This window comes from Castanea sativa, chromosome 11 (genome assembly GCF_040712315.1).
Source record: "Castanea sativa cultivar Marrone di Chiusa Pesio chromosome 11, ASM4071231v1".
Classification (NCBI taxonomy): Eukaryota; Viridiplantae; Streptophyta; class Magnoliopsida; order Fagales; family Fagaceae; genus Castanea; species Castanea sativa.
This window is the reverse complement of record NC_134023.1, coordinates 50,053,964-50,126,052: the sequence shown is the minus strand read 5'-3', so window position 1 is coordinate 50,126,052 and position 72,089 is coordinate 50,053,964. Positions and strand designations below refer to the sequence as shown.

The 72,089-nt window shown below is 34.9% G+C and overlaps 2 protein-coding genes and 1 long non-coding RNA gene across 4 annotated transcripts; 2 read left to right on the top strand and 1 right to left on the bottom strand.

Annotated features, from left to right (window-relative positions):
• The first annotated feature begins 29,702 nt into the window (after positions 1–29,702).
• On the top strand, positions 29,703–30,197 carry LOC142616662 (uncharacterized). The gene has a single exon (XM_075789465.1). The coding sequence runs from the start codon at positions 29,703–29,705 to the stop codon at positions 30,195–30,197; it is 495 nt and encodes a 164-aa protein (XP_075645580.1).
• Positions 30,198–40,399: 10,202 nt separating this feature from the next.
• On the top strand, positions 40,400–49,236 carry LOC142617876 (uncharacterized). 2 transcript variants are annotated; one of them, XR_012841082.1, is made up of 7 exons: positions 40,400–40,417; positions 44,154–44,243; positions 45,252–45,315; positions 46,951–47,129; positions 47,225–47,304; positions 47,709–47,795; positions 48,761–49,236. It is a non-coding gene; the product is annotated as an uncharacterized LOC142617876 (long non-coding RNA). The 2 variants fall into 2 exon arrangements; XR_012841083.1 differs by lacking the exons at positions 40,400–40,417; positions 44,154–44,243 and having other exon boundaries at positions 45,286–45,367.
• Positions 49,237–67,030: 17,794 nt separating this feature from the next.
• On the bottom strand, positions 67,031–67,622 carry LOC142616661 (uncharacterized). The gene is made up of 2 exons (XM_075789464.1): positions 67,137–67,622; positions 67,031–67,048 (listed from the first exon to the last, which is right to left on the bottom strand). The coding sequence occupies exons 1-2, from the start codon at positions 67,620–67,622 to the stop codon at positions 67,031–67,033; spliced, it is 504 nt and encodes a 167-aa protein (XP_075645579.1).
• Between the last annotated feature and the right edge of the window lie 4,467 nt (positions 67,623–72,089).

Here is a 72,089-nt window from a genome sequence, read left to right as displayed (position 1 = left end):
AGTCGGTTTCCTTTTTTCAAAGTCAAATACTAGTATGTGCGACTGCTTTTGCAGCTCGCTATCTCTTTTCGAGTTTTGACTTTTGTTGAGCTATAAGCAAAACCATAAAAGAGTGGGAAGATATATAGGCACAAGTCTATGCATGTCTCAAGATCAACAAAACTATTGGCTAATCATTCATGTCAAGTTTGAAGATCTATTTACAACAATCACATAGATGTCAAGATTTTTTCCACTATGATGCAAATGCATAGAGAACAAGCTAAGTTTGTAAATGCACAAAGCCATTTTTATGAAGGTACAAGGCCAAACATGGGTGTGACAAAACACAATAATGCCGATCAAACTTTTTAGATTTTTTACTTTTTATGTGTTTTTAGATTTTTGACACAAAATAAGTAAAGATTGATAAAAAAGAACAAACATTCAACAATTTTTTAAAAAAAAAAACAATAAAAACATGCTAAACATGTTACCATCAAAGTAGTGCATGCTTTACTCAAGTGAGACCAAATCAAGATAGATAAGTAAATCACACAACATACATGAGATTCAAGGAATTGTATTGACACCGATGGTCTTATGGAGCGATTCAAACTGTTGACCATCAAGAGGTTTCGTGAAGATGTCCGCCTTTTGGTTCTCTATCTGGATGAACTTAAGACATACGATTTTATCTTCCACCAAATTCCGAATGAAGTGATAACGAATCTTTATGTGCTTGGACTTTGAATGCTGAATAGGATTCTTGGAAAGATTTATGGCACTAGTGTTGTCACAAAACATATTCATCATTTCTTGAGGAATCCCATAGTCATGAAGTAGTTTCTTTATCCAAAGAAGTTGAGTACAACAACTTCCAGCAGCTATATACTCGACTTTAGCTTTTGAAAGGGATACCGAGTTCTGTTTCTTACTCATCCATGATACAAGATTGTTTCCAAGATAGAAACATCCACCTGAAGTGCTCTTTCGGTCATCTACACTTCTAGCCCAACCTGCATCTGAGTAACTGGCAAGACAATCATTTGAGTCTTTTGAGTACCACGGACCATACTCGGGAGTGCCATTAATATAGCATATGATTCTCTTCACAGTTGTCAAGTGAGACTCCTTTAGAGTTGCTTGATAGCGAGGACAAACTCCCACACTAAATGTAATGTTCAGCTTGCTAGCCGTGAGATATAGGAGGCTTCCAATGATGCTCCTATACAAAGTTGGACTCACTTTTACCCTGGAAGGATTAAGACTAAGCTTGGTAGATGAACTCATAGGAGTGGAGGCATGTATTTTGGAATCTAGTCCAAACTTCTTGACAAGATTTCTAGCATATTTTGCTTGTGAAATGAATATACCATCATTCCTTTGTTTAACTTGAAGGCCCAATAAAAATGTAAGCTCCTCCACCAAACTCATCTCAAATTCTTTCTTCATCTCTTCCGAAAACTCTATAGCATGAGCATCTATGGTGGCTCCAAATATTATGTCATCAACATATACTTGTGCTACAAGAAGGTAGTTCTCATCATTCTTGACGAATAGGGTCCGGTCGGCATATCCTCTTTTGAATCCTTTATCTAAAAGGTAATGTGTAAGCCGATCATACCATGCTCTAGGAGCTTGTTTCAAACCATAGAGTGCCTTATTCAATCTCAAAACATGGTCTGGGAAGTAAGGATCTCGGAAACCTTTGGGTTGTTTGACAAAGACTTCTTCATTAAGGTATCCATTGAGAAATGCACATTTCACATCCATTTGGTAGAGTTTGAAGTTCATAGTACATGCAATTGATAAAAGGACATGAATAGACTCAAGTTTAGCTACGAGAGCAAAGGATTCATCAAAGTCTACTCCTTTTACTTGAGTGTAACCTTGAGCCACCAACCTAGACTTATTCCTTATTATCTCACTATTCTCATTGGTCTTGTTTTTGAAAATCCATTTGGTGCCAATGACATGAGTGTCTTTAGGCCTTGGAACAAGTTCCCATACATCATTCCTCACAAATTGATTTAGTCTTCATGCATTGAATCCACCCAATTCTCATCTTGAAGGGCTTCTTCTACCTTTTTTGGCTCAAATTGAGCAAGGTAGCAATGATAAGTTACATGGTTTGCAATAAGTGTGCTTCCCTTCCTAAGATGAAGACATTCATCTAGAGACTTGATAATGTTACTTTCTAGACGGTTTTTAACCACTCTTGATTATGGCTTCCTTGTGGTGGACACTTCATCATTCCAGGAGATAGGAGGATGAACTTCCGGAGGGGTGAGAGGACTTGAGGATCTAGACATTGATCTTGTCTTCATTCTAGAATTCATGGGAGTAGATTCTTTTACTGGTGAAAGTCCTTCCACTTCAACATCTTGGGCTTCAACCTCAATGGTGGTTTCTTTGGAGCTCGGTCCTTCTCCACCATCATCAATCACTACTTTTGTTATGGCATCATCAATCACCACATTGATGGACTCCATCACTATCTTTGTTCTCTTGTTGAAAACTCCATATGCCAAGCTAGTGGTTGAGTAGCCAAGAAAGATACCTTCATCACTTTTTGCATCAAATTTTCCAAGGTTCTCCCGATTATTTAGAATGTAACACTTACTTCCAAAGACTCGGAAGTACTTCACCTTAGAATTCTTCCCATTCCAAATTTCATATGCGGTCTTCTTTGTTCCCGCTTGGAAGAATATTTTATTGCCAATGTGACATGAGGTGTTCACGGTTTCTCCCCAAAATTTTTAAGGAATTTGCTTGATGATTAGCATAACTCTTTCCATTTCTTGAATCACCCAGTTTTTCTTCTTAAACACCCCATTTTGTTGAGGAGTTTTAGGAGCTGAAAATTCTTTCTTAATCCCATTATTCTCACAAAAAGACTTAAATCTTGCATTCTCAAACTCCTTGCCATGGTCACTCCTTATCTTGAAAATTGGAACTCTTTTCTCGTTTTGAAGTCTCTTGCAAAGATTCTTCATCTTCTCATATGTTTCCGATTTCTCTCTATGAAATTCCACCCAAGTGTATCTTGAGAAATCATCAACAATGACCACGATATACTGTTTTCCTCTTAGGCTTTCAGTTCTTATGGGCCCCATTAGATTAACATGAAGAAGCTCTAAGCAACGTGATGTAGAGATCACATTCACCTTTTGATAATTCGACTTTGTTTGTTTCCCCATTTGACAAGCGCTACAAATGGTCTTCTCCACCTTCCCAAATTTTGGGAGCCCTACAACATCTTCAAGTTTGGACACTTTTGCCACTTGTTTGAAGTTTGCATGGCCAAATCTTTGATGCCAAAGTTCCAACACGACAACACGGGCACTTCTATAAGAGATCTTTGGTATAGGAACTACTCCATAGCAATTGTCGGTAGTCCTATTTCCCTTCAAGACTTGAATCCCTACTTCATTGATGATCACACACCCCTTCTTTAAGAATTGAACAAGCAAGTTCTCATCACATATTTGAGTGATGCTCAAGAGATTCACCTTAAGCCCTTTGATATAGAGAACATCCTTCAATAGAGGTAGCCCAGTATCTCAATAATCCCTTTGCCAAGAACTTGAGCATGGCTTCCATCCCTAAATGTCACATAGTCAGCAACCTTCTCTTCGAGAGACTTAAAAAATGATTTATCTCTTGTCATATGGTGAGAACATCCACTATCAAGATACCATAAACAAGAGTTAAATACCTTCAAAGAGGTGTGCACAAATAAGCAAGCATGGGACAAGCACTCTTGACCTTTAAAAAGGAAATTATCTTCATTTTCCATTCTCTTACAAGATTGAATTTTCTTTTTAAGATGATAACCTTATCATACAATATTCTATTTCTTCTTTTATACTTCTCAATCAAAGAGTTTGACTCACATAGATTATTGTGTAGGATATGGTTCTTATGTTCAAAATACTTTAGCATATGAACAAAAATTCTAGTATGTTTCTTTGTTTTTAATAACTCTAGGAGTTCATTGTTGGGACAATCTTCAAAAATACTCATAAAGTCCTTATCACAAACATTTGAACCACAATTTAACATAGCCTTTTCCATGGCTTCATCCATAGCTTAAAGGGATCTAGGATCACACTTAGGATATAGAAATCCAACAAAGTGTACCCGCTCTGATACCAATTGAAAGTTCACTTGGTGTATAAAACACTAGTGAATGTTTAGACCCCCAATTTCAAAATAACCAACACAAGCTTATACTCAAACAATATATGTGCGGAATGATAAGTACAAGCAATACCCAAATAAACAAACTACTCTAAACCATAATTAATCACAATATAGTAGCAATTAAAGGTAAAGAGTAAGGGTTAGAGAGATGCAAATACAAAGATAACACCGGCATGTGTTATCGAAGAGGAAACAAAGAACTTGGCGAAAAATTTCTCCACCACCCTCCAAGCGGTAAAATGATCCACTAAAGAATAAAGTTGGGATACACAAATAGCAATAGACCCTTCAAAACTAATCTACCCAATGCACCAAAGCGCTCCAAGCTTCTTGCTTCAACAAGGTTAAGCCTAACTGTGTCTTCTTTAACTTTCTGGGTCCCGCAATAAGCACATTGCATCAACCAAATGAATTGGTCATCTTTGAACTGCTTCCCAAGCACCAAATAACCTTCTCACAAATATGGGTATGGTGAGATAAGTATTTGGCTAATGAACCTCTCAAGGGTATGTCAATGGAGAGGGTGAGAATAGAGGAATTTAGAGAATCAAATGTCTAAGATTCTAGATGAGTCAATCTTGTTTTTCTCTAGGGATTTTCTATCAAAATTCTCTCTAGAAGCTTTCTACATTTCATGGGTATAAGGGTATTTATAGTAGGATACGTGAAGAATGTGAAAAGTCATTTTTCTGCAAAACAGGGTGTTTAGGCGACTAACTCGCGACTGGAATGAGTCGCGAAATAACTGACTGGCCAGACTGTCCTTTTTTTGTCCTGTAGTACTTCAGCTGTCGTGACCCTTCAGCTTCTTGCATGCTTCACACATGTGGCATTTTGGCGAGTCAACAGTCGTGAATCACTCGCAAGATCCAATCACGAGAATCCTCTTGAATGCACACACACTTAAATTCTTCACACTCTCTCACACACAACCTTTACATGATTCCCACCTAAATACAGAGTATCTAATTATTGAAATACAAGCAAATTTGGCGTGGAATAAAATCAACACATGGTTGAATAAATTCAACCTTACAGCTCTTATGATTGCGACAAGCATTCTTCTTATTCTCATTCTGTTTCTATCATTTTGTGTGAATAAGATGTGTGAAATGATCTTGCTTCTCTTTTGTCTTAAGGAAAATTGACAATGGCAACGGTCCTTATTATTAATGAACATATTAAGTGCAAGTCTTCGTTCCACGTAGCACAAGAATAATGTTAGTCTTATGTCGTATTATACATAAACCTTCCATAAATTTTGATTATCATTGTTGATTTGGAAATCAATTATATATTTAAAGGTGGAAAAAATAAAAGATGTTTGTAAATTTATGATAATGACATGATTGCAAAAATGACATGATTTTTTTTATTTTTCTGTTTGAGAGAGTGAGATCACACTACAAATAATAGGGGTGTAAGATTTTAAGAATTGCTATCAACAGTGTACAAGATTTTTTTTCTTTTGTGAACGAGAATCAAATATTTGAATTCGTAACTTTCAAATAGCAGGCTCTTTGGTCCATCCTATCACCTAATTTTTGTTTTTCAAGATATAATTTGTCAAAACTTGATCAATATTAGTAATTTGATTGAGTTATATATATTACGTAACTTGTACTTTGAAATTTTAATTAGAAAATATACAAGCCTTGCAAGGTAGGTTTCTAAGTGTTTTTATACTCAGCTAATAATTTCCTGTAACAACTATTAGGATACGCATGATTAATTTCTATTTCATTTTTTTTTTTCAATGGAAAAGTAAATGTGTATGTCATTTAGTTAATTACCTTCAATTGGTTGAATATATTATTGTCCTTAGGAGAAGAAGTTTACCTTTTGAAAGTTCAATTAGTGTATAAAACACCAATGAATGTTTAGACCCTAATTCCAAAATTTCCAACAAAAGTTTATAATCAAACAATATATGTGCGGAAAAATGAAATATAAGCTATAACCAAATTGGTAACACACTCTAAACCATATTTAATCACAAACACAGCAGTAATTAAAAGGTAAAGAGAAAGGAAAGAAAGATACAAACACAAAGATAATACGCTGATGTGTTATCGAAGAGGAAACCGAAGTACTCGGCGAAAAACCTCTCCGCCGCCCTCCAACTGGTCAATAATCCACTAGAGAATGAAGTTGGGGTACATGAATAGCAAAAGACCCTCTAAGCCTAATTTATATGAGGAATGTGAAACTTCAGGTTTATCCAAACAAGACATTTTGGCGACTTGACCTCACGACTGGAATGAGTCGTGAGCTAACTGCTTGGCTAGACTGGAAGTTATGTCTTGTAGTGCTCCAGCTGTCATGGCCCTTCAGCTCCCCTACATGCTCCACATGTGTGCCACCTTTGGTGACTCACCAGTCGCAAGATCTAGTCGCGAGGCTCTTCTTGAGTGCATACATTTGAGGTTTTCTTCACACTTTCTTATACACTAGCCTTACATCATTCTCACCTAAATAAATGGTATCTAATTGCTAAAATATATGCAAATTTGGCACTGAATAAAGCCAACACATGATTAAATAAATTCAACCTTACACATTTTATTGTGTAGCCTTGAAATTCAATACTTATTAGATATATACAGTAGGAAAAAGAAAGGTAGAAAACATAGGACACAAAATATAAAGTGGAAGGTTAAATGAAAAAAATCTCAAAGTGAGTCATATAACAAAACCTCATTCTGTCACACATGAGATTTCTATATATATATATATATATATATATATATATATATATATATTAATCTTAAAAAAGATTGTAGTAATCTTCAATTTAATTTTTTTAATGATATAACATACTAATTTGGAAATGTTGTGAAATTGTTTTGACTTTTTGTTAAGTTCATAGCATTACTCTTTGAGCAAATGCAAAGAAAGAATAGGATTAGGGACGTGAATCTTATTTCATTGGGAATTTTAATTGCATGAAATAAATCTCAAAAGAAAATTTTTTTCCCAGGAAGAAGTTGTTAGAATAAATTATCATAATCATTTACTATTTCACAACAAACATGGATCGTGAGCAACAAAGTTTTAACATCCGCACAAATTTTTGATACTAATCTTTGCGAGGATCATAAATTTTAACAATTACGTGATAGAGGATCTTAACTACTGTGTCTAGGAAAGACTTGAAGTCCCATTAAGTTTTGTGTTAACAAGTAGGACCTGCCTTTGATAATCCCAACTACTAGTATTTATGATAGGGAAAAAATAAAAAAAAATACCATAAGAGGATTAATTTAAGAAATTTGTTTTAAAAATTTTTTATGTGAAAATTAAAAAGTAACTAACTTTTTTCAGGGCATTTTTTATTATATTTTCCATAAAAGTAGTATTAAAACTTTCCTAAATATTAAATGTCCTAACTAGAGAATTCAAAGAATTTGAGTTCAATAGAAATAATCTTGGCCCCCCAAATATAATCCTTAACCACTTAACTAAATAAATAAATAAATAAGGTGTCAAATAAAATTAGCCCAATTGATATCAAAAATAGACTAAACAACAACAAAAATAAACTAAACAACAATAAAATTAGGTCAAACAGAAACAAATAAACAAAATATTAAACGAAAATTTCATTCAAAAACAAAAAATAAAAACCTTCAACTCATTCCTAAGCTTATTTAGATTCAAAACTCATTCCATCCATTCAATAAACATTGAAAGCTTGGATTTGGTGTGAAAACACACAAGTTTGTTTAGACTCCGAATTAAAAATTGTGGCTTGATTGCTTTTACTCAAACTTAACAAAGTGCGGAATAATGATAAATATGCACAATGAACTGATAACTACTCTAGTGCATAAACATGAACGATAAACAACAAATGTAAAGCACAAAGAGTAAGGGAAGAGAGATGCAAACACAAGATAACACCAAGACGTGTTATGAAAGAGGAAACCGAAGAAGTTGGAAAAACCTCTGTGACCCTCCAAGTCGAAATCGATCAACTAGTGAATAAGTTGGAGTACACGAATAACAAAAGACCCTCCAAGCCTAGTCTACCCAATGTACTTGAGCCCTCCAAGCTCTTGCTACCAATAGACTTCTCAGAATCTTGTCTTCACTAGCTTTCCGAATCCTGCAATACCGCCCGATTGCATTCGCCAAGCCTCATCGGCTTCTTTTGGCAAATCTCCAAAGCTTCCCAAGCTCCAAAATGATAGAACACAAACGTATTGACCCCTTGTGATGTATTAAGTTGATTAATTAGTCAAGTTTATTAATTAATCAACTTAATATGCAAACGCGTGGTAGTACAAACAAATCACCAATAAACTAAAGTGCAGCGGAAAATAAATTGACACGGTGATTTGTTTATGAATGGGGGAAAACCTCAAAGGCAAAAACCCCACTGGGTGATTTTAAGGTCACCCCTCCCGAGAATCCACTATTATCACAACAAGTGGTTACAAGTAATGGAATCCAAGTACCTTATACCAACCTAGAGTTGAACCATTACCCCAATACTCAATTGGACTTTGTTCAGTAGTGACAATCTCTCATTTTCAATGCACGGCTCCCAGTACGTGACTAACCAATTGCACGGATCCTAGTACGCGACTTCAATCACCAACTTGAGAAAGATGTTGGCTGCAAAGTTCTTCAGTTCATCTTCACAATGAAGAACGAGAAGATACTTGGTTACAAAACCCTATGGTGCAAAGACATAACAACTTCTTCACAAGGAGATGAACTAGGGCAAACTTTGTCTTTGGTCACAAATTGCTTGAACAGACTTTACTCAATGCTTGTGCAACTTGTGCTTACTTTGAAGGCCCTTAAAATAATCCTTTTATATGTTTAGGGTTATGAGAAAAGAAGGTCCAAAGACATGTCCATGGATTAGAATCAAAACAATACTGAAAAACTGTTTTTCTTAAATCTTGACAGCTAGAGGTGTCGAGGTGCTGTCGAGCCACGGAGCTAGAACAGCTTCTTAAAGCTCGATAGATGCAGCTGTCGAGCTTTAATGAAGAGCACTTCTCAGCTTGTTTCGTGGACAGACTTGCATGACTTTAACACTTGATCTTGAAACCTTGTTTCTTGAAATATCAAAAACATCTTAGATCTACCCAATTACAAGTAAAGTGCATTTTGTCAAAGGATTTGCCAATTATATAAAATAATGACATATGTTCTTATCAAGTGAACCATATATGTCCTAACACAACACTCTACACTCTAAATAGGTGTGGGTTGTGTTTGGTACAAATCTCCTCCCAAGGTATAATAATGGGAGAGGGAAAAGAGAAGAGACTACAGGGATTTCTCACTAAAGGATGAATAGCTCTCTTTCTAAAAGTTGGGTGTGTTGTGTTGTAGAAACCTATCTAGAGTTTTCTCTCTGAATAGCCTCCTTTACTTTTGTGGGTAAAGGGGTATATATAGCATGGGTGAAGGGTAATAAAGTCACACTTAAAATCTTTCAAGCAAAGAGTTTTGCAGGTACCTCGCGAGATGGCCTGTCTCACGAAGTACTCGCAAAATATAGCTTGGCACTTGACTCTTCAGCTTCTAGCATGTGCTTCTCACGTGGCATTTTTGCAGGAATCTTTACTCGCGAGCTTCTTGTGAGCTAATCGCAAAACTGCACTAATCTTCATTTCATGCTCAATTCTTAATCAACTTAATACTAAACTCAATATAATAAAATCCCACAAAATACAAGGAACAAACTAATGCAATTACAACACTTTTTGTCATGGAATAAAGCCAACAGAAAGTTTAGTTGTAAATCACAACTTTACAAACATAATCCCTAATTTCATTTTTCCAAAAAATTGGTACCAAGAGAGATACTGTGGCAGTGAGTTTCATAATCAACTATGCTCTTCTTGGAGGCTTGACACAATTGCAACAGTTATCATCTGTTGCTCTCTCTGTCACTCTCTATCCATTTTTTATCTTCCCTATCATCATTTCTAAATTCTCTAACTTTGTTACTATCATCTCAACATTCTTAATTCTCATTTTATTTTTCATCAATCCCCTTTTGCTTTTTCATTTTGATAGTAGAAGGAAATTGTAAAATTTTATGTATTTATGTGTTTTTTTTTTTATGATGTTAATATATTGAAGTTCTCAATTAATTATATTTTGTATATTTTAAGTTTCTTAATGACTAACCTAGAAATAAATTTTTAGAGCTGCCACTGATTCCGTAAGAGGGATGTTCTGTTCAACTGCTATAGATAATTCTCCTATAATCTAAATTCGTTCACATTGAAACCGATGATGTTTCATGCATGTGCTATGATGTGTGAAAAGTATACATCTCTTTGATTCTGGCTCAAGGTCTTGGCCTAAGGTTCCCATTACCAACTCCCCCCCCCCCCCCTCCCCCAAAAAAACAGAGCCTTATATCATAAGATTTTGGGTTTTTTTCTCACCACAAAAAAAGAAAAAAGAAAAAAAACCATCCAAAATATTAGACAAATAGAAACTCAACCCAATTAAAATCCTAAATTGTTTGGCAAAAAAATGTTGTAAATGTGTTGAATCATTAATAATGATTTATTTTCAATAACATCGAACCATTAGCAACTCTAGTGATATACATGAACTTTGTGGGAATTGAGTTCGATAACAAAACTACAGCTTGGTTTCATTGCAAGTTAGTGACTAGGGAACCAAAGGAATTGATCTTAAGGACGTTGATTTGGTTAAAGCCTGAACAAGTACGACGGATCTAGATCTAGAATGGAAGCTTGTGTGTGATGTGGAAAAGATGATTAGAATGTAAAAATTTAGATTCTCTCAGCCTTTGGTCATGCTCATTATTGAGAGTAGTGTAATATGGTTGCATAAAAATAACCTAAATTCTCTATGCTAGGTCGTTCTCCTTCTCACTAATTTTTTGAATGCTAATATGATGATTTCCTTTTAATTTATAGCAAAAAATGGTTTGAAAATCTAATTTTCCATTCCATCCCTCTATCTTAGAGTATTTGAGCTCATGTTTACTCTCTTGATCGTCTGGATAAAAGTTTGTAGTGAAAAACAACTTAAAAAAAAATTCAAAATCTAGATGTTTTGAGCAAAAGTGTAGTTTTGACAATTTAGAGTGCTTCTTATAAGATCTTTAAAATAATATAAAATTATATAGGAAATTTCTAAAAACTCTTGTTATTAAATTTTAATTAGGGTAGTATTTTTTTTAAAGCTCTTCATTTCTGTCATAAAGTTTTACAATTTTTTTAATGTATAAAAACAAAAGGGGAGAACATCTACTAGATACAACCACAATGTGTATGATATAATTTTTATTTTATTTTTTTTTATAAGAGAATGTATAGTTATAATGGGGATGAGGAATTCGAACCCTGGATGTCTATGTTGAAAAGATTGAGAGGTGCTAATTGAATTACAAAACTCTTTTAAAGGCCTTTCAAAGCATTATTTTTTCTCATGTTCGTTGCAAATGAACTCTGTTCCTCATAACAGTAGTGTAGTTGAAGAATGTTCCGCCACAACTTAATAGTGTACTTGTAGCTGATTTTGGTTGATTTTTATTAATGAAAGCTTAGTTTTTCTTCTCAAAAAAAAAAATAAAAAATAAAAAAATACAAGGCTCTTGACAATTATTATTGTATAATATATGATATAGTATGAATTGATCATGCTTGAGCTTATATAAAATTAAATTGTATATATTTTGATGACAATAACTAAATGACTGAGATACTATACCAAAGTCCTTATACTTTCATGTGGGATGCTTTAAAAAAAAAAATTAGTTACAATTTTTGAAATTTTCTATTATTTTTAATTAATAGTAACTCATTGATGTTGTATATTCAAAAGATTTAAAATGTTCATGAGTTTAACTAAAACTTTTTAAAATTTAAGGTTTAATTTGAAATCACTATAAATTATATGAGAATTATAGAATTTACCAAAGCTTTTAATGAAGTTTAACCACTTTGATGCAAAAATAGTGTAGCCACATTTAAGGGAACAATATCTTTTAAAACTCAATTTTTATTGTGGAAGTGGCGTCTTCCTGTTCCAGCCTTAGGCTATATTATTTCCCCTCTTGTGGATAAGACATTCAAAAACACATAAATTAATAATTTGTGGTTTGAAATGAAAACCTTCGAGTCTATGTCATTTTTTTATGCCAATGATCCTGCCATCTCAATAGAACCTATATGTGGTAGTATATGATTTGATTTCCTTGTATTCCTCAGAGTAATGACTAAAAGATTGACGTGTGTCCCTTATATATTAACTCTTTTCACCGTCCAGGATGAGGGTGACACTCTAATCATTCATGTGTTCAGTAAAATGACATTAGTAATGATCTCTTAGGGTTCATGTAAGAGTTGTTGCGATCAGCGGGCTATAGGGCCAATTCTTCATTTCATTTCAGTTGAGCATTCCATGTTTTGACTTGACATGAATAATTGTATGAGAGAGAGAGAGAGAGAGAGAGAGAGAGAGAGAGAGAGAGTATCTCATTTTTAAGGGAGACTCCATTGGAAAATGTGGTCATGTATCGTTTTTTGAGTATGACAGAATCATAAATTACCACAGTTCCATACGCAAAGAATGATAACGCAGAACAAAAAAGATGAAAGTAAACTATTAAATTTATTGGTTGCTTGAATTTGTAGAGAAGAACTCTGAAATCCATTATGTGTCTGAACTTTTTAATAACGCTTTTGCTTCTAGTTTACTAAAGTGTATTCATGTTATAACAGAGTATAGAATATGAAAACAGAAACTAGTAAAACCTTACTTGAATAAAAACTTCTGTCTTTGATAAAACTTGAAAACAAACTGCTGTCTTTGTTACAAGCTTGAGAATAAAACACTGTCTGAAGAGTTACAAGATTACAAAGTAAAAACTGTCGTAGAAACTGAAAGGTTTCAAGATTCTGTTTGAAGAGAAGGGTTACAAGATTACAAGAGAGAGGAAGGATTACAAGAGTCTTTCTAAGGGAGAGGGGGAGAGCTATCTTCTTTCTAGATTTTGGACCTTAAATTTGAACCTTAGAGAATTTGGAACTTGTCTTCCATTTTTAAAGTCCATCCTTTTATAGATGAAATGAACCATGGTAAGTCTTCAAAAATAACTTGAGTTAGTAAAGTTAATTCAAGTTAATCTATCGGTGGAAACTTGTAGAATATTACTATTGATGAGCAGTAGTCTGTCTAGGAATCTATTAGGTCCTTTTTCACGCATGCTAGTGAACAGTAGTAACCTATGAACATCTGTCTGTATCTTTTTGGACTATTTTGGATCTGTTTGGAAGTTATTCACGCATGCTGGTGAATAGTGATCTGTCGCCAGTGAATAGTGATCTGTCGCTGTTGTCTATCTGGGAGAGTATTCTGTCTTGCTTGGCATATATGTCTATCTATCAATCTGTATTTGCATAGTTATCATAATCTAGCGGATCAGAGTTATCCTCATACTGCTCATGCTCATAGATTACTCCATAATTACTACATAAAACGCGGTATGAAATAGGAAGATAAATAGGAACACGATCCTCTGTTGTCATTGATCTAGGATCCTTAACAATCTTTCTTTTTCCCATAAGCCTTCTTGCTGAAGGTTTTGGACCATACATGAATATCTAGTTGGTGTAACTATATAAGTGGAAGCCTCTGTCTAATTCTTTCTGTACTTCATAAATCTTGTTACTCATGAAATTAGACCATTTTTGAGCCAGAGCATCTAGATCATCAAGTGATAAATAAGTATCTCTCGTATACTAATTGTATTCAAGGATACAACCCCAATCATGGATAAGAACCAAAATGTGTGTTGGCCGAGCTTCCATATAATAGTTATTGTCCCAAGTTGAAAGAGTGCTCCAGATAGTGATCTTCATATAATTAAGTCCTCCAATCTATGCAGCTACTTCTTCGATAACTTTGGGAAATAAACTAATCTGAATTCCAGAAGTTATGATTAATTTTCTAATAAACCCTGCTTCTAGCATTTCTATAAGGTTGAAATTTATCAACCATTGTGTTGGCTTTATTCCGTGCCAATTTGGTTGTAATTCAGCACTTAGAAACCCTATATTTAGGTGGGATTCATGTAAGGGTAGTGTGCGAGAGAGTGTAAAGAAATGCTCAAGAATGTGCAGCAAAGCAGGGACTCGTGGCTGGATCTCGTGGGTGGCTCGCGGCTTGCAAGCCACCAGATGATGCGCACGAGTGAAGCGTGCTGAGAAGGTGAACAGTCACGCCAACTGTAGCACTACAGACAAAAGGTCCAGTCTGGCCATTCTATTTGCTCGCAACTTGAACTCACGATTCTATTAAGTCGCGAGGTCAAGCCGCCAGCCAACCCTGTTTGGGAAAATCTAACTCTTCGCATTCCTTTCTCACCCTAATATAAATACCCCTTATACCCACGAAATGTAGAGAGCTTCCAGAGAGAATTTTGAGAGAGAAACCCTAGAGAAAAATAAGATTGACTCATCTACAATCTTCATATAGAGACTCTTCAAATTCCTCTACTCTCTTCCTCTCCATTGTTATATCCTTGAGAGGTACATTACCAAAACTGTTGAGGACATATTTTATGTAGTTGGCTAATCCTTTGACAAAACGCACTTTACTTGTATTTGGGTAGATCTAAGATGCGTTTAATACTTCAAAGAACATGTTGTTCAAGTCTAGTATTAAAGCCATGAAGATTGGACCAAGAAACAAGTAAAGAAAAGGTGTTTACTAAAGCTGGACAGCTGCTTGACAGATAGCTATTTATCGAGGTTTAATGAGGCTCGACAGATGCTATCTATCGAGGTATCTATTGAGGTTACAGAAAACATAATTTTCAAATCTGATTTTTGGGCCAGGCTTTTGTATTTGTGTAGGGTTTCTTTTCTCACAACCCTAGGCATATATAAGGCTTATTTTAGAGGCCGTCACATAAGAAAATACAAGGAGAATATATGCAAAAGGTGACCCAAGCCTTATTCTTTGAAAAAGAAGCTACTTATTCTTTGAAAAAGAAACTACTACTTCTTTGCGCCTTAGGGTTTTGTAACCAAATGCTTCTTGATCTTCATTGTTGATGAAGTGAAGGGCTTTGCAACCAACATCTTCTTCTCTAGTTGGTGATTGAAGCCGCGTACTGGGATCCGCGCAATTGGTTAGTCACGTACTAGGATTCGTGCTTCAAAGGGTAGCATTCATATATTGAAGAGTTCAGAGGTTCTGAAGCAGTATAAGATTTCTACTGTGAGTTCATCTACGGGGATTGTAGAGTCTAGGGACAAAGGTTTTGTACTAGATCTGAAACTTCTCTTTACTATAGTGGATTGCTTTTCGGGAAGGTTTCTCCCCAGGTTTTTTACTGTGAAACTGGTTGGTTTCATTGGTTTTCCTGGGTCATCATATCTTGTCTTATTTATTTTTCCACTGCATATTATTTGTGACATGATATTGATGTTTGTTTGTTTTAACAATTTTATGCATAATAAATCTAATTAACAACTTGGATTTAAAACTTATTAATTCTATCAACTGGGGTCTAAATTTTCCAACAAGTGGTATCATAGTAGGTACACTCTGATTAGATTAATTTCCTGAGTATGATCCTTGACCCCCGTTGTCATGGATCGTGGACAATCTCTTTTGATTCATCCTTTATTTGATGGCACTAACTATGAGTACTGTAAAGTCCGTATGAAAGTGTTTTTGCAGGCTCTAAGTGAATAGGTATGGCAAGCTGTTGAAGTTGGCTAAATTAAGCCAAAGGAATTGCCGGTGGATTGGGATGATGCAACAATTATAGCGGCAAATTTCAAAAGTAGGGCCTTGAATGCTTTGTTTTGTGGGGTGACCAATGAGAAATTCAAGAAAATATCATCCACAGAAGTTGCCAAGGAAGCATGGACCATTCTTGAGACCACCTATGAAGGTACCATGGCTGTAAAGACTGTGAAGCTTCAAAGACTTACAAGTAGTTTTGAAGAAATAAGGATGGAGGAGGATGAGACCTTTGATGAGTTTTATGCTAAACTCAAGGATATTGTGAATTCTACCTTCAACCTTGGAGAGTCTATAGCAGAATCCAAAATTGTTAGAAAAATCCTTAGGTCCTTACTCGAAAGATTCCATGCCAAGATCACTGCCATTGAAGAAGCAAATGACATTGATCAAATTCCTTTGACTGAGCTTGTAAGGAACCTCCAAACCTATGAGATGGGATTAGGCTCAATGGGAAAAGGTGGAAAAAGTAAAAACTTGGCTTTTAAGGGTATAGAGAAAGTGATTGAGGACTCTGAAGATAAAGATGAAGATAAGGATGAGGATGAGGATGAGGATCTAACCTTCATAACTGATGAGATTATCAAGCTTCTTCAGTTTCAGAAAAAGGATAAGGGCAAACCTCCTAGGAAATCTAAATCCTTTAGGAAGGGTAAGAATGAGAAGCCCATCATCCAATGCCATGAGTGCAAAGGTTTTGGCCATATGAGGATAGAGTGCCCAAACTACCTTATGAGGGAAAATGCCAATAAGTCAGAAGATAAATGGTTAGTTGCTACTTGGAGTGACACTGAGAATGACTCTTCTGATGAGTATATGGATGAATGTAGTCATGTTATGGCCTTTGCTGCCTCAACTGATAAGGTGATTGTGGCGAGTGCTAGTGCTAGTGACAGTGACAGTGAGGATTCTTTTGATGAGGAAGTACCCAAGATGTTGACCCTTCAGGAAGCCTATGATAAGCTATGCACTGAATTCATAAGATCTGAAAAGATTTTTCATCTTTGTAGAAAAAAGCTTAATGAGGTAAAAACTGAAAAGGCTGATATGTTAGTCAAACTGGATGAGACTACAAGGTTAGTTAAGACTCTTGTTGTGGAGAACACCTCATTAGAAGAGAAGGTCAAGAATCTTGAGGTTGAGCTTAGTCAAGCTAGAACTCAAATAGAGAGGATGTCTAGTGCAAAGCTTGAAGAGGTCTTGAGTACTCAAAAGCCTAGTTTTGATAACACTAGTTTAAGATATGCTGTCTCCTCTAGCCCCTCCCCTTCCACGGCTTTTGGATTAAGGACTGTCATTGTGCCTCAATCCGATAAAGGTAATAAAGGTATGAAATCTAAAACTGTTTTCGCTAATTCTAAATCCTTTGTTAGATCTCATATTTGTCACCATTGTGGTATTTCTGGACATATTCATCCTAATTATTTTAAGTTGTATTCTCAAAAGCAAGTGTCCAAATGGTCACAGGTTTCCTCTCAAGGACCTACACCTTTGTTTGGAGAGTTATTAAAAGTCTTGAGCTTTTTAACTCAATTTCAGGAGAATCTTAATTCTTCTATGTCCTTTAGTAGACATACTACGACACGTGCCTTTTTATCTTCACGGCTGAAGACTCGTGCTATGTGGGTGAGAAAGGAGCCTAAGACTTAATTGTCTTTTCTGTTTGTCCTCTGCTTTAATTCTTTCTATCTATAGTAGGACTCTCTTTGCTTGATTTCTTATTTGCTTTTAGAATCATGCTTTCATGCATCTACATCTTTCCATTATGCCTTCATGCATTTGCATCTTTCTTTCATGCTTTCATGATTGTTTGTCTGTTTTTGTTTGGTTGTTTAGTTTTTATTTTGCCTATTTTCAAAATAAAAATAAAAATACAAAAATACAAAAACAGTGTGTGTATGTGTATATCGGTTCTTGTGAACCTTAAAATGGCCTTTGAAACAGAGTTTTCTAAACTTTGTATCTCTTCTAGCTTTGATGAGCATCTCTATGCACAACTAAGCAAGTGAGTTTTGTAGCTCTTTGTTTGTGATGAGTAAGGTTAAGTGATCTCTTGAACTTAACACTTGTATCACTCTTTTTGATGGGTAGGACTAGAAAATTCTAAGAGAAAGGCATAAATAACCATCTCACCACTGTTACTTGCCAATCATGATATGACATTTTTATGCTTAGGCATAGCAAAAGTGAAATTTCAATGACATCTATATGCTTCAGCATAGCAAAAGTGCAATGTCAAAAGCTTAATATAACTGGGTATTTCTTTTCTCTCTTTCATATACCCATGCATGATTTGCTTAATAAAAAAAAAAATATGCAAAGAAAATAAAGCAAAAATATCAAATGTGCTTTAAATATGATTGCAAGCGTGTTTTCTAGGAGATGTGAGTTATAGGATGTACCTCAAAGGTGATAGTCCCCCATAAACAGTTATGATTGTGTGTGAGTTAAAGTGATTTTCTCATATCTCAAATCATCATAACATAGATACACTTATGTAATCTTGCGATGTTTTTCACACACAACACGCAATATTCTTTGCTACTCTTGAAACATGTGTAGGTACAATATGATTTGACCATCACAAGGTTTACATGCGTTGATGTATGCTCACTAAACTGTCTTAACTTGTTTTTGAAACATAAAATTGGTTAGACTTGTTTAGTGTGTGTGTGTGTGTGTTTTTGGGATCTCAAATGCTTAACTCTTTGTTGTTTGAGAGATGTTTTGAGAGGTTAAAATGTTGGTTGGATCTTTGGCTGAGTTGCTTGTTTGATTGCATTCATATCTATGTTTTTCCCTTCTTGAAAAACTGATTTTAAGCCATCTCGACACCTCTCGACACCTGGCTTATCTGCCAAGTTCTTCTGTTGCATTTTTATCACAATCTCAACACCTCTCGATAGCTAGGTGGATCGATCGAGAAAGTTCCTATCCCTTCGATAGCTTCTCGATAGCTGTTCAATCCATCGAGGTCTGCTCGATTACTCCTCGATAACTCTCAATCCATCGAGATCTTCTGCATGCATTTTTTTTTCATGTTTTGCATGTTTCTTTCATCTTGTCATCCATGGCATCTTGTTTCATTACATTCATACATTTATATGAATTCTTTGTACCCCCTTGATCATCCTTGATCATCTTTATGTTTCTCGGGATAAGCTTTATAGCTTCCTATACCCTCTGTCAATCGTGAAAAAAAGGGGGAGAAATTGGAGAATTTGTGGTTTCTTTCTTTAAGATTCTACAAGTTAGGAGGAGAAATACATGCTCTTGTAAGGGGGAGTTTTGTTTCATCTTGTTAGGGGGAGTGTTATTACATACATTGTGCTCATCTTTGTTATATATGTGATGATGTATGTTTCTTTCACCTATCTCTACATGTGTTGTTTATTTTCTCTCTTTATACACATGTTTCTTATTTGTATGCAATCTATTATTTCTATCTCACACAAAGATGTCTTGATGTGTTTTGTTTAAAGTGTTTCAGAAATACAAGTTGTCAAAGTCTTCCATGTCATGAACTCTCTTCTTGCCAAGTTTTTCAAGAGTTTGTATTAGGGTAGATTTTATTGTATTCAACAAGTGAGTATGAGTTGAGTGATTTATGACTTCTCTTATATGTTTATTAGTTTGTTGTGGTTTTGTCAAGGATTGCCAAAGGGGGAGATTGTTAAGGACATATTTTATGTAGTTGGCTAATCCTTTGACAAAACACACTTTACTTGTATTTGGGTAGATTTAGGATGTGTTTAATACTTCAAAGAACATGTTGTTCAAGTCTAGTATTAAAGCCATGAAGATTAGACCAAGAAACAAGTGAAGAAAAGGTGTTTACTAAAGCTGGACACCTGCGGACACCTGCTCGACAACTGCTCGACAGATAGCTATCTATCGAGATTTAATGAGGCTTGACAGATGCTATCTATCAAGGTTACGGAAATCAAAATTTTTAAATCTGATTTTTGGGCCAAGCTTTTGTATTTGTGTAGGGTTTATTTTCTCACAATCCTAGGTATATATAAGGCTTATTTTAGAGGCTATCACATAAGAGAATGCAAGGAGAACATATGCAAAAGGTGACCCAAGCCTTATTCTCTCGAAAAGCTACTGCGTCTTTGCGCCTTAGGGTTTTGTAACCAAGTGCTTCTTGATCTTCATTGTTGATGAAGTGAAAAACTTTGCAACCAACATCTTCTTCTCTAGTTGGTGATTGAAGTCGCGTACTGGGATCCACGCAATTGGTTAGTCACGTACTAAGATTCGTGCATCAAAGGGTAGCATTCATGTATTGAAGAGTTCAGAGGTTCTGAAGCGGTAGAAGGTTTCTGCTGTGAGTTCATCTACGGGGATTGTAGCATCTAGGGACAAAGGTTTTGTACTAGGTCTGAAACTTCTCTTTACTATAGTGGACTGCTTTTCAGGAAGGTTTCCCCCCAGGTTTTTTATTGTGAAACTAGTTGGTTTCATTGGTTTTCCTAGGTCATCATATCTTGTCTTATTTATTTTTCCGCTGCATATTATTTGTGACGTGATATTGATGTTTGTTTGTTTTAACAAGTTTATGCATAATAAATCTAATTAACAACTTGGATTTAAAACTTGTTAATTCTATCAACCGGGGTCTAAATTTCTCAACAAAATCCTTTTCTCACCATACCCATATCTGTGAGAAGGCTGTTTGGTGCTTTGGGAATCAGTTAAGAAGGGACCAATTTCATATTGGTTGATGCTATGGGCTATAGCGGAATCCGGTAAGCTAAAGAAGAAATAGGTTCGGCACAACCTCGTTGGAGTAGGAGCTTGGAGGGCTTAGGTACACTGGGTAGATTAGGCTTGGAGGGTCTTTTGTTGTCCATGTATCCCAACTACATTCTTTAGTGGATTATTGACCGCTTGGAGGGCGGCAGAGAGGTTTTACGCTTAGGAATTCGATTTCCTCTTCGATAACACATCGCTGTGTTGTCTTTGTATTTGCATTTCTCTTCCCGTAATCTTTGCCATTTAATTTCTGCTGTGGATGTGATTTTATTTGGTTTAGATTGTGTTATCAATTCTATTTTAGCTTATCTACATTTTTCGCACGTACATTATTTGTCTATAAGCTTCAATTGGTAATTTGTATTTTGGGGGTCTAAACGTTCAAGGGTGTTTTAACACGTATTTGAAATTTCAATTTCAGATAACCATAAAGGATCACAAATTATTGGATCTTTTGTCTCCGTGTTGATAAGTAATCCCGAATAGGGATTGCATATGTTAAAAGTCCCTTCATAAACTCTATCTGTTTCTCCAAAGCCTTCATACCATGTAGCTTTATGAGAAAGCCATATGTCGTCTGTCATGTCTTCAATTCTAATAAATGTTGTAGAAACTAAAACTTTAAAAAGATAAATCCATCTGTCATAAGAACTGGTTATGGCTTTATGAGTTAGTATATTCTGTTGGATTTCAGGAGGTAAAGTTCTAATGGCACGTCTTGTTTTTGGTTGAATCGTAGGGTGGAGCTTTGAAAAAGCTTGTTCCCATAAGATAGCTTTTTAGAGACTATGATTCTATCTTTGTGGAGTTTGAATCTCCATCCTCCTTGCCTTGGAGTTGACAACCAAATGCTTCAATCAATGCACTAGTGCTAACAAGATGTAATTCCAAAGCCTTAAGAATCTTTTGGTAAAGGTTTCTATTTGAGGGTGAAAGCTACTTGAAGATTATCAAGAAGTAATTTAATATGAAAAGGAAGGTCTATAAATTCTCCGTCTTGGAAAATGAGATCAGTGCTGAGCACTTCTTGCAGAATTTCACTTTTTCCACCACATGAATACATTGCCTCTGCTAGCAACATATCTAGAAGGGATATTGTCTCTATCAAGATGCCTTCATGCTTATCTGAAATCTTCACTGAAGGCTTTCAGAATTGTTTGGGTTGCACTGCTGGTGCCTTGTCCTTTCCTTTCATGTCTGCCTGGGAGGTTCTTTTACTAATAGTAGTCTACAATTGGGTTTTGGGAAAAAGATTATGTCTTGAAATATTATTTTGAAAATAAATATTTTCATGCAAAACTTCTTTCAAATTCATTTTTAAAATCCTTTCACCAATGTCTTTTTGTGAAATTTCTTTAAAATGTTTATAACAAAATCATTTTTAAAATTTAAAGTATATATAATAAAACAAACTTTTCTCTATCAAGACTTATTTTATTAAAACATCTATGATATGAGTATTTGAGATTATTGTAAAAAGTATGAGTATGTTATTAATCACAACCTTGATATCTATCAGACTGTTAGTCCATGCATATTGATTACAAGAGATTGTAATGCCTTTTCCACTAAAATCTTTTGTGCAAAGTGTTTGGACTATATGTTGGTTCCTATGCAAAAAAACAAAGGGGGAATAAGAACAAATTTCTATCTCTTTATCTTGTTTAAATTTCTTTATGTCATTTCTTGTCAATTGGTCTTCAAGTGATATTTCTGTCTTTAAAGATGACAAACTTCTTTTAGTTCTATAGATTCTTTCTTTATTAGTATGTTTTAGAATAATAACATTATTGAGGAAATCAATTTCTTTCGGGATTAGGGGTGAGGTGAATCTAAAAGATAGCACATTAATTTGAATTCCTTCATCTGTCATCAAAAAGGGGTAAAGTAAAGCCATAAAGGGTTTTCTTAAAATAACTTTAGAAGAAAGGTCTTTAATAACTTCAAAACATATACCTTTATTACAAATGTATACATTAGGTAATTTATGATTAATTAACTCTTCTCCATTGGCCTGAATTAATCTTTCAGAATATTTTCCATAATATTTGGAAGGTATTAATCTTTCTTGTATGATTCTAAAAAAAAAGAAATATTAATCTTTCTTGTATACAATTCATGTTATCAGCACCTGAGTCCGTCAATGCAATTTCTTTCAAAGAAAACTCTTTATTCATAATTTTTGTATCCTTTTTTTGAAAAATAACTTTGTCAATTAAACTCAAAGAATTTTGTCTATTGCTGTCAATTTTATTATTATTTGAAACATTAAATTTGTAACCTCTTTATTTGTAGGAGGATCAGGGGAGTCTGCCATCATTATGCTTGTTACATGAGAATTTGTGAATGGTTTAGGAAAATCTTTTAAGTTTACTATTTCTACAATATTTTGATCATCTATGTCTGTAGAATTATCTTTTTCAATTTCTTTTATTTCTTCTTTTACTATTTTTGCTTCTGTCATTGAGTCTTGTAGAGTTATTGGTTTTATATCTACTCCATCTTGTTTCTTTTTTGTCTTTTCTTTCTTATCTTTTCCTTTCTTAGCCTTTTCTCCTTTTGCACAGTACTACCACGACCACGTGACAGCTCTGAGTCCACAGACTACTTCTTTCTTGGATTCACAGCAAGTACAAGTACTTCCGCTTGTGAATCTTTAAGCTCTTAATGCAACAACTGAATGATCATCAAGCTCTTGACATAATCTTGACTCTTGATAATCCTAAGTATATGTGAAGGCAAACACCTCTAGATCTCACATGAGATTCTGCAAAAAAAAACGTAGCAAGGGTTTTCCCTTTTATACCTAGGGAAAAACATAAAACCCTACACGTCAAACGGGCTTGGGCTGAGTTGGAAAATTCTGCAGAAAAACAATCTACATGAGCTTCGATCGATTGAGTCTACTTTTTGATCGATTGAGCCAGGCAAATTTACACATTAAATCCTGCAATGCACTCGATTCCAACTTTACACATAAACATACTTTGAGCAAGTCTAAAAACAAGACTAAACGTTTTGATCATGGTTTGTCAACATTACAAAATGAAGTTCTGATACATTTAAACCTAAAGTCTTAGAATCCAACAATAGGAAATACAATTCAAATTGGATAAAAGAAAAACTAAAATATTTTAGTTTTTTAGTCATAGACAATTTCATTGATAGAAGTTTTCAGTCATATTTTTGAGTAATGCACATATTGTATTCATTGAATAATTACACACAAAATTCAGCTTACAGAGACTTATGTCCATTGCCTTATCTGCAATCTGTAGGCTATTTCCCTCCATACGATGGTATGAAGTGGAGCACCCAAACAGGTTGGCCACTTAGTTAAGACAACAAGACTGACTATAAGAGAAGACTGAAACAGAAGTTTGAAAATCCATTAATTGAAGCTTACTATTATATGCTATTTACAGAGATTTGTAGTAGTGATTATCTGTGAAATAATTGTAACAATCAATCAAGTGTGCAAGATGGAAAGTCACCTGATGTATATCTTAAGGCATAACTTGATCATAGACAAATATCATGCATCAAATTTAAGTTTCAAGTTGCTCGTCTACTAGAAAACTACTAAAGTCACTGCTACAAAGACTTTAAGTTAGGAATCCATAACATAGGATTTGAATAGCAGACGAATTGTCAGGAATCCTGCATATTCCAAAAAAAAAAAAAAAGAGTTATTTTTTATATTATATATACTAGCTAATAACCTGCACAGTGTGTGGGACGCTTTCATTTATTATGAAAGGCAAACTGTAGGTGAAAATTTAAAAATTTTATAGTTAGATAATACCAAAAAAAAAAAAAAACTTGCAAGAAAGAAACTCAAATTCAAGGAGTCTTACATAAAGAGAGGCTGGAACCACTACCTGTGAGTTTTTACCTTTGCATTTAAGTTTGTTTATTAAATATGATTAGGTTTCGATATTTTGTTTGGATTGGTTTCGATTTGGATCTTCAAATTCAGTGTTTCTCTTCACTTTTCAGTTTCATATTTTGATTAGGCTTTGATATTTGTTTGGGTCTTTTTTATCTTCACATTTAAGTTTGTATATTAAATATGATTACGTTTCAAAATCAATTTCTCTATGCTCGAAATTTGCATATTTATTAATTGTTTTGTTTGGTATTGGAATACCCAACTTGACGGCTGTTTATGGCAAAGTCAATAAGAGTTTGCAACCCAGGTAACTTAATCAATTTAATATAGTCTAATTTTGATCTTACCTTCAATCTTCTGCAATTTAATTGTTGGGTCATTCTATTTTGACATTGGATAAAGCTTGAAGATGTATTTATTCTATAGTATTTACTAATTCTTTTCTAGAGTAATAGTTACTAAACCAAATATAAAAGCACGTTATGATTACTGTAATATATTAGTTCTTAATATTTATATTTTTCATATTATAATGATCTTATGTGTAAATTTTTGACAATTTGTAAACAACATTTTTCATTGGAGCCGATTTAGCTTTCAAATAGGTGAAGTTAGACAAATATTTAAGCCTGAACGTGTTAACATTTAAACTTAAATTTGGAATTTTGCAAATTGTACATGTATCTGTTTTAACTTTAAATGTGTTTGAAAAAAATATTGATTTGAGATTGACGTATTCTCTTAGAGACAACCATTAAATTCGCCATTATTGGGGAGTTTGCAGATTGTACATTTTGTGTTTTAATGTGTTTTAGAAAAATGAATCGATGCATTCTCTTAGGCTTAGGCGGCATGATAACTAACTGTCTATTTGAGTTTATCTAATGGCCATAATTCCACACTATAACTATTTCATTTTTCATTCATGGTACTTTGAATTCCAAGTTTTAAGACATCACATGCATCATCTGAGCCTATATTATTTCTCATTTGCACTATTCACTTTGATGGTACAATCTTGGTATTATAGAAAAAAAAAATAATGTCTTACCTTAAATATGGCTTCATGACTGAGTAAGATATGTATTTAAATTATGAAACTTTGTGATCAATTTGTATTCTAATCATACACCACAAATGTGTAATACTAATATCCATATTCCCAAGTCCCAAGAGGATTGATTTTTTACCTTTTGTGGCTACTTTGCTTTAAGTGGATGTGGTTTAAGACTAATTGTGAGAGTTAACACATATCTATCTTTTGAGAAAGGAATATATTTATCTTCAAAAGGAAGATAAGCAGAGAACTTACTAGATAGGACTGCTTCATTAATAGAAAAAATATTCCCTAGAGTCAAAATTTATTTGCAAAAAATAAGTGAAACTCGAATGGAAAGAAATGCAACTTAGATTTATGGGAGAAGCTGTGTTTCATTTTTGTTTAATATAGTAAAAGTCTTGGAGGTGGTAAATGTTTGTTTGTCAGCCCTCTCTTTAATGCTATTACTTGGTTCTCTTTTAGATAAGTTTTTGTTACTGCCAATTAGCTTTTCTTTCATATTCTCTATTAAAATTTTTTATTGCCTTTCACTCTATTTGCATAATAACCAGGATTAGGTACTTTAAACTTTTGTTTTAATGGCAAACAATTGCGAACAATGTGTTTTGTTATTGTACTTTTATGGTTGCTGGTGTGTGAATTGTATTAACAAAACTGACAATGAGTGGTTGCTATTAAATTTGCAAGTTTGCATGTAATTCATTTAGTAGACCATGTTTGGTTGGAGGGCACCTCCTATTCTTTGAGGTTCACATTGTAGAATACATTCGATCATAATCAAAATTTTCCGATAGTTCACATTAAAAAAAACTGCAAAGGTGCTCTATATATGTACTTCTTTTATACAGAATAGGTACAATATTATTCTAATAATTATTGTTTTGTTCCTTAAGCTCATTGGCATATCTGGCTGAATTCCAATGAGCCAGAAAATTGTATTTCCTAACAACTTTGAAGTCGTGGAAGCCTTGGCTGTAGAGGGACCGTGATATTATTTGAGATAGTTGTGGATATAGTGCCACCACCACTGTTGAGCCAACTTTCTGCCAATGTCCGGATTCCTACCACCTTCTTACCACCAAGATTGTAAAGAGAAACCCCTAAAGGCAGACATTTAGAGAGAGAGAGAGAGAGAGAGAGAGAGAAATCTTAAGACTGCCAACCACCACACTCTCCATTTCTAGGCTCCCCCCCCCCCCCCTCCCCAAAACAATCCTAGATGTTACTTAAGCTAGTTATAGTTCCAAGGTGAGTTTTTCTTTGATTGTTATTATTATTAGAGTATTATTTTAAACATTTTTCCAATGAATTTATGTTGGTTTGTGGTTGGTATATTTTGGGTAGTCGTGGGTTTGTGTTTAGGTGTTAGGACATTGGTTTGTTGGGGGTGTTAGGACATTTGTTTGTTGCAAATGAGGCAATTAAAATCATGATGATATTTGGGAAATATAAAACGTGATAATTTACCTATTGTCAGATTGGATAAGTGGGCAAGAAAATGAGTACAAGCTACATTTAATTCTTACCAAAAAAAGAATTGTTGTTGTTGTTTTTTTTTTTTTTTTTTTTTTTCGATTTAGAGATTTTTATTAGACGAGTATAAAGGAAAAAGAAATGATAAGCTATCTAACACTGATTCATGTGATTTAGATTTTAGATGGTACAACTAATTTTGCATTTGTATGCATTATTCGTTTGGAATCAATTTAACATTTTTTTTTTTTTGAAACTTCTGATATGTCCAGGAATGTAAAAAGATCATCAATGGCTTGGATGCTCACAACATTAGACCCATAAGACTTTTAAGAGAGAAAGGAAGTCCATAAACAAGGGGTTAAACTATTTGACTTTTGTTTTATTTTAGGATTATAAATGTTATTTTGAGCTATGAATCTAAATTTGTATGATGTTTTAAAGAAAGGTATTTGTTTTTCCACTACTGTAAGTTAAATTTTTTCCCCTTATTTAAAGTGTGTTAATATATGTTACTATGATGAAGTATGTGATGGGACTGACGCCTTCAGCTTATATGGACGATGTCAACGTGACCAACGGATTCATCCCCTATGACGAGCCAACCAAACATCCACATCAGTGACGAATATATCCAACCATTCAGTACAAGCAATAATATCTCGGGCGGTTACAAAAACAGCTGTATAGACTGTTGGACGCCCATTAAAGGCCGCATTAAAGGGCACAAGGCATTACCAATAGAGGCATTATAGCTGCAATCACTTCTACAACGGCTAGATGCTGTGGAAACATATATAAGACTCTCACAAGCACCATCACGAGGTATGAACATCACCAAAATAATACTTGTTATACTTCTAGAATATCGCTTTATTGATAAGGCTTCTTATACTGACTTTGGCATCGGAGATGTTGTGGTAGGCACCACATCGATGACCACTCTAAAGAAGCAGTCTTATCCTCTTCATAACCACAGGGATGAGAAGTCGGCTTCATCTGAACGCACTCACCGTGACTGACGAATCTTTACTTCATCAGTTTGGCGCCGTCTGTGGGAATGACATTTTCTTACTCATATTCGAAAACGTAGTTTCTACCAACTTCAATATTTAGATGGAGTCCAACCAGGATTCAACAGCCTTAGCTCAGTAAGTACAAGCTCTTGCGGCCACTGTTGAAGAACTCACTTGGCAGAATCAGGAAATAAGGCTATGGCTTCAACAAGAGGAGAACCGGTCCAAAGACGGCCAGGATGATGAGGGAGACAGCCATGCAAGAAGTAACCGCCGATGGCCTACCACTCCAGACGAGCAGAGCTCTGATCTCCTTCGAGAGATGAGGAAGGAGATGGATGAGCTAAGAAATGCTATCAAGGAGAAAACAGACCGAAGCGTGGATAGAATGGTTAGGGCAACAGACTCGCCCTTCACTGTAGTGGTCTTGGAACACCCAGTACCACCGAAATTTCGGTTGCCTCAGCCTGAGCCATTTGACGGGCTTAAGGACCCTCAGGACCACCTCAACACCTTCAAGACGACATTAGGCCTTCAACAGTCTCTTGACGAAATACTGTGTCGTTCCTTCCTTACCACTCTTAAAGGAGCTGTAAGGGAGTTGTTCACAAAGCTGCCCACCTCGTCCATCGACAGTTTCGAATAGTTGAGCAGCGCCTTTCTACACCATTTCATTGGAGGACAACGTCCTGAGAGGCCAGCGGACCATCTGCTCACTATCAGACAAGGGGAGAAAGAAACCTTGCGGTCATATGTGAAGCGCTTTACCCGAGAAACCCTAGAGGTAGACGACGCTGACGACAAAGTGCACTTGACGACCTTTAAGGCAGGGCTGAAGTCTAGAGAATTTGTGGTTTCACTTGCAAAGAATCCACCTAAGATGATGGCAGAAATGCTCCTGAAGGCACAAAAGTATATGAATGCTGAAGATGCGTTAGCAGCCATAATGGACGAAAGAAGGCCACGAAAAGAGGGAAGGAAGGATGATGATCGTAGGGGGCAAAAAAGGGAATGTCCAAGCCATCGAAGTAGTGACGGAGATAAACGGAAGGACAAAAAAGTCCCTCGAACGGTAGAATTCACCCCTTTAATTATGCCTGTTGACAAAATTTTGACGCAAATTAAGGATGAACACTACCTCTAGTGGCCGAGACCTTTACATTCATCCCCTAATGTCTGAGACAAGAAGAAGTAGTGCCGATTTCATAAGGATCATGATCACTACACATAAGACTGCGGAGATCTAAAAGAGTAGATAGAGGAGTTCATACGGAAAGGAAAACTGCAAAAGTATGTGAAGAAAGGGGAATCTAGCAGATTCGAGGACGGTAACAAAAATCAGCACGAGTCCTCACCCAGAGACGAAGATAATACACCCTAACCTCCACAAAATGTGATTGGAGAGAGAAAGATGATCACAGGGGGACCATTTACAAGAGGATCATTTACAGGAGGATCATTCAAATCTCTAAAGAAAGTATGTCAGAAGCAGGTAAACAGTGTCCACATGATACCCCCATTCAAGTAGAGACAGACGTACCAAGATATGTCCTTCAACGAGGAAGATGCAAGGGGAGTGAAGCAGCCTCATAACGATTTGTTAGTCATAATACTCACAATAGAAGGTTTAAACACCAAGAGGATCCTTGTAGACAATGGTAGCTCTGCAGATATCATCTACCATCCTGCTTTCCAGCAGCTGAAGCTAGATCCAGGAAGGCTGCGTTCATTTGACTCCCCTCTCGTTAGCTTCAGTGGAGACAGAGTATATCCCAAGGGCATAGTGACATTGACAGTAACAGTGGGGACCTACCCAAGACAAGTGACTCATCAGTTGGACTTCTTGGTGGTAGACTACCCCTCATCTTACAATATGATCATTGGGAGGCCCACGCTCAATCGGTGGAAGTCAACCACGTCCACCTACTGCCCAAAAGTAAAATTCCCAACGGAGAACGGTGTTGGCAAGGTGAAAGGAGACCAAGTCTTGGCTAGAGAGTGCTATCAGGCTATGTTGGCAGCAAAAGAGAATCATACCTAGACGATCGAGGAGAAGGAAGAAGACAAAATGGAAACCTTGGAGACGGTGGAATTAATTGAAGGAGAGGCCACAAAGACAACAAGAATAGGGGCGGCACTGAGTACAGAAACGAGAGCAGGGCTCGTCCAGTTTCTTAAAGAAAATCTAGATGTCTTCACATGGAGTCATGAGGACATGCCAGGCATATCCCCAAGAGTCATTCAGCATAAGCCGAATGTAGATCTGGAGAGAAAACCCGTTCAGCCAAAACGACATGTCTTCGCCCCAGAACGAAACAAAGCAATAACAGATGAAGTTAGCAAACTGTTGTCGGCAGGCTTTATCTGGGAGGTTTACTACCCTGAGCAGCTCGCAAATGTTGTCCTAGAGAAGAAAGCGAATGGGAAATGGAGAATGTGCGTGGACTTCACGGACTTGAACAAGGCCTGCCAAAAAGATAGCTTCCCACTACAAAGGATAGACCAGCTAGTGGATTCTATAGCTGGGCATAAGTTACTGACGTTCATAGATGCTTTCTCAGGATATAATCAGATAAAAATGGCTGAAGAAGATCAAGAGAAAACTGCTTTCATCATAAGTCAAGGGTTTTATTGCTATAAGGTGATGCCCTTCGAACTAAAGAATGTAGGAGCAACTTACTAGAGGTTAGTGAACAAAATGTTCACCAAGCAAATTGGCAAGAACATTGAGTTGTATGTGGACGACATACTCGTCAAAAGTTGAGAAGAATCTGCCCATTTGGATGACTTGAAAGAGACGTTTACCACCCCTAGACAGTACAAAATGAAGTTGAATCCCAGCAAATGTGCCTTTGGCATGGCCTCAGGGAAATTATTGGGATTCAAGGTGTCCCAGAAAGGAATAGAAGAAAACCCGAAAAAGGTACAAGCCATACTCAACATGACATCACCTAAGACCATCAAGGAAGTCCAAAAGCTCACAGGAATGATTGCTTCACTTAGTAGGTTCATCTCTAAGGCGCCGGACAAGTGCTTGCCTTTCTTTAAGACGTTGAAGCAGTCATTCGCTTGGACTGATGAGTGTGAGGCAGCGTTTTAGGAACTCAAGCGTTACCTGAGTAGTCCACCCCTCTTGAGTCCATCCAAGGAAGGGGAAAACTTATATTTGTACCTGAGAGTATCAACCTTAGCCGTGAGCGCAACCCTGATTCGAGAAGAGGACAAGAAGCAATTGCTAGTTTACTATGTCAGTCAAGCTTTCCAAAGTGCTGAAGCAAAGTACCCGAGGATTGAAAAGATTGCATTCGCATTAATTGTAGCTTCGCGCAAACTATGACCATATTTTCAAGCGAACCCTATTCTTGTAATGATGGATCAACTTATCAGGAAATCCATGAACAAACCTGAAGCAGCAGGAAGAACGATCCAGTGGGCAATCGAACTCAGTCAGTTCGACATTGAATATCATCCCAGGACGACCATTAAGGCATAAGCCCTAGTGGCTTCATTGCTGAGTTTACCCTACCAGAAGAAGACCATGACGCCAGCAAGGTAGAACGGTGGACGGTGCAGATTGACTGTTCGTCAGCCCAAAAGAGGGGAGGAGTAGGGGTCGTGATAACCACCTCTAATGGAGAAGTGCTCAGGTACGGAGTTCAACTGAAATTTTCGGCCACCAATAATGAAGCTGAGTATGAAGGAATACTGACGAGACTAAGACTTGGGAAGGCACTCGAAGCTAAGAACCTACTAGTCCAGAGTGACTCAAAGTTGGTGATAGGACAAATCAAAAAAGGGTATGAGGCTAAAGAGGAAAGAATGCAGAAGTACCTCAGGCTGATGAAGCATCTGGCTCAAGAATTTGATAGAATGGAATTTATGCAGAATCCTAGAAGCCAAAACATTTCAGCAGACGAAGTTGCGAAGCTGGCATCATTGGAGGAAGAAACAGCGAGCATGGGCTTGATGATGGAAGTCCAGAAATGCCCCAGCATCGAGGAGATTTCCATGTTTTCCATTCTAGAGTACAGGTAGCTAGATGACACCAATCATATCCTTTCTCCAGGACGGATGCCTCCCTCAAGACATCGTGGAGGCTAGGAAGGTCAGGAAAAGAGCGGCCAGGTTTATGATCCTGAACGACACACTGTAGAAAAGAGGTTTTTCCATGCCTTACCTAAAATGTGTGGACAAAGAAGAGGCCAAATATATCCTCGAGGAAATCCATGAAGGAATTTGCAGAGACCATGCAGGCCCTAGGTCACTGGTAAGTAAAGTTATCAGAACAGGTTATTTTTGGCCTACAATGCAAGTAGATGCAAGGGAGATCGTCAAGAGATGTGACAAGTGCCAAAGGTTTGGAAATGTCCAGCGCCTCCCAGAAGAGAGGCTGACGACAATATCCTCCCCCTGGCCTTTTGCGCAATGGGGAATCAACGTCATCAGTCTGCTACCTCAAGGTAAAGGACAGGTAAAATTCCTGCTAGTCACCATTGATTACTTCACAAAGTGGGTCAAAGTAGAGGCATTAGTAACCATCACTGAAGCAAGAATCCAAAACTTCGTATGGAAGAACATAATTTGCAGGTTCGGGATTCCACGGACGATCATATTGGACAATGGGCGGTAGTTCGACAGCCAAAGCTTCAGAGATTTCTGTTTAGGACTAGGGATCAAGAACCAGTTCTCATCCCCGGGACATCCATAGGCAAACGGATAGACGGAGGTGACAAACCAGACACTACTTAGGATTATCAAGGCCAAGATGGACGACGCGAAGGGCGCTGGGCCTAAAGAGCTGCCCAATCTATTGTAGGCTTACAGGACCACGGCAAGAACCCCAACAAGAGAAACCCCCTTCAGACTCACCTATAGTACCGAGGCAGTTATCTCAGTCGAGGTGGGAATAACCAGTATGAGGCAAGAACTATTCCACGAAAAGAGTAACGACGACCAACTATGAGTCAACCTAGATTGTTTAGACGAAGCAAGAGAGAAAGCCTCCGAAAATGGCCGAATACTACAACAAAAGAGTAAAGCTCAGACGACTAGACATAGGAGACCTCGTCTTACGTTAGGTCACCCTAACAACCAGAGATTTCGTCCAAGGAAAGCTCGGCCCCACATGGGAAGGCCCCTACTGGGTCATCCATTATTCTAGACAAGGCAGCTATCACCTGGAGACTCTAGATGGTCAGAGACTCCCACACCCATTGAACATCGAGCACCTGAAGAAACACCACCAATAGATGTAACAAATGGTTGTACTCAGTATCGAAAGCAATAAAAAGAATTATTCAGCCATTGTTTTAATGAGTGCAGATGTTATAATGTGAAAGTCACGACAAAACCCAAAAAAATAGCTAAGTAACAAGATTCCACCTAGACGGATCTAAGTTACTAACGAAGCCAAAAAAGTGGCAAGATCCCTAAAAGGGTGTAAGTCACAACAAGACCCCAAAAAATGGCTAAGTAACAAGATTCCGCCTAGACGGATGTAAGTTACTGACGAAGTCAAAAAAGTGACATGGACCCTAAAAGGGTGTAAGTCACAACAAGACCCCAAAAAATGGCAAAGTAGTAAGATTACGCCTAGACGGATGTAGGTTACTGACGAAGCCAAAAAAGTGACAAGATCCCTACAACGGTGTAAGTCACCAAAAAAAAAAAAAAAAGACTAAGTAACAAGAATCTGCCTAGACGGATGTAAGTCACTGACAACGACAAAAATTGACAGGATCCCTAAAAGGATGTAAGTCACAACAAAGCACAGACATAACTAAGATTCCATCCAGGCTGGTGTAAGCTATTAACGAAGCCAATGTTCAATAAAGTGCTGATACAGGAAAAGAAAGAAGCAAAGGGCATAACAAAGTGTACAAAAGCAATCACGAGCTAGGATACATGCAAGTAAGTATGCAATCAAGAATAAAATTAAGATCCCAAAAACAAAGGGCCGATACCAAAGCTTTAACATTGAAATTAAAAGCCCATAAATGTTGGGCTAAAAGCATTGATTTTAGACTAGAAATATTGTTCTGTAAATAAAACTAAAAGCCCAAAACACACGGGGCAAAGGGGAAAAAAAAAAAACAATTGAACTTGAAACAGGGTCAAATATTAGCAGCAATATCTTCACCGCTTGGAGGGGGCAAAGGCGTGTCCCTGGGAACATCTTCAGAAGCTATAGATTGGGTAGCCTCGTCTGCGACCATCTCCAGGTCAACTACTTTCATATTGAGGCTCTCGAGGTCTACTCTAGAAGGGTGCTTCATCATATACCGACGAAGAAGCTCGAAACCCTTAAAGTACCAACTAAAGAGCATGGAATTGTACTCTTCAATCTGCTGAAAGCCCTCGACGACCTTGGCAGCGATAACCTTCAGCTTCTCCCGAGTAGCAGAGAGTTGTTCATCCCTTTCCAATGTAAGCTGCTTCTCCACCCTGAGGTCATCTCCCAAAGTCTTAACCTTCTCCTTGACGGAGTTGGCCTCGTCCATATAAGAGATTAGATCTTTCTTCAGCTTAGCATTCTCCACCTCTAGAGCCTCCATCATAGACACTGACAAAGCAACCTTTGCGTCCTGGGCAAGGTACTCGGAAGTAATGTGGAAACTCTCCCCGAGCACCTGAAAATTGAAGCCTATGTTAAGAAACGATACAAAAGGATTAAAAAGGTAAAGTCATATAAGTACAGTACCTGAACAAGCTTATGGAGATCACGACCCACGACTTCGTTAGCCGATGTTCCCGAAAATATCTTCATGTCGTCAGCGGTGAAAATGCCTCGCACTCTAGCCTGAGCTACCTCGGCATCATCCCAAATGCTAGAGGACCGGGAGTCAGCTTGCTTTTTTTGCTTATCCTCGGTCCTCTGCCTCTTATTCCGTTGAGAAGGAATCTCCTCAATTGAAACATCCGGGGAAGCCGTCCTTACTGATTCGACAACAGGAGTGGACGGCATGGCTGTGACGACGAGAGTCCCCTTCTCCATCACCCGCACACCCCTGGTCCCAAGCTTGGACAGAGGCTCATTCTTCTTGGCCCTCATTTGGGAATACATTCCCTGTTTGAATTTTGTAGTCATTCCTGCAAAAGGAAATCACTTAAAAAAAAGGAGAGGAAGTGAAGAAAAAGAGAGCAACAAGATCGATTTGGACGAGCCTAATACTTACTTTTCTTTTCTTCTATCTCCAAATTTTGCAGAACGTAAGCAGATGGCTCGAGACTAAGATAGTAAAAGCCAAGACTCTGAGGATCTACTAGGTCGTCAAAATCCTTGATCGTCTTGGCGTACTCGATCGCCTTCTCAACCCGATCCTTGTACCTGCTCTTAAGCTTTGGTCGTCTCTTAACTGCACAGAACAACGGGCATAAGAGTTAAGTGACAGCGAGTAAACAAAAAGTTGAAAGATTGGAAGAAGAATGACGCACCTAAGTTCGAGGTACTTCATCGACGGAGCAACCTTGGGAGATCACCCCAAACTTCGTTAGAGGGAGTCTCCTAATCGTCCCCTGACACGAAAAAGAACCGGGACTTCCAATATCTGAACGACGAGGGTAAATCCCGGACGATCCTAGCCCTTTTCTCCCACGGCACCAGTTCATAATACCCATGTTCCTTAGACGCTTTCAAACGATACAAGTAAACGAGCTTGTCCACCCTAATCATGTCTTCGTTCGTAGCGGCCAGCCATATCCCCATACAGCTGACCACTATCCTCCATAAGTTGGGCATAAATTTCCCTAGAGCAATACCAAAATGGCCCAGCAATTCCATCATAAAGGGATGGATAGGGAATCTAAGCCCACAAAGAAAAGCAGCCTCATAAAAGCATACCTCACAAGGGAAGAAGTGGCAAGCCCGATCCTCCTTACTCGGTAGACGAACCCTAACCCTAGTTGGGAATTGAAATCTATCCTTGAACCTAGAAAGTGTATCGCCATCTAAATTATACATAGCCTCGAGAGCATGAAAAGCCCTAACCTCCCGAGGGGCAGAGACGACAGTATCTCTCTCTATGAGTTTATCACTAGACGATAGCCCGGTCTCTAATTCACTCGATCTCATCTCTAACATCACCCTATATTCTTTTACCAAGTCCTCAAACCAACTAATTGATTGATGCAGCAACGGCAGCAGATCACCCAATACTACACTCAACCCACTACCCTCTAAAATGAACTTCTCAAGATGAGGAAAAGCTCCCAATGACCCCCCTAAACGAGCAAAAAGGAAAGAGACAGAAGGACAGAGGGCCCTAACCTCAGAACTGTTAAGCATAGGATTCAAGACAAGCTAAAAAACCAAAAAACATGAAAAAGAAAAAGGAAAATCAGAAATTGCTACGAAATTATCTACTCAAAGGAAGGCAAACAAGAAGGGAAAGGCCATACCTCAAGAAGCAACGAAGAGAGAAAGCAAAAATGCAGAAGGAACACGGCAACAATGGCGACAGCGGTGGCGACACAGAAATCACAGAGCAAAAGGAAAAAAATAAGAAAGTAAAGAAGAAAGGAGGAAGTTTAAAAAAGATAAACACCAAAAATTGAAAACCAACGGGAAAACCAAGGGTCACAATGGGCGCATTAAATTGCTTTGTTCGAAACATGCGACCTGGCCGCAATATATGAAACGCCGCCACTACGCCTTAAATACGGAATAGAAACCCAAAAGCCATGGAAAACTTTTAAACTTCCGATGGTCGTCTTGACACGCCACGACGACCACGGAACTCGAGGGGGCAACTGATGGGACTGACGCCTTCAGCTTATATGGACAATGTCAACGTGACCGACAGATATATCCCCTATGACGAGCCAACCAAATATCCACGTCAGTGACGAATATGTCCAACCATTTAGTACAAGCAATAATATCTCGGGCGATTACAAAAATAGCTGTACAGACCGTTGGACGCCCATTAAAGGCCGCATTAAAGGGCACAAGGTGTTACCAATAGAGGCATTATAGCTGCAATCACTGCTACAACGGCTAGATGTTGTGGAAACATATATAAGGCTTTCACAAGCACCATCACGAGGTATGAACATCACCAAAATAATACTTGTTATACTTCTATAATATTGCTTTACTGATAAGGCTTCCTTATACTGACTTTGGCATCGGATACGTTGTGGCAAACACCACACTGGTGACCACTCTAAGGGAGCAGTCTTATCCTCTTCATAACCATAGGGACGAGAAGTTGGCTTCATCTGAATGCACACACCGTGATTGACGAATCTTTACTTCATCAGTATGATTTGATTTACTTTTGATGATGTTAAATAAGAAAGATAAATACTTTTGAGATGCTATAAAAATACAATAACAAAATTTTAAAAAATTTTAAATAAAAATCCCGTGTATTTGCACGGGTTAAAAAATAGTTTTTATAAGTATGGTGCCACCCTTTGTTTAGTTTTGTTGGACTTAGGATTGGTTTTGGCATGACGCTTGGAGTGGTATTATAGTCATTTGGCTCCTTTATTTCTTAAGCTATTCTAGTTTAGTTCCGGATAAAGATGCTGTGATGTTTGAATATATGGAGGTGATTAATGGTGGGGTGAATTGGAATCCATTTTTGTGACGCCTGTTCATGATTGGGCCAAGCTTTTTGAGATGATGTACTCAGCTTGGATCAGTACGGGTATGGAGGGAAAGGCGTTTGGGAAATTAAACAAAAATGGTTATTTTAGCGTTCATTTGTATTATAAATTGCAGTGAACAGCCCCATCGTCAGGTGATCTACTTGGACGGCAGCCTACGCATTACTAAAAGCCTTGAACTTCAGTCGAGATATTGGAATTGTGGACCCAGTTGTCGAGTTCACAAACACATTGCTTCTTGCACTGCTTAACACAAAGGAACCTTGCCTATTGGAGATTTCGGATTTGCTGGAGGCTATTCCATCTTTTGGGTCTTCCACCAGAAGCATTTCTAAGCATACCATTTTCTAAACATGTAATTAGGTAGCTCAAGCTCTGGGTGAAGGACTCTCATTTTTGGCTTGAAGAATATCCTTTTGTACACCCAAATTCTTTATAAATGAAAAAGATAAAATACAAGAAAAAAAAGAAAAGAAAAAAGACTAATATGTCAATTCATAGTTATCAAACTTGGTTCAAACATTGACCTGATCTCTGGATTGAGTCACCGGTTCAACCAGTGAGTCACCAATCGAACCACATGGTCAAGTAATTTTTTTATAAATATTTTTAAAAATAAATTTAAGAAATCATAATATATATATATATATATATATATATATGTATATATTAAGAGGATTCAGAAAGTTAGTTATTGCTTTTTTTTTTCCTGTCAAAAATACCCCTAAATTAATTAACCAACAAATTAAAAATAGGGTTAAAATAGTAACTTGGCAAAAGAAAGTTAGTTATTATTATTTTTTTTACTGTGAAAAATACCTCTACCTAAAACTTAAAAATGAGGTTAAAATAGTAAATTGACAAAAATAATAAATTTCTACTTCTACGTTGAAATGCCTTCCTGCTTCTAATAAACTCCTACTTTTAAGTTGATTTAAATTCCTACATCTACTCACTGACTCTCTACAAAATATGACAACTCTTTTGTTAGTTTTAAAACTCCTCTAATCTACAAAACTCACTCCATGTATTCATCACACCCTTATATTTTATTTATTTATTTATTTTTGTGATTGGAAAAAGTAGAAATTCCAAATTATAATAAATGCAAAATTATTAATTTTTACCCAAAAAATAGAAGAGCCTCTAAGCACGCACGTGAGCGTGTGCTTAAAGGTATATATAAAGGCATATCCCTACACTAAACCGGAAATTTTAATTCAAAATCAAGTTTTTTAATCTATATACTAGCCTCATCACACGCGCTTCGCGTGTGAGATGAGGCTTTCTTTTTTCTTTTTTAGTGTTAGTAGCAACAAAAAAAAAATCTATGTTTTTTATTATATATATAATTTTTATTTTGAGAATCTAATTTATAAGTGGATAAATAAATTTGAAAATTAATAGGAAATTGACCCTATTTTTTAGGCAATATTTTAGTGGAAGTTAAAGTTGTATTTTTATCAGATTGTCCGTTAGTTTTGTCCGTTAGAACACAAAAAAAAAATTCGGATTGTCCTTTAGATTTTTTTTATATATATATTTAAATTTGTTTTTGGATAAACGTGGGGTGTTTAACTTATTTTTCTATTTAAAAAAAAAACAATAAATGTATAGTTGCTTTGAAGAAATAGGTTAGTGGAAGAGTGTTCCTATTTTGTAGGCAATGTTTTAGTGCAAGTTAGACATGTATTTTTACCAAACTATTCTTTAGTTTTGTCTCTACTTAAACCTAGGAGTGTAGGGATATTTTGGAACAAAAAAAATCTGGTCCAAACAGAAGAAGCCTCTTAAATAGTAATATAGATATTTACTTTAAACTGGGTATTTTGGAACAAAAAAAATTCGATCCAAACAGAGGAAGCTCCTTAAATAATAGTATAGATCTCTACTTAAATTTAGGAGTGTAGAGGTATTTTGAAACAAAAAAAATTCAGTACAAACAGAGAAAACCCTTAAATATAGTAGTATAGATTATAAAACCTCCCTATATTTTTCCTAGCTCCACAATTTTAAGCATCAGTAATTTTTGTTTTTTTGTTTTTTGTTTTTTTAAATCTAACCTTTTACGCTTGGTCCTCTCTTTCAAACCCAAGCTTGCTCCTTTCCCCAAAGCCCGATGTTCTACCCCTCTTCACTATCAACTTTCTGTCCATAACCCAGACCACCATCGGTCCTTTTCTCCCATAACTCAACTACTCTACCTTTATCGGCGCCACTCATCTCTCACTCATGATAGTTTCTCCCCCTCTCTCACCCTCAGTTCTACTCTCCCACAGCCCAGTCCGCTCATCACCTTCCATCTTTTGGCGCCACTCATCACCGGATTAATCGTCGTCAACACAACTGGTTCTTCTCAGCTTCTATTTCTCAGTTCGCACTACCAATCGAGTCCGCCAATCTCACAACCGATATGGGTTTTGAGATGGTTTGTGGGTGACGATCTCGATTTCTGCCATTGGGTTTCTACGCCCTTCTGGGTTCTACCACTGGGTTTCTGCCGTTGGGTTTGTTTCTTTGAAAACATTGAAAAACCACCTGGGTTTGTCGTTGGGTACCCTATCGAATTTTTATTTTTATTTTTGGTAGCTAATTTGAGTTTGGGGTGAGTTTGTAGGGAAATTCGAGTTTGGGTTTGAAGAATGGACGGTGATATTTTTACTTTAATTTTAGGATTTTTCCCTTACCAATATATAATTTTCCAATGATCTTTCACTATCAGATTTTTATTACTGCAAGGTCTAGTTTCGAGTGTATGATTTTTTGAAATTGTGTTCTAGCCCATGCATTGGGTTGTTGCTTAGATGTAAACATTTGAGATTTTTTGTTTTGTTGAGGAGGTTCTCTTTGTCAAGAGTGTAGTAAATATGTGGTTCTAGACTTCAGCCCTGTTTTTATTGCTTTTTTAATTCAGACTTAGAATAGTTTGAATTTGTTGGCTTTCTTTTATTTTGGATTTAGGATTGAGGTAGGAAAGTGTATTTAATTAAGTGAGTCACTGCCAAAGATGGACTATATTTTCCAGTTTCAAGTATTGTTTTGCTATAATTTTAGTGCGAAAAAAATTAGAAACCAACAACAACAACAATAAACGTAGCCAACTTTGATATTGAAGGAACAGTATTATTGCTTGATACTTGTACTCTACCAACTGCATATTTATTATTACTGCTGGCTCAATTTGTTTTCAATATTATCTACCCATGAATGTCCTTATTTTTTAGAAATATTTTTAAGCTCTTCAGCTTATTGTGCATATTATCATTATTGCTGGCTTGGTTTCAACTTTTCATTATTATATACAGATTGATTCTAACTGCCATGAAGTTCTCATTGTGATTCTTTTGGTTTATTTATTTATTTATTTTTTCTTTGAAGCAAGTATGGTCAAACTTATTTTTTAGTGAACTCATTTAGAATTTTTAATTTAAAATTATTTTAAAATTTGCTTGATAGGTGAATCATCCAAATTTTTGCAGCAATGCCTATTATAAAATTTTGAAGATAAAAGGGTTGAGCATAGTAGAAAGTTTTATGCATAGTAGGTCAATCATCCAAATTTAGAGCTTCATTTTTTTTTTTTTTTTAATAACACTTATGATAAGATTTTTGCTGTATGATATGTACATCAAACATGTTTGAGGGGCGATATTGTCAAATTTCCATCTAAAGAACTTTGAAATCTTTGTGAACATGTGAATTTTTGCTCTGCCCTCCAATCCATGACTGTGGCCTGTTCTTTTCATTTTTAGGTTAAGGATTCTATAGATTTTTTAGATCAATGCACAAGAAAAAGCCCCTATGCATTTATGTTCAATGAGCTCAAAGAACTTATGTATAGTTGTATACATTCCTTTCACAACCAAATATTCAATTCTTATATTGTTAGTACTTATCAAAGTAGATGTAAGAGCACTTTTATAGTAATGGATTTAATTAGATATGAATTGCATTCACTCAGCCTAAGTTTTTTGTAATAATTTTCAAGTAAACTAAATAATTTTAATATTTATTTAATATAAAAAGAAGTATTTCCAAACGTGAGTAGAGCATGAATTATTCAGCACTAGCAACAATTTTTGCAGGGTATTGATAATGGTAAGGAATATCTTGAGCTTTCATTCATATTTTCATGATAACCTATGGTATTTTAGTGGAAAAAAAAAATGGGAAAAAGGGAATGAGCAATTGAGCATCAATGTTGAAGCTGTTATGATCTTCTGCAGAAATTTTATGTTTTTTTTTTTGTTTGATTGTTAAATCCATAGTTATTGCTGCTTCTCAACTAAATAAAGTGTTTTGTAGCTTTGTTTTATTGTAGGAATTAAAATTATATTTAGAATTTTTTTAGCAGCAAAACACATCTTTCAATTCATTAGAAATTGACATTTAACATTTATTGGATAATTGAGGATGTTAAGGATTGGAATCCTAATTTAAAATTAAATTTAAGTTTGATTGATATTTTTCATGTAGTAATTTAGGGCATGTTTGGTTTGGGCAAAAAAGTGATGTATTATGCATTTATTTTTAGTTTTTTGTGGGACCCACCACTAAATAACTTGTTTGACTCTGTATTTGTATTTAGTTTTCATTTTCAGTATCAAAAAAAAAAAAAAAGATTTGAATACAAAAACTGAATACAACGTATTTATACAGGGTTCAAGTCTCCAAGTGTTTCACACGTATATATACACTTAGATAATAGTAGAATTTCTTTAAAAAAAAAAAAAAAAAAAAAAAAAAAAAACCATAACCATAAAATGCCGAGAAGAGAGAGAAGGTAATCTTAGAGTCCTTCACCATTACCAAAAAGTTTTCCTCTTTTGCTTTTTGGGTTATCCTTCATTGTTAGGCCTATTTCCTCCCAACATCTAGCCTCCTACTGCCAGTTAGTTTTTCTCTTGCTTTGCAATTCATTCTCATCCATTAGGCATAAATATGATCAGATTTTTATAATTTGGCTGGATTGTTTTTTTATTTAACCTTTTGGGTTATATTTGGTTCTGATTAGAGTATTTGAATTAGATTTGAAATTATTTTTTTTGTTGGTATTTAGGCTAAAACTGATGTGTGGGTATTTATTTATGGTGTCGGGTTCCCAGTCTCTTTTGGTTTTCTACAACAATTACGAAAGAAACTTCAAAGGTTCTTGCAATATATGTTTCGTTGCTGCTGTGTCCGTGTCTATGGTGTTTTTTATTTGAATTTTTGGGTTTCTTTGAATGCAAATGAAAATTTGCATTGTTTTTATATATGTTATTTTGGTATTCTATATATTTGTTTTTATTGCATTCCACATGTTCAATGAAATCCCTTTTAGACTTATTTAGTGATGATTGAATTCAATTTTTCCTGCCCTCATATCGTGATAAATCTAAATGATTATTCATATTTGAATAATGATTATGAACAAAAAATTCGAGAATGAAGTCTAGAAGATATCAGCATGGTGGAAAAAATGAATAATGAACCAAATGTGAGGCAATTGGTAGTATTACATAGCATGTACATATATTTTTCTTTCATGGCTATGCAATTGGCTAGGAGGCTCTTCAATACTACCCCCCATAGCCTCACTACCAAATACATCCATATCCTAGTATCCACGATATACAAGGGCCCTAACTTTGATGATGACCCATGTAAAATTTGTATGGAAAAGAAAAGAATTTGAGTGAATGGAATTATTGAAACTCAAACTTCAGCACAAAAACAGAGTAAAAGAATGTTATTAGTCTTATTTTATTGGTTCCTTCTTGATGAGAAGCAAATGTAGAAGCCACAGAAACAGTTCCATCCTTGGTCTCCACCACTGACAGATCAGCAAAATCTTAAGAAACTTGGAGTCAACAAGCCTACAGTTTTTGCTTTTACGTTCTTTGCTTTCATGTGTTTAAGTTTCAAGTTTTTTTTTTTTGGCTATCTAGGTTTTTTTAGTAGATTTGGTTTAGCTTAGCTGAATTGCATGTTTGGTTTTATTTGTATAATTGTTTAGGTATGTGTAAATGAACATTTTTCTTTTGTTTATTATTTATAAGTAATTGAGTTTATTAAATCTAAAAAAACACAGAGCTTAGGAAAACAAAAAGAGAAAGCTATTAATTCAATATATATATATATATATATATATATATATATATATATTCTCTTTAGTATTGTTATATATACTTATCCTTGGTTCTGTTGTATTGTAAAAGAATTTTGTTACCATTCATTTTTTTTTCTTATTTGTTTAATAACACACACACACACACACACACATATATATATATATATATATATTCTCCTTAGTATTGTTATATATACTTATCCTTGGTTCTGTTGTATTGTAAAAGAATTTTGTTACCATTCATTTTTTTTTTTCTTATTTGTTTAATAACAGGCATATGTTGATTTTGAAATATTAGAGGATGAATTTGAAATGACCTGAGTGCTTTGTGAAAGACTTTTGGACCGATTAAAGCACCTGAAGGTATGTATAAGATATACAGAGTTAGAATATAGTGTTTTAACTTCAGAATTGTTTCGTTTAGTTTTTATTTTGCTGCGTTTTATGGTCTTTGTTGCTTGATTGGGTGATGCTATTTGATTACTATTCTTTGTTGAGAAAAAAATGTTGACCAAAATTTTGGTATTTTGGATGCGTTGGTGTTTTTTTTTTTTTTGTGTGTTTGCATTTGAACCCAAAATTTAGTATATTAGCCAGGCAATTGACCAGATGGCCAAATCATCACTAACACACTAACACTAGGCTAGGTGTAGAGCAGCAACCTGTGAATAGTGCAGCAACATAGCAACAAGGAACTACACATGATCGACTCTGTAAGACTATAACACACTAAATAGCTTTTATATGAATTTAAAAAGATTCCACAAACAACCGTTGAGGACAGTTTAACGCATAAAATTCAGCTATATAATCCTAGGATAGAAACCTATTACAACTCAATAGGAATTAGTACTAGCAGTAAGGTCTTAGAATCAGTTCCCGTATTATGAACTAAGAAATGTCTTATGGACCTACATTTTATTGCTGTCATGATTTTTATGTTACCAAATGTGAGGCATAGGGTCTAAATTTGCTAGATTATATGATTAGTTACAATTGTTTTCATATTTTCTTGCCGTACTTTTTGCACAAATTCTTTTATATATGGATATGCTTATTTACCTATGTTAATTTCAAGAGGAGGGTGGCACTGACAAGCTGTTACTTGCTAATTGGAAGAGTTAAGAGCATGATCATATTTGGTCAGTTTTTGTTTTTGTTTTTAGTATGTTCAATATATTTAGAATATTTGAAAATGAACCAAATGCTTAAATCTTAAATCTTGGTTGCTCAGATTTATTTATTTATTTATTTTATTCTCTTTCCCCCTTCCATTACAATGCTCACATCAATCTTTTCTTGATTAAATGTCTTGGAGGACATTGGTTTGCTGTTGTTATGATTTCTTATTTGGGGTTTGTTGTTTTTTAGGTAGAAGATGTGAAACCCAAAATTGGCCATTTATACAAGTCAAAGATTCAATAGGTTTTGCGTGGTTGGTTTTCTCTGCGTGAATGTCTTGGTTTGCTTGAGCAGCTTTATACTCTGTGAGATCTAAATTATGTTTCATGTTGTTGTTTGACATTAATGCTATCGAATCTTACATTACTAGCAATGAAGATAGGTTAATTAATAGACAGTTAAACATCTTGACAGCTCTATTGTAGTTGACCAAAGTGAAAATTTGAATCCATACTACTTACAGCTCTTCTGTTCTAATTTGAAGGAATAATAGCATCTACTTTCAACTTTATGATGAATTTTGAAAGTTTTTCAGTTTCTCCTACAGAGTGATTTGGGATCCGTCCAACTCTTGGTTTAATGTTATTGATATTTTCAAGTAAAAAATTATCTTTTGGCTAACATTCAAAACACTCTTTTCATATTGCGGGACATGTGCACATTTTATACTCATTTAGAAATATTATGTTTATTATATTTGAAGGTGATTGCATAATAAGTGGGGCTCATCGTCATGACTTTCACATTGAAATATATCTGAATCTACTCTTTTCAACAGATGTAGGAATATTATTTGTCATATTTGCTAACTTCAAGATAAGATCATGCCTAACCCATTAATTAAATTCATTTACTTTGGGAGTTATATCTAGGACAACCTTTAAATTATTTATTATTGGGAAATTTCACAGTGTGTACATGTTTTTGTTTTGATTTGTTCAAAATAAAATTTTATTCGACACATTCCCTTTGAGACAACCTTTGAATTCTCCATTACTGGTGAGATTGGCAGATTGTGTATAAATGTGTGTTTTTTTATTTTAAATAAATAAATAAGATAACTGATGCATTCGCTTAGAGATTATTATTGTGGATGTTTATATGTAGAAGAGTATGAACTCTGAACCTTACTGAATAGTGATAGAAATGTTTCGAACTACTAAATTCTGAGTATTTGAACATGCACCCAATCATATATCAGTGGATCAAATAGTATGCTAACTAATTTCCGTCTTATATTACCTAAAGTCTGTAACCTCTCAAGTTTTTCTATATTTTGCCTTTTCCTTTGTCTTGGTATTTTTAATGTTTATAAGTTTTTGTTCTAGATAAAAGTCTATGTTACAAAAATATAACAAAACACAAAACTTTTGTTGCATAGGATGTCTCATCTTGATTTTGATATTGATCGTTAAATAGCATTATGATGTTTGTGGGCAACCATGTTCTTCCCCAAAGCACATGAAGAACACTCTTGTTCTTTCGAAAAAAATAATGGAAAGGAAAAAAAAGAAAAAAATTTAATTCGATTGTATTTATGTTTTTTATTTTATTTTGTTTGTTTCTTTTCTGACATGGTTTTTTTAAATGCTGATGTGGCATTTTTAAAAAATCAAATAATTTTTTATTTTTATTTTATTAGTTACGTCAGTATCTAATATGTCATCTATGCATTACGTTTGCCATGTATGAATTTTCTACTGAGATGACTATAGGGACCAAAATAGATATGATTTTTTATTTTTAAGGACTGAGGTAGGCACGAAATCAAGTTAGGGACCAAAATGGGAATAAGCCCAAAATGTATGGACCAAAAGTGTATTTTCACCTATATTTTTTGTGAAAAATTTAATTGGTTCTTTTGATTTTCTTATTTCTGTGTGTCCAGATCAACCAGGAGCGGAATGGTAAAGAGGTCCAACAAGATTTGCTCAAGAATGTCTTGACCTTTTTTGTGGAAATCGGAGAGTGGAAGATAGACTACTATAAAACATTTGAGTAGCTCATGCTTGAAGATGCAGCTAGTTACTACTCTCAATTAGTTTCGGAGTTTCTTTGTTGCATATTGTATGTTGATTACATTCAAAATTAAGGTTGTTCTTTTTCAATGGTATATGTAATACAAATTATAAAATGTGGGCTAGTTTTTCTGAATTATTCAGGTGCTCTGTGGTTATTGATTCAAGAGCAAGAAAGAACTGGTCAGTACTTAAAGCAGGCCTCTCTAGAGAAGTTACTTGAGGTATTTCTATCGTTATATTAATTTTTTACCAACATTGCATAGTCGTTAATCATTGGGCTTCATGATAGTGCCCTAAATTCTTCATATGTGAAGGTGAAGAACTAAGAAAAGTAAATTAAGTTATTGCAACTATATGCTTAGATGATTAATTTGTTATGGAAACCAAACATGTAAGGTGAAAGGTATTCTAACCAGATTGAGTTCTGTTGTGACTTCACAAGTGACCTTTACAGTTATAACTTGTATTAGCCATTGCATTCCTACAAAAAATTACAAAAGCTAGCACATTGTTTGAACTATCCCTCCTAGAAGCATTTTTTGGTTTTATGGTTTTGGGTTTATTTGTTTCTCAAAAGAATTTACAATGCAAGTTGATGTTCTGCTTTTTCTGGTATCTCTTGCAGATTGTGAAATGGAAGTTGATGGGTGAAACTGCACAAGTATTGATTGAAAAACAAAAGGCTGAGAGTTGTGACATAGCAACTTATCAGGTATGATTCATTATTTCGTTTACCTGCTCTGGGAAATTTAGGTTTGAGATTGGCGTGTCCTACGAAGTAAGTTCCCACTGTGTGATAGTTTTGTCATGGCTTCTTCATATTATTGGGCTGCAATCTGTCAGCAGTAGGTTTTTGCTAGCACACAGTACAATGACTTTAGTGTTTTCTGTTTTATTCTTCTTCATTTTCTTTGAAAAAAATATATGTATTGATCAGGGCCAGCTGAATGGTGGAGCAAGAGATGCAGTCACCTATTGCCCCAAGTAAAAAAAAGGCCCTCAAATTTTAAACAATATGCTTATTTATAATCAATAAATAAAATAATATTTTTTTACTAGATGAAAAACAAATAAAAAATAGAGAAAAATGCAACGTCTGCAATATTTTTCACAACACTTTTACAACTAATGCTAAGTAACAGGTTGTTACAGCCTGTTATTGATGGCAAAAAAATAATTATAGTGATATTTTCAAATAGAAAACCAAAAGCAACTTAAAACTTAGGATTTGTTGTAAAAAATATTATGAATGTTGCACTTTAAAAAAAAAAGAAAGAATAATAATAAGAGTATAGTTAGCAAACTTTTACTAGTTTTCATTTAAGTGTATCACTAATGACACTCTTTTACATACCAACTTACCACTATCAATCTACCACATCAACAAGTATGAAAAATTTTGTCAAAATTTTTTTTTTGTCTATAAAATTTCTAAAAAAAGAAAAAAAATTCAACATAGCTCATGTTAATTAGTAATAATTTTGCAACTAAAACAATTTAATCAATTTTTGCCTTAGGCCCAAAATGCATCAAGCCGCCCCTGGTATTGATCCAGTGTCAATTCATTTTCTTTCAGACACATAAGAACCAAACACTTATTTGATGCATGGTGTAGTATTTACTTACAGAGAGGAAGTCTAATACTCTCTCTCGGTGTCTATGTTTTTCCTTATTCAGTGGTTCACCGGTTCCACCGACTAGACTCTTGGAGTGATTCAGTCGATACAGAGGTGCGCTTGAAGTGGGGGGTGTGCTGTCAACTAAGGGCAAGCACCCACTCCGCAACAAAAGCGAAGCGAGCCGTGCTAGTAGCCTTTGTATAGAAAGCCTTGAGCCATTTTCGTCGCCCTAGGCTCACCATTATTATTATTATTTTGGCTATTTCTGTAGGATCGTCTATCAAAATATGCTGACATGAGCCTTGGAGAGGGCAGTTCTGTGTCACCGTGAAAACAATGGTCCATGCAATAGTCAAAGCTCATCTTTTAGCACTTAGGTGGGGGAGTGAAACAAGCAACATAAATGCACTGATTTTTGTCAGCAAATCAACAAACCGTTATTTATGCTGGAAGTGATAGGTTGAACATGCTATTTTGAAATCAAAAGCCCATATGTATGTATATGTATGCATCTTTCTTCTACAATTGAGCAATATTGGTCGGGACTAAGCGTTGGTTCATTAATTTACTGGTAAACCACCTACAATTTTGTCATTTTTCCCCCTTGCAAATAGTTTCTCTTTCCGTGGAAGATTCAAGTAAACTTTAACTATGTAGTAATGACTGAAGAGCTATTACCAATCCTTGGACCTTTGTTATTGGGATGGTAAAATAAACAAAGAAAGAATTAAATTCATGTGTTAGTATGGACATGTTTAGAAGCAAAATGAAAGAAAAAGTAAATGTATCTATGAATTATGGACAAAGATTAAATAAAAGAGAATTATATAAGTCTAAGTTGGCAAGCTCATAAATACCTTGCCTACTTGCCTCTTTTGTTTCATATGAATTATATATGTTTAAGTTGGCAAGTAAGCATAAATGCCTTGCCTTACCTACTTGCTTGCTTGTTTCATCTTCTTTCTTCTTTCTTCTTTTTTGGCACAATAGCATAATAACCCTATATATATATAGGGTAGAGGTATAGATTAGTTCTACATGAACGAACGTAGCTTTAACAAACTCAAAATTGAGGCTAATTTGGAAGCTTTACTAGGTGTATTTTGAAGTCAAAAACTCAAAACTGAAGCAAATTTGGAAGCTTTACTAGGTGTATTTCTTGTAAGTATTGATGTTTCTGCAAATATGTTCATATGTGTGTGTGTTTGTTATTCATAGACACAATATGTTGATTTACTTGTTTAAAATTTGTCATATAAATATTGAATGTTATAAATTTTTATTGCACTTGAATTGACTTTTGTGAGATATATTACTATTAAATGGTTTGGTTTATGCTACATTTAATGTAGTTTTGATAGAAGGTATGTTACTGTTTTTTTGGCTAGATAATGAAATATATATCACTTCAGTTGTCATTTACTATTAAATCTATTAAGTTAGTTTTTTATTATATAAAAGCCCCCCACCCCCTTCACCCTGCCCCCCCCAAAAAAAAAACCTAAAAAATTCTTCATAGATTAGTGAGTTTTTTTTTTTTTTTTTTTTTACTTCTAAAAAAAAGATTAGTGAGTTTTTGATTCCTAATCACCTTGCCATTTGAAAGAAATAATAGATCACATTAATATTTTTGGTAAGCAAGGCAATTGTAGGAAATAAATTTATTCCAAAAGTGTGGGTTTAGCAAATTAATTTTTCGATAAAAGGTATTGAGAAGTATAACTATCGTAAAAGTTACGTAAATTTTAACTTGAACCTAATATTAAAATTTTATCTTATTCCATATTAATATAAAGATAGTTTACATTCCTTTGCGAACAGTACCAAACTTTTTTTTTTCACCTTTATTTATCACATGTGGGGGAGAGGATTTGAACATAAATTCTCTTCATAAAGAACATTTGGTAGTGCCACACTGACATGAAGTTGCAAAACTCCTATCAAAATATTAACAGACATAAAGATTAAGGGAGTGGTAGAGAGAACATTAAAAAAATTATAAGAGTAATTGAATGAAAGAAAGAAACACAAAAACAAATAGCCTTTATTCTTATTAATTATTCAAAGAAGAAATTCTCACGCCACTTTCAAATTTTCTATGCGATCTACATTTGGATTCACCCAGCCCTTTGTGTCTAAACCCCTTTTCTTTTTCTCTAAACAAATTCGATGATGTCTGTGATTGTTACTATGCATGTGCTAGAAGAAGATGGAGCAGTAGCAGCTTCAACATTTTATCCATCCACAGTATCCCTTGGTTTTCAATCCAGACTACAAAAAAGGTTATTATTGTCTTGGGTGCGGGGAATGAGTGTATGGTCCTAGATATAGATGTATAGAATGTGGAGGGGAGTACCTTCGTCATAAATCATGTGCAGAACTACCCTTTGGGTTGCACCATCTCTTGCACCCATTACATCCTCTTATTTTGTTTGATGAAAAGACAAATTATCTAGAGAAAATAAAGAGCAAATGTGAACATTGTAAAGAATCTCATTTAGGATACACTTATTGGTGTTACTGTTGTGACTTCAACCTCCATGCCAAATGTGCTTCCTTACCACCTACCATGGAAGCTAAAGTCCATGACCACCCATTAACCCCCTTTTGGAAGTGGATGACGTTCACTTGTGACCTTTGTGGCAAAGAAGTCAGGGGTATACCTAATCAATGTGCCCTATGTGGCTTCTGGATTGATAATAGTTGTGCTTCTTTAACACAGACTCAAAGTTGTGCGTCATAAGCATCCCCTCCACCTCACCCATTCTTCTCTTCAAGTTGAACTTCATCAATCCTACTCTCGATTTTGTTAGATTTGTGTTCAAAAGGTGAACACAAACTATGGGTTTTACTATTGCTCCAAATGCGATTTCATTGCCCACCTTAATTGTGTTGCGGACTACATAAATAGAAGAGAACTTAAAGAGGAGGAGAATGAAGATCTAGAGCTCAATCAATCAGTTGACTTAGCAGGTTATAAAGTTACAAAAATTCAAGTAGGGAAGGATGGAATTGAAATAGCCACAAAAATTAAACACTTTAGCCATAAGCATGAACTAAAGCTTTTTGATGATGAGTTTCTAAATAATGAAAAATGCGACGGGTGCATGCAAGCCATTTCCCCCCCTTTTTATAGTTGTGTGGTTTGTAGCTTCTTTCTTCATGAATCTTGTGCTAAATTACACACTCAAAAGAGACACCACTTCATGGACACCCACTCACTCTCTTCCCAAAGTCACCTTATCTGAGTGGTAGGACATTTCGGTGTTATGCATGTGAGCGTTATTGCAATGGATTCAAGTATAGTTGTGAGCCATGCAAGTTTAGTCTTGATGTTTTGTGCGCAGTTTAATCTCAGACATCCTTGCTCACCATGGTCATGAACACCAACTTTTTCTCTCTAGATTACATTTGATCAAAAATGCAGTAGTTGTGATTCTGAAAGTTACCCAATATTCCGTTGTACCATTTGTGAATTTGCTATGGACTTTAAATGTACCACACGACCACAAACCACAAGGTACAAACAACATGAGCATTCTTTTACTCTCTATTATACCGCTGAAGATGACTCTGAGGAATATTATTGTGATATTTGTGAAGAAGAACGAGACCCAAAGCATTGGTTCTACTATTGTGCAAATTGTAATTATCCTGCACATACCAAATGTATTCTTGGCAAAAACCCAAATCTCAAGTAACTCATATAATGGCCACTTATCTGGAGGTGCTTAAATATTTGTCTATCACCCACACACCTTTAATTCCATTGTGGAAATCAAAGGCCACCCTCAATGTAATAAATGCAATAGTTCTTGGGTAGAGCTAATCTATCAGTGTGCCCAATGTAATTTCTAGATGCACTATCATATAATTTCAAATATAAATTTTAATGAAACAATATACCATGTTCAATGAAAAAGTATACCATGTTCACAATAACAAATTACGTAAAAAAACTAACAAAATCTTTTTCCCCCTAAAATAAAACAAACAAGCATGCACAATTTGCATTTTTTACCAAATAATATTCTTACAGAACTTTTTTACAGTTATCAAAATATATGAATATCATGAATAGTACATAACTTATGTAAGAATTATACTATTCATCTAATTGTACATTTTTAAATATATCCATACATATGACTGAGTTACAAGCTAATTATTTTTTACAGAAAAGAAAAATGTTATTTTAATTTTTATTCTATACTAGACTTAGTCCACAGAATTTTTGGTGCATGAAATTTGTAATTTTTATTCTATACTAGAGTTTAATTTATTTTATTTACATTTGAGTTTAAGCTTAGTTTATTAGGATTGTTGTTTCGTACCAGCCAAATGGCCAAAACGATTAACGTATTGTCACATATATTAGATTTGGTTTTTAATTTTACAAGCAACTTACTAAATTCTTCATTGAACCTACCAATATTAATCTGGATGCTAGAAGTAACCTTGAGGTGAGTCATTTCTCTGTTTTTTTTTTTTTTTTTTTTTTTTTCCGTATATTTGGTTTTCTAAAAGTAACATCTTTAGCTCAGCTCTATCCAAAATGATCAATATTCAAGTCTTCTATGCTTGATATAGGATTTGAAGACACACAAAATTGTCACTACATCAGGTGCATGAATTTGTGTGTTTATCATTAGTTCTGCGCAACTAATTGTTGCATGTAGTTTTGGTTGTGGCGTGTTAGTGTACTCAAAAAAACAAATGGGCTTTGTCCCACATCGGGTGTGTGTCTCTGTGTGTGCGAATTTATTACTAGCTCCACGCTACTAACTGTTGTATGCAGTTTTGGTTATGGTGTGTTAGTGTTAAAAAAAAAAAAAAAAAAAAAAAATTTCACCAAGATTAAAGTCATTAAATAAAATCATATTACAACTTATGTACAATAAAGCTAGGTTTAATATCTAATATATATATATATATATATATATATATTTTATAAATGAATTGAGTAAAAATTTCATTGATCAACAAACATGTAAAGAAAGCACCAATTGCAGCAGACAAAAAAAAAAATTGCTGCAACCAAGAGCAGCTAACAAGAATCAAACACTGAAATATGGACTTTCAAAAATTGGGAAAGAGTCCTATTATTAATTAATTTTCATAATTCACATGAGTGATAAGACTCGGTTGAGTCCCAACAAGTGGTATCAAAGCTTGGTTAATTTAGTGGATGATAAAAGCCCTCTTTTGGATAGTGGCTGCATTTCACGTCTGGCATTTTACGCCTTTTTTTTTTTTTTTTTTTTACCAACGCCTCTTGCATTATTCATAAGACATGAATAGTGCATTAAAACAAATCTACAGTGTTTTCAACAGTGAACAGTAACCCAAAAATTATTTTTTGTATTGTTTTTAGTAATAACTTTTCAATTTTTAGCAAAATAAGTGGTTTCTAAACACACACTAAATATAAATTAAGATTTGTTTTTTTATAGAATAAAGTGTGAATTAAGATGGATGGAACATCTAGAGCCATTATATAATTAGTCTGCCCTAGTGGAATCTCGGAGAGGATTATGCTTCATACAAGTTTGGAATCTAGGCATACATGAGTATAAATTAAGTTAGGTAAGTGATTTATATCACTTCATATATCCACGTTCCAGTAGAAAGTAAAATAATAATAAAATAGAATAGTCTTTAGGAGAGGTGGCGAAGTGGTTGATAGCCTTTTTTCTTTTTTCTTTTTTTCAGTGAAAGTTTGCTTTGATAATGGTAGAACTATACCAAAAAAAAGGGGAAAATAGTGATTTAAGGCGGAGAATATTGGAAAATTTAAATACCCATTGTGACTTAGAAAGTTAATTGGGTATCTCAAGTCCTCTATATCATTTTTTGTGTAGAATAAAAAATTAATTTGATTTTTTTTTTGGGTTTTTTTTTTGGTTTTTGTGTGTGTGTGTGTGGGGAAGAAAATGCTATTTTTGGAGTGGAATGTAAATCAATTCATTGCCAAATAAATAATGTATTCCTTGTCACCACTACTTTGTAAAACAACCAATCTATCAACCACGTAACAATTTTTGTGCTTTTTATAGTATAAATGTTTAGACCTAAATACACTCATCCTTTAAAGTTTAGCCTATAAGTGATTTTTAGTTCCTAAAATTTAAAGCGATCAGTGTCAGTGCCTTAAATGCTGGAGTCAAAATGAAAATAGATGTGCCACCATCTTGTAGGGACTAAAACCAATTTTTTCCGGATTGCTCTATTATGGAAGTGAAGACTCCAAGCTTTGCTTCACATTCTTGGAAAAGTATTATGAAAGGGAGAGTTGTTATTAGAAAAGGTGGGCTTTGGAGAATTGGAGATGGAAGATCAATCAGTTTTTGGAGAGATAATTGGATTCCTGTCGAGCATAGGCCAAAGATTGTATCACCAATCCAAAATATGGACATAGGAATGAAGGTATGCCAGTTTATAGATAAGGAAAATGGGGTATGGAAGGACGAGTTGCTTGAACAATGCCTACTGGATTTTGAAGCAGTTGAGGTGAGAAAACTACCTCTCTGTCGCTCCCAACAAAGTGACATCTTAACCTGGGCTTTTAATGCAAATGGGGAGTATACCGTGAAGTTTGGATACCAGTTTTTATTGGCAGAAATTCACAGGCAACAACCGGGTCCCTTATGTTCCGATTCATTAAAACCATTGTGGCAGGCTATATGGCAACTGAAAGTACTTGGCAAAGTCAAAAATCTGGTTTGGAGAGCATGCCAAAACTCTCTTTCAACAAAGATGAATCTGGTGAAACGGCGGGTTATCACGGATGACAGATGTGAACTATGTAAAGACCAACAGGAAGATGTTCATCATGCCCTGTACCTTTGTCCGAAACTTGTTGAATTACAGCAAGAAGCCCCCCTATGGAATCATATCATTTATCCCACTTATAAAATATATATATATATATATATATATATATATATATATATATATATATATATATATCATTTTTTGCAGTCTTCCACATTCACTGCCAAACTGCCAATTCACACTGTTGAATGGGTGGCCATTTATTGGAATGGACCATTAACCTCCAATTATTGATCAAGATTTGTGTTATGTGTGAGTGTGTATGTTTAGGTATGTATTTATGTATGTTTGTACTTGGTTTGGGGTTCTTAAGATTTGGTCATACAATGAATTAGTAATCTTAATTATTAAAGATCAACTTGATCGTATGTGGTGAAAGATATGAAGTTTTGCTCTAAAATAGTATGGAGTCCATTGGCTTTTCTATGTAAGTCTGTTTTCTTTTATTAGGAAATTACTGACTTGGGAGACTTTGTTCCGACTCAGGAGCATGGACTGCGGCACTAAAATCTCTTCCACTTGCCAGCCAGGAGACGTGCAGCAATGGAGTTCTACCACAGCCAGATGAAGCTTAGGTTGTTGAATGAGAAGGACCCTGGTGTTTATCAACGTGCTGATTGGTTAGTTGATAAGTTGGGTACAAAAGTGCATTCTTACTTTTGGCTTGATGAGTACTCGGGGAAGGATAATTTTGCACGATATTGGAAAGATGAGTGGATGAGTGGCTTAACATCTTGGCACAAAGCATTGAAGATTCCAGACTCTGATGTTGTCATACAAGGTGGATGTGCAAAAGTTGCCGACCAGCTTGTTAAGGATAAAATATATGTTGTCTGGAATCCTGGTTCACAGTTTGGTATTTGCAATTGCACTTGGGCAGAAATGGGCAATACGTGTGAGCATATGTTCAAAGTTATTAATCTTTGTCGTAAACGAGGATCTACTGTAGGAGTGGCAATTTGTGTTCGCGTGTCGGGTTCGTGTCCTGTCAATTCATACGTATCCGATCATATTGGTCAACACTAACCTGACATGTTTATTACATGGGTCAAGATTCCTCAACCCTAACACAACCCATTTATTAAACGGATCAGTCGTGTCGACCTGTTAATCTGATTTTATCAAAATGAAGAAAAACATCTATGGAAAAAAAAGCAAATAAATATTTTAAATATAAAATTCAGAACTAATGAGTAATTATATCACAAATAATCATTCAAAACTAAAATATATCTCAATATCATAAATAATCAATCACAATACGTCAAAGAAAATAAATTACAATAACTAATGAGTTTATATACCTATAGTTTGAATGGTATATTGGTAAATTTTCATTTAATTAAATGGGTCAGACAGGTCAAATGGGTTCCATAGGTTCAACCCTAACCCAACCCGTTTATCAAACGGGTTCGTTGTGTCAACTCGAATATAGCACGAACTCATTAAGCCTCAACTCATAACCTGCTAATTTCGCGTTGTGTCGTGTCTAATTTTGCCACCCCTAATCTACTATCTACTATGCCATTTATCAGCATATTCCAGTACCACAAGGCATTGATTGGCATGCTACACTGCCCACCCCATGATTCTTTGATTCGTGATCATGCTATTTCTTTAGCAGGTTGTGTACAGAAGCAGTTGAATGTACTTGTTGATTTAGATAGTAGTCAGACTGCTTTAGGTCCCATTCAGAGTCAAACTGTAGATAACATAGAGCAAGAAACTGTTGAGATGGTTCTTACTAACCAAGATACAGAATTAGTAAAAGCAAGTAACTATATGAATGAGGATGTATCAGCTCATGATGAGAATTGTGGGGATGTAAATGATGCTCCTCGTGTTATTAGTGGTGATGTGTGTGATGAACTGAATGATTTGGCTACTAGCGGAAATCGCATCTCTGGTGAGAATGTTGGAGAAGAAATTCGTTGTGCCGAGATGGATGTTGAGCCATTGTCCATATGTATTTCCCCGCCTGGACTATATTCTGTTGATGAGGTTGTTGCAAGCAATGTCTTTTTAGAGAATGGAGACAGAGGCTTGGACAATACAAGAAGCAAGCATCTCCCATCCAAAGTTGATTCCAGTAATGTACATGAGTTTCAAGATAAAGATTGCGATGAAAATATGATGGATGTGGAGCCACTATCCATTGATTTTCCTGCATCAACTAGGGACTTTCTGGAGCAATGCACAGTGACCCATCAAGATGTTCTTGCAGATAATGCTCTTGAGTGTAACACCCCAGCCCATTAAACAAACAAACAAAAAAGGAAGGTCAAATTTTAAGCTCTCACGTGCCCACCTACACCAACTATTCTCCACCACATATTTCACAAAATAACTCCCTCACTCTTTGACCGGCCAACCCTCTTCATGTTATTGTGTTTCTTTTCTTTTCTTTCCACAAACACAACACATACTCCTCTCTCATAAACTCCCTCACTCTCCCATCGGGTTCCACTTCACACCACCATTTCTACCATCATTTTTCCAGCAAGATTACTGGAAAATCCTTAGAAAGCTCTAAGCATCTTCACCTTTTTTTATTTTAGGTAAAGATTTTTAATCTTTTTTATGGGTTTTATGCTTTTGCTTGAGGTCCTTTTAATCTAAGCTTTGATAATGATATTCATATAATTTATGAGCTTTAGAAGTGATATTCATGTGTTTATATGTATGGGTTTTGCCTTGGTGAATTTATTTGATGAGTGGGTTTATCTTTACTACTATTTAAAAAGTTTTTCTATTTGAGATCCTCATTTTTTTTGTTCAAAAATGCTGCTACATTCCTATGTTTGAGTAGAGACAAAACTATAGGACAATCTGATAAAAATATAACTCTAACTCCCACTAAAATATTGCCTAAAAAACGGAGCCACTTTTTTGTAGATTTTCAAATTTCTTTATTCACTTATAAATTAGATTCTCAAAATAAAAATTATATATATAAAATAAAAACATAGATTTTTTTTTTTATATATATACAGAATAGGACCACTAAAAATTATATACGAAGCGCGTGTGATGAGGCTAGTAGTTTTTACAATGGTGGTTATCTAAGTGGTGAAAATTTGGGGGTTTTGGCTTTTTAATGTGAAATAAATGGTGAATATAATTTTTATTGATTATTTGGAGTTAGTTAAATATTCAAATTGTTTGTTTTGGAGGATATTATGATTTTTGGCATCATGGGTACCTTGTTAATGTGGTGTAAACCCTGTAGGAAGTACTTAGAAGATGCTGAGGCTTTGATGTTAAAGATAATACATTGAATGGGTTAATTTTATAAATTGGAGCCTATGCCTTATGAATTAATTTGTTGAGAAACTTTAGAGTGAAATACATTATTTTTTTAGGTTAAATACTAGGCTTGCCTAATCAAAGTGCTTATTTGACAATTCCTAATTTGTAGCTAGATACAATTTCAAACTTTATGCTTATTGTGATAGGTTTGCTCGATATTGTTTAGGTTCTAGCTAATCTCCTTTGGAGCTTAGAGAGTTAAGCTTTTTGCAGGTTGCAAGGTAAGTAGCTTTTGATGAGATTTTTTTTTTTTTTTGGTCAAACACATTTTGGAAAGTTATTTGGGGAACTATGTTTTTCTCAAAAAGTATTGTGTTGTGACCTTATTATATATGATTATATATGGAAGCGCATCATGTTTAATATTGCATATGGGGAAATGCATGATTTGTTAGTATGAAAGAGATAAGCATCTTTGATATAATTCCTGTGAATGGAATTTATGGATTTATTGCATTATTTGCAAATTCTAAAGATGTTTTATCTTGACTTGTGATATTTGGGAAATTGATAAAAAATCTTATCCACAAGAAATTATTTTGGAAAATTTGAGAACTTTGTGAATATATTAGGTATTTCAAAAGTTTTTGTAAAACTACTTGAAATTGAACCGTGTTTTGATTTCATATAAACTGTGAGCTCTTCATGTTTTTACCCTTGGGCTGTGACATATGATTACCCGATGATTACCCAGCCAAGTGCCGTAGTCTTTGTGACATTGGTATCTTGGCACCTCGTCTTTGTGGTGGATTGATGTCTTTGTGGCATAATTGATGTCTTTGTGGCATAACTGATGTCTTTGTAGCATAATTAATGTCTTCGTGGTGTGGCATAATTGATGATTTGATGTCTTCATGGCATAACTGATTTCTTCGTGGCATAACAGATGTCTTTGTGGCATAGTTGATGTTTTTGTGGCATAACTTGATGCCTTTGTGGCATACCTAACGTCTTTATGGCGGTTTGTCATGTGACCTTGGGTTGGATTTTTAGGTTTTAAAATGATGTTTCGATAGCTCATAGTAAATAGTATGTAGTTTCATGTTGAAATACTTTGAGAAAGCTTAGTGCTACATTTTTTTTAATCATTCTTGTCATTTTATTAAGAAAAATGGATTTGCTGAATTTTCATGGAAATTTCCAAATTATAACATGTTTTGTAAAATGTTCATTATCATGAAACTTGTATTGTTTCTACCCCATTAATTATACTACTTACTCGGCTCTATCTCATCCCATTCTTTTACAAACTTTTTTAGAATAAGCAACGATCATTTTGAGACAGGTTTTGTGGCTAATAGTAGTTAGACTAACTACTAATGAAGGCTCGACTTTTGTGATGGAGATATTTAGATGATGTATATCCTAGAGTATGCTTGACTCATTCTTTTGTATATTATAGTGGTTATGACTTTATTCTCACTGATAGGACAAGTTGATGATATATAATTATATTTATTCAGACCTCCATTCTTTTATAGCCAATGATCCTTGTAATTATTGCATAGAGCTCTGACTTACTTTGGGAGTATATTTAATGAATTATTATGAATATTTTTTATGTTGGTACTTGGTATGGATTATTTGAATTGATTTGTCAAAAAGGAAAAATACAAAGGTACCTTTGAGTTTCTTTTCTCATGCTTTGAACCTTTTTGTATTTGGGGCGTGACATTGAGCCTACAGTTTCCAATACTCCTGATTCTGAACCCAAGACTTCCTCAGTTATATCCTTGCCCGTTTAGTCACAAGTGGTTGATATGATTGAAATTTCTGGTGTCATCAAGGAGAATGAAGGAATGGAATTGAAAAGTGGGAATGATAGCATGGATGAGAACCTACTCTCCACGGATAATGACGTCCAAGATGATGGTGTTCATGATAACATTTCAGATGATTCTGGTAATGGTCATGATGCAAAGGCAGTTGACAGCATTATGACTGAATAGTCAGAATTACCGCCAAGATGCTTATGGACAACACATTGCATTGAGGACAACCACTTCCACAAATTTCAGCTCATGAAACTGGTTTTTGTGAGAAACCCTTTTTAATTGCCGGCTCTTTTTAGATTAGGTGTAAATCTCAGAAGGGTGCTGGAAATAGAGACTCTGAAAATGAGATTATTTGCTAGCAATTAGTTGTTACCGGTGTCAATGGCACTGCTGGAGAGAACTATTTCATGGGGGACTTGGTGCATGCCTCTCCAGCAAGTAATGGCTGAAATTGGTGCTCCATCTCACACATTTTCTTCATAATATGTTGGCCATTATTGACAACTTCCTGGAGATCGTGTGTAACTATTAAGATATAAATTAGAAAAAAAGGCAGGGGTAAGAAAATGCCTCAGGTTTGACAAGATTGGGAAATATGACCACATTGTTAATATTGGCCTAAACTTATAATTGGCCACATTATCAATATATATATATAAAAAGTAAAAATATAAAATTGATCCTCTAACTTTTAGTTTTTGTCATTTCAATCTTTTAACTTTAAGTTTTGTTATTTAAGTTCTCTAACTTTTAATTTTTTTCAACATAGCCTTCTGTTAGAGCCCCATTAGTGTTTTCTGTTAAAGGCTCAAAACGACAGCATTTTTTTTTTTTTTTAATAATTTTAGAATTGAAGGAATTTTTTAAAAAGATGTAAAAAAAGAAAAAAAAAAAAAAAAAAAAAAAAAAAAGAACCAGGGACTGGGACTGGGACTGGAAGAGAACCATGACTTGCAGGCTTTCTAAACGTGAGAAACACATTGGACATCCGAACGGTGGCCAATCGTTACGCCACACAACTGCAACTATGTTTCTCCCAAAGATCAACCTCTTCATAGATCGAACCACCCATGCCCATATGATAGCTTCTGGGTTCAAGCCATGTGGCACATCCTCAACCGTCCGATGGATATCTATTGCAAATCATCCAATATTGCTTATGCTCTCCACCTGTTCAACAAAGTTCCCAAACCAGATATAGGGGCAAGAACAACGATGATTGCTCTCTACTGCGGGGAATCTAAAGTTGGCTCAAGAAGTATTTGGTGGAACCCCACTCAGCACGCGAGACACAGTTTTTTTTTTTTTTTTTTTTTTTTTTTTTTTTTTTTTTTTTTTTAAGCTGTTTTTTAGAATTACTTTAATTCTGAAAATTATTATAAAAAAAAAAAAACCAAAACGGCGTCGTTTTGAGCCCTTAGCGGAAAATACTAACGGAGCTTTAATAGAATACTAAATTGAAATTTTTTTAAAGTTAGAGGATTGAAATAACAAAACTAAAAGTTAAAAGACTGAAATAACAAAAGCTAAAAGTTAGAGGATCAATTTTGAATTTTTGGCCTATATAAAAGCAGAGACCTCATGTGGGAGAGCATGAGATTTTGCCAAGTGGTGCATTGTATAACATTTTTTTTCATTTAAGCTTCCACCTCATTCAAATTTAGCATTTATGTCAGATACATTTATTTCAATGTATTAATATAATTCAAAAAATTTGTATACATTTATAACTTTAAATGTTTTTGATAGATACGAATGGATCTAAAAAGTTATGGAAAAAGTACGAATTAAGAAAACTTTTCAGTTTTCTACATAAGCTAATTTCAATGCAAAATTGTAAGAGTTAGATTCAACGAATTGAGTAATATGATTATTTGTCTTCACTTTTATCCAATATAAATCTCCATTTCCTTTGGACTTAAAAATTAAACTTCCATAATTCCTCTCACAATATTTTTGGTTCCCTTCTAAAAGGTATGTTAATTTCCAAAATATTATTTTTGTCTTATATATTTTGTTTATATTTTATGTATAAATTTTTACTGATGTAGCATTCTAATGTGTTTAGGCTAATTTTTTCATATTATGTGCCAATTGAGATTTTTGGTTTTCCATATGATGTATATAATTGGTAAGGATTTGTAGTATTTGTACTATTTTTGGTATTTTGGTTGCTTTTAGTTCTATTAAGATTTGAAGATTAAATTGTGATATTATTGTATCACTATGGCATTATTTTTTCTGTTATTGTATCATCAAAATTCTAGCTATTTTTATAACTAATTGATTAAGATATCATTTTATCAATTTTCTCTCTATTATAATTACGATCTTTGAAAATCAAACTTTTATTTAATCAAAATGTTAATGTGCCTTAATTTTATCTCATATCAATTTTGAAATCAATGAAAAGCTACTTTTATTGACATAAAAATTGTAGGTGTTGATATAGAGACTTTAGTGGCATAAGAAATGTAGAAATTAACACTATAGAATCTATATATAAAGCATAAATCATACAAGAAAGACACCTAGAAATCAACAGTTTATAGGTGATAATGTGAACTATGATTTAATAACATCTATTGGTTGCATGAATTTGAGGAATTTTTTCCCCCAATGTATTTAGTTTGAATTTCGTTTTACTACAAAACTTCAAAGACTATGACTAATAATAATAGTATTCCTGAATAGGTCATAAATAACTTCTTAGAAAATTTATCAAAATGCATTGCGCATGGCGTGGGATATCAGTTAGTTTTTTATTTTTATTTTTTTAATACTAGTGTTTTGGATATCTTGTATCATTTCTGCCTTTTAACACAAAATCCATTGTTGTCAAACAAGCATATTTCCTGTATTGGGAAGAAATAATTTCTTTGCCTTCTTTGCTAGTTTATTTACACACTGCTTTTCTGTAGAAAAACACTAGAAATTGTACACTGCCTAACTGGAAAATTGTTTGTCTTTAGAAAATTCGAAAGGTGTATGTTAGGTTCTAAAAGTTTAGAATAATTAGCAAATCGTGAACACAAACTTGTCTAAATATAGATCTTAGAGTCTATAAGTATTATTAGACAATGTTCAAGGTGATGCAAGTCAAGATTCAAGAATATACAAGTTCCAAAAAGAAGAGTTCAGAAACTGCCTATTCTACCGATCAAAAGACAGACTCAATCGATCAAAACACGTATCTACAGAATTTTAAGTCGGTCTGAACAGTAGTTCAAGCCTAAAAAGGATTAGGGTTTCAGATGTACTTCTTCTAGTATATAAAGGAAACCCTAAGCACGTTTTTAATAAGGCTTTTCAAAGAGAAAAGAGTGTGCCTCCTTTGTATCTAGGGTTTTGTACCAAAAAAGCTCTCTCATGTCTTCTACCAGTGTTATTCTTTGAAGAATCTCAAGATCCGGTGTTGTAGAAGTTACTGCCTTCTCTAGTCATCAAAGGTGCTGATGATCTAAACCTTCAAAGGTGGTCTTAGAGTCACAAACAGAAGAGTTTGTGTTGATAAAACTTTGAGTGGAGTCTCAAAGTTATAAGTGTGGGTGCTTATGATGCAAAAGCCTAATAAGGAAGGAGCTCATGGATTCGAAGCTTGTAGGTGGTCATATCAGTAAGTTCTATATGTGATAGCAATATGATGTTAGTGGTCTAAATTTTATTGTAAACTTCAATTCTCTATAGTGGAAATGATTTTTACCTTGAGGATGGCTAGGTTAAATCATCTCCAGGTTTTTTACCGGTTTGGTTTTCTTGTGTGATCATATCATTGTGTTCTTTATTTTTCACTGCTTTACATGATATGATATTATTGTGTTAACCTAGATCTAAATAATTTATCTAAGTAATCACTTGAATAAATAAGTAGGTTAAACAACTTATGTTAAGGGGTCTAAAAACAAACAGTGTACTCCACTTATTTGGAATGACAACCACAAGAAACTTTGACATAAATAAATCTAGTAGTAAGTGTTGGTTCTCTTAAAGCATGTTTGGCATTGAAATCAGTTTTTAGTTTTTATATATAATTTTTTAAAACCTTTTTTTTTTCTTCTTGCATTTTTTACTTTTTCAAATTCTTTTTCAAGGTACAAGTATACTTTAGTACACTTTCAGCAAAAATCTAAATAACTTGTTTTTGCTACTATTCATAGATCTCATTGCACTTTTTAGTACTATTCAAGAGTCTAACTGTACTATGTAGTTAATTTTTAGCTTTTTTCTATAGTAATACTTTCAACAAAAAGTTTTCAATTTCAGTTAAATAAGTTTTCATTACTTATTTATTTAATAAAAATTTGTGTAAGTATAATTGTGTGTGTGTGTGTGTATAATAAAATAAAATAAAAAGTGAAAGTTCTAAAAAGTTGTGTTTAAAAAAAAAAAAAAACCCTGTTAAAACTAATTGGTAAATGAAGTTATTTTTTCAAAATTAAAATTAATATTTAAGAGGTTTATTTTAATTTTCAATAAAGTTATCATAACACGTGAATAAAGCATAAAATATGTAACATATATCATGCAAATGCTCAATTTGAATTGATAGCTTATAAATATTTCATTTACTCAGTAATATATTCTTCAATTTTATAAAAAATATAGTATCTAAAGAATTTATGATTTATTCAATTATTTAAAAAAAAATTGTATCTAAAAAACATTTATGTTGTTAAAAAAATCAAAAGTATGAAATTGAATCAAGAAATTTTCTATAATTTTATTTGATCTTTTAAATTTTCCAATCTATATATATATATATTAATAGCTAAAACTTAGAGAAAATCCAATTAGATTTAAATTGGAGTTTAATTTTGTGCCACGTGTCTCATCTAATTTTTAAATTTGTGTGTTAAGTGAATTATTAGATGCAAAAATCAAAAAGTGTAAATTTAATTAGATTCTAAATTGAATTTTAATTGGAGTTTATTTTGTGTCATATGTCTCATCTTTTTTTCTTTTTCTTTTTTTGTGGCAAGTGAATTATTAAGGTGCGAAAACTAAAGAGTCTGGATCCAATTAGATTCTATATAATAAAAAACCATTACATATTTTAGAAAATCATGGCTTAAAAAATTTGTAAGTATGACATTATCATATCATTTCAATGCTATTTTGGTGTTCATTTTTAGAAGCTAGCCTCATGAAACTTTTGGTTGTATCCAAAGTTTACAAATGCATAATATTAGTAGACAAACATGTAAATCTCAAATTGGAATGATTGGAAAATCATAACACTAAACCCAAAAAAAAAAAATTATACCATCAAATTGGTAACTTATTCAATTTTAGATCAAATGTAGCATCCAAAACAAAATTTATACCATCAAATTGGTAACTTATTCATAAATTGTTTTTGTTATTTATTTTTTTTGGTTTTCTTGGTGTGGAAAAAAAATACTATTCCTTAAAGTGGAAGAAAAGATTATTCATTATTAAATAAATAATAAAATAGGAAGTCTTACAAATAAAAAATAATGCAAAGGATGTTTTGGCCCAAGAGTTCTTTCCTTAAAATTGAGGTTGAAATGAAGAGAGAGGGAAATGTGGAAAAAGAAAAACACAAGACTACGTTGTTTTAGAGGGAGTTGACTGAATTAAACGAATTTGAAATCACATAACAGAATTGAAATTTAGGCAATATTAGATAGTGTAATTTTAAGTCGATGGGGTTGATGGGTTTTAGATACTTTTGTGAGTTAATGGGCTGGTTGTTTTTCAATGTAGGTGGTGTCATTATCATACCCACACATTAATTCATCTATGTACAAAGCCCATTAACACCCAGTTGAAAACCCAACAAAAAGACAGACCCCATCCCCCAAGTTTAGCCCATACAGAGAAAAGGGAAAGCAAAGAATGTGCAACAAATTTTAGATAGACTGAAAAGAGAGTTAGGGGTAGAGCAAGACTGCAACTGCAAGAGCTAAAGCTGGAGAGGGCAAAGTTGAAGTTGGATCGCAGATGGAGGAGAACGAAGGTGGTGGTGGTGGGACTGGGACTAGGACCTACAGCCACATCTGGTGGGCCCTAGCTAGTGCTGCCCAGTTGGGGTGGGGCATATCTTCCTTCAAAAGAGGCCACGCTGGCAACTCCCACTTATGCCTTTCAAAGCCTTCTCCGTCGCCTCCCTCTTCGTCGGCGCCACCACCACCGCCGCCGTTTCCGTCCTCCACGTCTCCGGCATCCACAAGATCCGCTTCTCTCTCTCTGGCATTTTAGGGGCTTTTTAGTCTTTCCAATATCAAGTCAAGGCTGTAAAATAGTGTCAAATAACTTAAGTAAATAATTCATACACTATTTATGAGAAAAAAAGAATCATAGGAAACTGCTACATAAACCACTTTCATTACGAACAACTAAGGAGTATTGGTCGTTGCTTTTTTTTTATTTTTAAAAGAGAAATTCCATTAAAACCAGCAATTGAACTACAACAATGCACAGAAAGCAACCCAGCTACAAGCAGTCTAAATGTATCAAATTTCTCATGATAGGGGGAGACACGCCCCTCCACACCTGGTTAACATTATCACTTCTAGCAAACCTGGCCAGCTCATGTGCAACCTTGTTGAAGTCCCTTTTCAGGTGCCATATCTGCCAACTGCTAAACTCATCAAGGGAACTCAAAATACCATTGACAATGTGGCTGAAACCTCCACTAGAATCCTTGGACCAAATGCTATTAACCACTGATAGTGAATCTGATTCAATAATAATCTGTTGAAGGTCCAACTCCTTTGCAAGAAGAATCCCTGCCTCAATTGCTAGAGCTTCGGTCTCTTCCACAGTAAATCTCCCTGGGAGAACACGACAAAGTGCAGCAACAGTTACTCCCCTATAGTCTCTTATAATCACCCCTATACTCGACCGCCTCCCATCATCTACAGTGGCCCAATCAGAATTGATTTTGAACATCCCAGCTGGAGGCTTTTTCCAACTAATCTCACATGACGAAGACCCTAACCAACTAAACTTTGCAGCTTCCTTAAAGTCTTCAAGCATACTAGTTGCAAGATTCCAGACTTACTTAGCCCCCTGGCTGACCGATTCGAACACCCTCAGATTTCTATTATGTTAGACAACCCAAGCTACCACAAACAACAACTCCATATCTCTAGGGGTGCCAACATTTAGCATTTTTAAAGCCATATCAGGGAAATCCAACATTTCAGCTCCAACGATAGTTTGACACTCCTTCCACTGGTTCCATATTCCCTTCACAACACTGTAATAAAAGAGAGCATGGCCAATAGATTCAGCCTCCAAACCACACACAAGGCACATTCCATCCGTATTCACCCCTTTTCTCCTTAAATTTAACATAGTTGGCAGGGCATTAGCACAAGCTTTCCAGGTGAAGGTTCTAATTTTTGGGGGAATTTTTAACTACCAAATCCGCTTCCAAAGGGGAGTTCTAGGGTCACCATGAGAGCACTCACCCTTTTCGGATGGATTTATTACAATAAGGGCAACATAATACGCACTTTTTACAGAAAATTCTCCCTTTTTGTTTCCCACCCAAATTATTTTATCCTCAGGAAGATTATAGCTCAACGGAATATTGAGGATTGTTTCGACCTCAAAAGGAAGGAATAAAGACTTTAACGTATCAACCTTCCATCTTCTAGAATCCTCATCAATAAAGGCCGAAACCATAGGATAGTCATCAAAAGGCCGAGGAGGAGAAATTACCTTATAGGTTGTTGGGGTGGGGAGCCACTTATCCTCCCAAATATGAATGAGCCTTCCATTGCCAACCCTTCATCAGGTACCCTTCCGGATCACCTCTAGGCCATTAAAAATGCTCCTCCATGTATATGACAGACTACAGCCAAGCTTTGAGCTTAAAATGTCTCCATTTGGGTAGTATCTGGCTTTAAAGACTTTGGCACAGAGGGAGTCTAGGTTTGACAAGAGTCTCCAACCTTTGCTTGGCAAGCATTGCTAGGTTGAAAGCTTGGAAATCCCGAAAACCCATTCCATCATTTGACTTTGCTTTGCACATTTTCTCCCAACTCACCCAAGCAATTTTCCTCTCTTCTTTTCTTTTCCCCCACTAGAAATTTCTTATCATCCCTTCAATCTCCTTACACAAGCCTTTCGGGATTAGGAAGCAACTCATAGTATAGGTGGGAACCGCTTGCGCTACCGCCTTTATCAAGATCTCCTTTCCTCCTATGGACAGTAATTTCCCTTTCCATCCCGCTAATTTCCTTCCAACTTTTTCCTTCACTTCCACAAACACTTCGGTTTTTGATCTTCCAATAATGGATGGGAGCCCCAGATATTTACCATGCCCAGTATCTGGCATTGGACCCAGGATGTTCAACACTTCACACCTTTTTTCCAGAAGGGTGTTATGACTAAAGAAAATTGAGGATTTCTCAGCATTAACTTTCTAGCCAGAGGCAGCTTCGTAAAGCTCCAGGATCTCGATGAGTTTATGGCATTCTTGCTCGGTGGCTTTGCAAAACAAAAGACTGTCATTTGCAAAAAATAAATGAGTAACCATAGGACTTCCTCTACAAATAGAGACCCCACTCAACATCTGATTCCTTACTGCATCCTTAATTAAAGCTGAGAATTTGTTAGGATCATTGTGTAGCTGTTGTAATTCATTGTAATTCAATTATAACTCAGTATAGTTAGTAAGGGAGGGTTAGTTAGAACCATGGTTAGTAAAGGGAGGTCAAGGGAGTTAATTGGTAGTTAGAGGGAGTTAAGTGGTAGTTTGTTAAGGCAACAGATCAGATATAAGAGTACGGGTCAGACATAAGGGTCTTTTAAGCAATTGGTTAATAAATCTCTCATTCTTTTGTATCTTCTACACACTCTCTCTCTCTCTAACTTCTCCCTTATTCTGGAGACCTAGCTGTTCTCTAATTCAGCTAATCCCTAATCCAAATCACTTTCAGTCCTTGCAGAATTCGTCTGCACATAACAGGAACAAGTAAGGAGATAAGGGGTCCCCTTGTAGGGAAAATACATCCATGAACCGTTCCATTATTTGCATATTTACTTTACTACTTGTGTAAGATAGGTCTTAAACAATCTTCAATGTGTCTCCTTCAAAATTCGTATGATAGAAACCCCAATTAGGATGCTTCAGAGTCCTTAGTAATTTAATGATAGGTTTTGTAAAAGGGTGAAACTTAGTTACAATTCCTTATGTACGCTACATTAAATTCCTCAATTAAATTCAAGCACAGGGTTGTATTGACTAATGAAGCATAACTAGTGTAATGTGTTTTAAATTTTTAATTTAATTGGGAAATGTAATGTACCTATGTTTTACCCTCAAAAAATCTTTTTATATCTATTTTGAAATGGGCAGGTTAGATTTTTTTTTTTTTTTGGCCACATCGTCAATAATTTAAATTGAACCAAAATGGTAATATTCAATGTTTGTTTAAATGTTGCTGATGTGACGAAATTTAGTTCACTTATTTCAATATGAATGGATAGGATTTTAGAAATTTTATGGTGGAGTTCCCTTAAGTGCTCTAGAGGATGGATCCGTAGAAACACAGCCTGAGAAAAAAATCAAATGAACTTGTCTGTTCATTTGTCAACACTGTTTAATTTGAGTATGTTGATCATTGAATAAATTGAAAGAGGAAAAAGAAAAACATTTGATGTGATTTTGGTCTTCTGTTAGTTGCAAAAAGTGTTTATTAATCACAGGTACTTCTAGGGTTCTAGTCCTAATTCAGGCTTTAGTTAAAAAAGGTTGTCAGTGCGTCCTAGTGGTAACTTGCCCTTGTCATGATAAGCATTGAACAAAACAGATATTCTTTCCTCATATTTTCTAGAAATAGAATTTCTTTGTTTAGTGTCTACCTATTGTTTGATCTATTTAGTTGTTAACCAGTATCTGGTGATGCTGGTAACAGAATAAGTCATCTAATTTGTTATTTGAAGTTGAGTTGAGTACTTTCCCCCAACTTTATTTTTTTTTTCAAATATGAGTGATTTTAGCCATGTGAGCTCTATTTTACTTTTATTGGTTCTGAATTTTGAACCTCCTAACTGGAATTTTACTTTGTTGGTGTGTCATTACTTGGAAGGGATTGTGTTTCAAATTTTCAATTATATCTTTGCTCCATTGCTTTGAGTTAAATTTTGGGTGTAAAAAGATGATGTTCTCTTTCTTTTGGCAGATGTTAGAGATAATATCTTAAACTTTTATTTCTTTTGTCTCTTCTCTTTTTCTTCTTCCAACCTCCCGGCAGTTAGAGTCAAGTACTTTTACCTCTTTTTTTCACCCTAAATTTCTACTTTTTCTATTCTCATCTCCAAACATACTTCAAACCCTCTATGATGTCAGCCAAAATCCTAATTTTTAATTCTATACTAAGCTGATATTTTTTTGGCAGACAAATTGCTACTATGAGTTCAACAATTTATCAGCTATGATAATTGATCAATATATCATTGTGCATCTTTTCCACCTCATTATCACTAATTCTATAGGGATTATGAAACTTACTTCACTTGTTGTTTGGCTGTTTGTAATGGATAATAATTTTTCATTTGACAATGTTTGAAGATCTTATTGCTAATCACAAGAAAAGAGTAAAAGGGAGGGGGGACTAACAATAATAATAATTAATTTCTAGTGAGATCTAGCTCAAATGGAACCTCCTTGTAAGAGCAAGGTGGAGGGTAAACTTGTTGATGTAAGACCTACCAAGTTAGTATGTAACTTACCAATAAAAAAATAATATTAATAACTAATATTTTATTTTTATTATTATTATTATATCCATGTTTACTCCCGCGCCGTAGTGGACTTTGAAGGCCAAAATGGCCAAATACCACAATTTTCAGAAATTTGTAGCAAGAAAACACTGTTTCAAAACTAAATATGGAAATACTACTTTTCTGGAACTCGAGTTTCAGAAACTCGAGTTTAAATGGTACTCGAGTTTATGAAACTTGAGTTCCTCATCAGTTTTGCCACCGTGGCACTGCTAAGCTGGAATTTATGCGATTAAAAAAAATAATGTGGTACTCGAGCTTGGTAAACTTGAGTTCCATGCAACACAGTACTCGAGTATACCAGGCTCGAGTACCTATTATAAAAAAATTTATGTTTATGTTTATTACTATGGTACTCGAGCTCACCAAGCTCGAGTACCTTGTAAGGAACTCGAGTTTATCAAACTCAAGTTCCTAATAATCTTTTTTTTTTTTGGGTAATCGACAAATAAACATAAACATAACAATAAGTAGCTTTTTTATGTTTTTATTTATTTAAATATAAGCATTGTAAAATATAGAGATTTTAATTTCAAAATATGAATTAATTTCTACATTAATTAAAATTGTTCATTGTTTTCTCATAAAAATTGTTCACTGTTTTTCGCATAAACTATTTCTAGCATTCTGCATAAAATTATATTATGTTTAGCATTATTTAAAAAATTGTTCACTCTCTTTTCTGCGTAAATTATTCTGTGTTCACTA

Coding starts and splice junctions, on each gene's coding strand:
- LOC142616662 (XM_075789465.1), top strand. CDS start 29,703: ATGTCCTTCAACGAGGAAGATGCAAGGGGAGTGAAGCAGCCTCATAAC.
- LOC142616661 (XM_075789464.1), bottom strand. CDS start 67,622: ATGCTTGAAGACTTTAAGGAAGCTGCAAAGTTTAGTTGGTTAGGGTCT.